The sequence below is a fragment of the Pecten maximus genome, chromosome 12 (genome assembly GCF_902652985.1).
Source record: "Pecten maximus chromosome 12, xPecMax1.1, whole genome shotgun sequence".
Classification (NCBI taxonomy): domain Eukaryota; kingdom Metazoa; phylum Mollusca; class Bivalvia; order Pectinida; family Pectinidae; genus Pecten; species Pecten maximus.
The window spans coordinates 9032188-9104276 of NC_047026.1; the positions used below are offsets into that span (position 1 = coordinate 9032188).

The window sequence follows — 72089 nt, forward strand, 5'->3', positions numbered from 1 at the left end:
CTCCCCACTCCAATGATGATTACGAGACACGGTCAGTAACAGTATCCCTCTCCTGATCTGTGTATGCGGTAACGTGCCTGTCTATCTTGGCATTAACAATTACATAACGATTACACGTGGGGTCGTGAGTTACGTCCATAGACTTGTGGGGTCTTGGGTTACGTCCATGGACTTGTGGGGTCTTGGGTTACGTCCATGGAATTGTGAGGTCTTGGGTTACGTCCATAGACTTTTTGGATCTTGTGTTGCGTCAATGGACTTGTGGGATCATGTGTTACGTCCGTGGACTTGTGGGGTCGTATGTTACGTCCGTGGACTTGTGGGGTCTAGGGTTACGTCCATGGAATTATGGGATTCTGTGTTGCGTCCATGGACTTATTGGGTCGTGTGTGTACGTCCGTGGACTTGTGAGGTCATGTGTTACGTCCGTGGACTTGTGGAGTAGTGTGTTACCCCCGTGGACTTGGGGGGGTCTTGGGTTACGTCCATGGACTTGTGGGGCTACTAGCTGCGTCCGTGGACTTGTTAGGTCTTGAGTTACGTACGTGGAATTGTGGGGTCGTGTATTACGTCCGTGGACTTGTGGGCCGCTAGCTGCGACCGTGGACTTGTTGAGTCGTGTGTTATGTCCGTGGACTTATTATGGCGTGTGCTACGTCAATAGCCTTGTGGAGTGGTGTGTTACGTCCGTGGACTTATGGGGTAGTGTGTTACTTCCGTGGACTTGTTTGGTCGTGTGTTAAGTCCGGGGACTTGTGGTGCTATGTGTTATGTCCGTGGCCTTGTTGGGTCGTGAGTTACGTCCACGAAAGTAATACATTGTATGTGTATATATAACCCAGATGTTTTATACGAATGCAGACATAATATGTAACACTAAATTTCTAAAGTAACAACATCACATGCCATTAGTGCAAACCATCGGGAAGACAACAGACTGATCTTTATAAGCAGTCATTGGTTGTAAACAGACCACAAGAATTCTTGTGTCCGGAAATGAGACAGTGTTGGACAATGAATACCTTAATAGATATGGTCAGTTGACAAGTAGTGAGGCCATTACTTATAGCCGAACATTTATACTGACCACTATGGCTTGACCATGTCCATATCCTAGGGTCATCGTCCTCATAAACAGTTACACTGCATATGCGTGACAGTACATAAGTCGGTACGTATATATAACAGTCTGATTTATCCGTCTACAGATATATAATCAGTCAACTGTAACATGATTGACACCCTCCCCCGAGCATCAACCGTTTTAATCATCCACACTGACCAAGAAATGACGAGTCATACACGATAGACAAGAAATATAGCCTTTTCTTGATAATTTCGAATGTGGTGCTCTCCTGTTGATTAAGACTATAGTTTTGTCTTGCTGATGTGGAATATATCCATTGTCTTGTTAATGTGGAATATAGCCATTGTCTTGTTAATGTGGAATATAGCCATTGTCTTGTTAATGTGGAATATAGCCATTGTCTTGTTAATGTGGAATATAGCCATTGTCTTGTTAATGTGGAATTAAGTCATTGTCTTGTTAATGTGGAATATAGCCATTGTCTTGTTAATGTGGAATATAGCCATTGTCTTGTTAATGTGTAATTAAGCCATTGTCTTGTTAATTAGGAATAAAGTCATTGTCTTGTTAATGTGGAATTAAGTCATTGTCTTGTTAATGTGTAATTAAGTCATTGTCTTGTTAATGTGGAATTAAGTCATTGTCTTGTTAATGTGTAATTAAGCCATTGTCTTGTTAATTAGGAATAAAGTCATTGTTTTCTAACTCAGTAGGTGGATAACGTGTTGGGATTGTAAGCGTGGTGTCTTTAAGTGGTATTTGTAAGTGGTATCTGTAAGTGGTATCCCTGTAGCTGGATAACGTCCATTTAATGTTCAAATAAAATCGAAATAAATCACCTACTCAAACCAGACACTTTTTAATGTGGCGCGTGTCAGTAACATCATTCGTGACAACTGACCAGTCTGTAAAACGACAGAGTCACAAATTCTGGCCAAATCTCTAAAATATTTCCTAAACCCGTACATCGGCAGACTATCAGTGGCTGTAATCAAACTCGTTTACGGTAACAGCTCGCGACTAGCTATGGGATTACTGTCCGGCCAGTATGTCCATCACTGACTGACCAATGTCTATATAGGACGCTACCTATCCGGGCGTCGTACGGTATCCGACAGGAAAGCCTCTTACCGTTGTCCGGGAGGGATCGCCGTGTCTGGACTGTGTAATGACCACAAGGGACAGCCCAGCTAAGTTATCTGTTTTTGGGGCGATGTAGAATTAATGCTTCCATGTCCAAACAGAATCTGAACTCAAGAAAACAGAAAATACTTTGAAATAACAAGTCACCTTTGAGGCGACTCACGCACGATACAGGGAAGATTTTGAATTATTTGTCATAAGAATGTTGCTAAAATAGTTTATAGACAATACACAATGCTTGAAATCGAAATTTATTCAAAGCTCTCTCAAGTTCCCAGGCTACATGACTTGAACATGAAGATGAGTTTCCAAATACTGACAAAAATTGTAATTCTAGCTTATCACGAGAGCAAACAAATATATTTATAAATATATAGATCTTCTCCGAGTCCAGGGGAAAGTCAATCGGAACCCTTCGAAACTGGACTGGTACAGGAACGCGAGGTGTTCCGATTGGGGAGGTACAATGACAAGGTAAGACCTAGAGATGTTCCGGAAAGGTAAGAAAGAATCTTCCGCTTGATCAGCGCCCTGTGAAAAACTTAGCTTTTAATTAGTTTTAATTAAGTGGGTTTTTTTAAAGATAGATATTGTGTACATCATTTACGAACCCTAATTTGTAGTATGTCCTAATGTAGCAACATTCATCTTACTCTTAGATCTCTAGATATGTCTTTCTTCCTTCCATTCTTCTTTGCTTTTCTTTCTTTATAATCATTATAAGTATACTGTATCGCTATCACAATCTTTGTAATATGTATTTGCGGAGAGGGCTTTTATAAGTTGTTAAAAACTTGTGCCAACTCAATTGCGTCTAAACAATAAAATCTATTCAAATAAAAAAGAAAACTAAGGCAAGAATGCAGAATGCTATTCCACCAAAATAAGTACCGAAATAATGAAAACTTTCAACTTTATTTATTCTCTTTTCAAAGGTATTTTGTATTGAGAAAACATATTCGACAACAGTCGACGTATATACAGTGTATCAATCAGGAGGACAAATTAAAAGACTTTTTTAAACAGAACGTTTGTAAACTTACATAGATTAAGAAAGATTATGGAATAAGTAAACGGGATCACAGGTCATGTCGACGAGCATCAAATATGCCGACTTCATACCACACATTTAGCACCAAAATAGAATGCGGTAATAATTGTCTTCAATATGCATTCCTCAAAACCCTGTGATGTTGTGTTGAAATTGAGATATAGGTTTAACCCGAAAATATCCAATCAATACCAACTATTTGAATACGGCTATATGGCACAGGGTTGGACAAGAAGGGTTGCTACTACCAATAAATAGAAAGTATACCCTAGCCGTTTGTATTTCACGTCATATCCTATACGTAAGATTTTGAAGTTTCATAATCCATCTGGTGTACCAAAAGCTGCAGTTTCTGAGTCTAAACATAATAAATATACACAACAAATTCAAGGGCAAACAGTAGTCAAGGAAACAGCATTAAGACTTTTGCGAAAATTCAAAAATCATATTTGAAATGTAAATAAGAATGTCATGTCGTTTGCAAACAAGTTCTATCAACTTATTTTAGTCACACTTGTTGGCCCTGGATGGAAGTGCGCAATTTATGGGTCTTACTGTGGGAGGAATGTTCGGAGAAAACCCACGTGGTCGGACAGGTACCCATACCTTTCACGTCCGATCGGTGATCAAACCCCGGCCGCCTAGGAGAAAGGCAAACGTGTTACAATTTTACCACCCGACCACCCAGATTTGAAATCGAGTTTCCTGCTCCACATGTGGCGATCAAAAAAACAATGACAATGGTAATACCATTTAAAGGTTTTATCTGCAAAGTATCATAAAATACGATGGATGTTAGTAATACTGTTTTAATTAGGATACACTGACGTCATCATTCGCTGTCTTGGTTGTGAAGTCTTTCAGAATCTCCGATGCCTTCTGGTCAGCTCTTTCTAGAAACTGAAAACTAATTCTCTTTCCCTTGCTGTTAGTAATTAAACGTTTTACATATCGATGTTATTTGTGGATAAAGAAGGTTTCATGTTTTTGAACACACACTAATTATATCAGCCGACAGTTTAACCCCCTTTCCCTGTAATCAAACGACAACTTTTACTACCCCTCTGGATTCGGATACCCCATCACAAGCCTCTCGCGGACCCAGACTGACAGTTGACGAATATCAGGGTCAATAAAATGTTTATAAAAAGTCTATGACCGGACATAAACTGGAAATTAAGAAATCTACATTATATTCCGGGTAAGTAACGGCAGTGGTCTGTATGTTTGTGTTAAATGTATGACTCTTTGCTCTATTAGATCTTCTACGTGATAAAAAATGTATTGCGTGAGGGCCTAGTCAGCGCACCATGTAACACACATCCTAATTAATATTAATCGCGATATCTTACGCTTTTTATTTGTCTTGTTTTTCGTTATTATGAATAGCTAACTTATTAAATACTGTTTTCATTTATAGGAGTTTTGCATTTCATTTGGAAAACATCAAGCATAAAAAACGTATTTCTTATTTTTTAGATTTCCGGTAATAAAACCATGCTGAAATGCCAAAAAATTAATTGATCAAACAAAATCTAAATTAGTTAATAAAGCTACATAACGCTACTTTATTTGTACTGGTACATGTACATATGATCTGCGATATCCAACAGAATATATGCTGTATCTCCAGTTTTCAGGGAAACAACTCTTAAGGTGAATAAATCAATTTAAACAATAGATTATATTGTTTTATTTTCATTGTTATTATCGTTATTAAGGTGATGTTGACGAGTGTTTAAAACAGACGATGTGTTTGTGAGGAAATGTTGTTTATCCTATACATTTAATGTAAAAATCTGATTGTACCAAATAAGCCAATTCTCGTCAAGATGACTAGATAGTTTTATTAAGACATATTATCTACTAAGAATATCAACATGAAAACGGATATGATGAAAGTGTAGTAATGGAGACTAACCTCGCCCGCTAATGATTTGGTAGATAGATCTAGAGTGACACGTGACTCGATGGTTTTTCTGCGGGACAGCTGTCCCATCAGGGCGATAATCATTGTCCTGGTTTTTCTCCCAACCTACCTCTGAGCTAACGACATCTACACTCGTTAATTATGGTAATGCACCTGTTATGTGCACCGCCATTTAAAATCACGCTGAGAACCAAACAGATATAGCGTGATTATCTCGTACAATCTCGCGTCTTAATCACGTGGACCACGGGAGTTTAATTTCCATCTACATCAACATTAAAGATAAAACTAAAAAATGGCATCGATTACATCTCAATGAAAATCACTTCCTTTTAAAGGGGCATTTCCTCGTTCGAGCAGCAGATATGAGTTGCACAGTAATTTGTAAGATTTATAAATAAAAGAAGCTTACACTCATATGTGTGACTAATTGTGATGGAATTAACATCATATTTGTACAGAAAATCCGCAAAACTTTCAGCCACTCGTCCTCTTCTTCATTTAGATATCACGTGACACCACAGAAAACCGTAAACAGATCACAGCATGGTGAGTGATTTACGTGTATCGTTTTTTCTTTTTGATGATAAACCCCCAATTATAGCACGTTTTAACAGTTATTTAAGCTATAGTTATATGCAAAGGCCAGTAAACGAGCTAAGAATATATATATAAAAAAAAATGTATATATAAAAAAAATCACGTGCACACAACCGCATAAAAATGAGCACTACCTATGGTGGCCGGTTAAGGCCACCTCGTAATCTCGCGACTTCGCAATCTCGACCTAAAGTCGAGGTAGTGAGATCGCGAGGCGATGAACCTCGCGACCTCGCGACAAAACGTGTAGTATTCATGTAAGTAAAGGACATGGCGAAGATATTTAGTACCAAGATAAAATAAATACACAATATATTTGTAATCATTTATTGTGGTTCTATGAGGTAATATATAATTTTAATGACTGTGATTTGTCAGCACGGTAGCAAATTTTACTTAGAGCAAAACTTCATTACGCTCCTGTCGGGGTGTGGACTCGAGTATCCCCCAGAAGCAATGCAGGTTCCTCGTTCGACTCGACCGGCTCGGTCTCCTTCGCTCTCTTCGATCTTTCTATCTGGTTACCGATACGGCTTACTATGACGTTCGCTATCTTGTCGTGTCCCCAATTTTTTTCTCGCCGATTCCGTTTTCAGTGACGCATCATGAGCTAATCACTACCACGGGGAGCCGCGTCCTTCATCTAATTTTTTGTTAGTGAACGCATTTGCGCATGCTAACAACTATAAATATGCGCATGCATATTTATAGTTGTTGGCGGCAATTACTTTTCAGACTTCGCATCGAAGTTATATTTTCAAAAACCAAAAAATGTTTAAGAACTTTGGACTAGTTGAGAAAAATACAAGATTCCCGTTTACTTTTATTTTATAGCATAAACTCATTTCATCTACGGAATGCCCTTTTAAAACGTTGAAATGTTGTCCAAAACCCTAATAGAGTTTCCTTTATTGTCTGGAAAACATTCAGTTGCACGTGTCATATGAGAACATTTCTCTTTCCAGGTAAATAGAAACAAAACTTGGACGGATTCTTAAAAACATAACAAAATTTGGACGGATTCTTAAAAACATAATGGACATGTTTTAATTTTTAACCCTCCTCACACTAACCCTACTGTTTGCAATTGTGACAGAGATTTTATTAATGCAGTTTTCAAATATTTTAGACTTATGAAACAACTATACTACTAATATAAATAAAACCCCCAAAAGTAGTCCGATTTCGTTTGGAAGAACCTTGGCCCAGGCAGAACCAATACCTGCCCTGAAAAGTCGGGAGTTCACCTCTTAACAATGCCAATAACACTAACAAGTTCCAAACTTCCTTTTGGTCACCGGTTGGACATTGGAGTCGCTCCGACACATCTAGTTTTATCAAAATTCCCGCCATTTTGAGCTTTCGATCTAAAGTCAGACTGACACATTCTCTGAAGTATTCCGACATAAGACTTACCTCTTATCTAACAACACTTAATAGTATATAGAAATCCTGATATAGAAAGTCAATATTCCGAATAATTGATAATGCTTACGTAATATATCAGAGATATTATGTGTACATAATAATTAGTTCTCCTTGTACAGCGTATTTGAACCAACGTTTTTCCAAATTAAGAACTGTAATATCCGGGGTCCTTTTCCTCCCAGCAGTGCTATCATAATTTCTCATATAAATGACATTGGTTGTACTTACATTGAAGGTTACAAAGGTCAAATATGTAATAAAACTTTTAATTGTTTCACGAGCGATGACGTATAGATAATACTTGTACATTACAGTGTTATGTATACACCAGTACAAGTTCCATATCCCACAGATTTTAATGTATCATGATAAGTTGATATACATACGATATACGTATTACGATAAGATGTTGTATAGGACTAATATTGGATTGGGTCTATCAACACAATCAACATTATATTGGGAGCCTGAAGTTGGTTCCGAGTTCCGAGTTCCGAGTTCCGTTTTACTTAAACGGAACTCGGAACTCGGAACCAACTTCAGGCTCCCCATTATATTTAAATTGACTTTCAGTATCTTGACATTTTAGTTTTATGACTAAATTTATAACAAGTTGTGCTATCACCTAAACATGTCGACGGTTGAATGGCAATTAGTTTAGTAAGTGGTCGAATCGAAATAAATCATGTCGACAATCCGATATCTATCACAACAAGTAGAGGTGCATTTACTTTAACTGATATTAATCACAAGTAGAAGTCCAATTACGTCTCCGTATTACAATAACAATCTGATACTGTCTCATTGTCTTATATCATATAACTAGTAACGCGATATAACGCGTAAGTTTCGCATACTCGCTCTAAACTCCGAGATTTAACGAGTAGTTTCGCGATGAAACGCTTCAGTTTCGCGGTGTAACGCGTAATTTTCGCGATTTAACGCGTTAGTTCCGCGAAATAACGTGGAAGTTTCACGTAATAACGAAAATTTCGGGACCTAACGCGTTAGTTTCGCGATATCACGCGTTAGTTTCACGTAATAACGCGTAATCTTTTTGTTATTTCCTACGGAAATAATCCCAACCGTCTTCCGTAAATAATTGTTCATTCTTAACGAAAACGAAAATCCAGCAGCCATCTCTGAAACCGGCCACACCATTGTCTACACCACACTTCTCACTAACATCATTTTTATTCCCCCCCGTATTTATTAAGTGTAGATAAAACAGCGCTTCGGGATGACGTCAGATTCGTTTGCACTTCTTTGTTCTCCAGTCATTTTATTGCGGTCACGTGACACCACTGAAAGCAATTACGGAGAGCGTTCGTGTTACCTTAATATCGAGCTCCAAACATGTTTAATTAGTCGAGAGTACAAACTTTATCGGTGGACATTGTTGGTAATTGGGAGTAAACTGTAATGCCGTATAACAATGTCTTGTTAACCTTTTCTCAAAATTCAAAATTCCGATATTAAAAACACCTAATTAAATTCAAAATAATTTTACTAACTTTGGATGACGGGGATGACGGCTGATTCCACGTAAGTCGCGGATTACACGTGTAGAAACTAAGGGCCATGATTTGATAAACAGTACACGTGGGACCGTCAGACCCAACAAAAAAAACCTTACATGTAGTATTATACTTTAAATTATGGAACATAAAACTGTTTAAAGGCTGTGAACAGAATGTAAAGTTTTTAATACTTGACAAAAGTTACCCCTGAAAGTGCGCGTGTGACAGAACAAACATGGCTGAGGACTGATGAGAGAGTTGTCGACGGATTTATTCCTTCAATCACGCATAGCTGTATTGTGTGTAGTGAGATATAGGGTATGATAAACTGTATCAATGTACCGTTACCATGACGACGGTGGTGGAGAAATCATTTCAATGGGAGTGTCGAATTGTTATGAATATCTTTTTATTAATCTGTAAATACAGTGATATCTATTATAGAATGACCTGTTTTCTTTTTATCTCAAAGTAAAACTAAAGGAATTAGATGAGAGACAGCTAGAGGAATTAGATGAGAGAAAACTAGAGGAATTAGATGAGAGACCACTAGAAGAATAAGATGAGAGAAAACTAGAGGAATTAGATGAGAGAAAACTAGATAGAGGAATTAGATGAGAGAAAACTAGATAGAGGATTTAGATGAGAGAAAACTAGAGGAATAAGATGAGAAAAAATTAGAGGAGTTAGATGAGAGAAAACTAGAGGAATTAGATGAGAGAAAACTAGATAGAGGAATTAGACGAGAGAAAACTAGATAGAGGAATTAGATGAGAGAAAACTTGATAGAGGAATTAGATGAGAGAAAACTAGATAGAGGAATTAGATGAGAGAAAACAAGATAGAGGAATTAGATGAGAGAAAACTAGAGGAATTAGATGAGAGAAAACTAGATAGAGGAATTAGATGAGAGAAAACTAGATAGAGGAATTAGATGAGAGAAAACTAGAGGAATTAGATGAGAGAAAACTAGAGGAATTAGAAGTTTAGGTGATTATTTTTTAGATATAAAGCTACATTTTTGTCATCTGGGAATAAACAATGTAGTTAATTCTGAAGGAACTTACCATGACCCTAACGCTTTTGTCGGTTAAGTACAACATATGAGTTAGTTGTAATGACGTCACATCTTTGTTTTATGCATATGTTGGAAAATTTTATCACGAATTCCGGTACATTATTCAAACACTAACTGCCCATCATGGGAGGCAAATGTCAGGACTCTTTTTTTAAACTTTTTAATTTTTACTAGAGTTCTGTTTACATTTGATAGAAAGTGTCGTACGATTAATGGTTTCATTTTTCTTTAAACATTAACGTTTTATAACTTTTCTCATTTGCGTTTTTGTTGATGTTTTTGTTGTTTATGTTTATATATGCTGAGGTTAGTACCGGATTTTTTTTGAATGTACAAATATCTTTTCTGGTGAGGGTCACATTTCAAAAATTCGAAACAAATTTTTAATAAACTTCTTTATCAAAATGAAAATGCTACATGGAAATTATGGATAGTAAGGACCATATTGATGCGCTGTGCGTGTCTATGTAAAAACCTTTCTTTCTTTCTCTTTCTTTCTTTCATTGACGACCCTTTATCTTTTCACGTCCGATCAGGGAATCGAACCTCAGGCTGCCTAGGAGAAAGGCATGTGTGTTAATACTACGCCACCCTACCACCCCATTACTGCTGAGATATACTTCGATATACCAAAACAAACGGTACTTCCGGTGGAGGAATACAAGTTGGGATACCTGGAACTATTTACAATGGCGTAATTTGAACGAGTAAAGTGCGTCAAGCTACTTCCGGTGACGGAATAGCTGATTATATTTATAGAACAATTGGTCCGGATTTGGAGTAGATTACTGCATCAAAGGCTTAGTTATTTCCCTTGGCTGTATACGTGTTGTCCTCGTCAATGTAAGAGTGCAGTCTCGACCCCACCATTCCTACAATATCAGGCAGCCGATGTTATCTTAACTATGCCGAGGCTGCTTAAAATACCCGTCCTATTTTAATCAACAAGATGGATAGTTGTTGGGTATGTATCATACGTCACAGATATACGATAGGTGGAAATCTAGGGGTGTATGACTCCAAGTCAAGAGATGCTGTTTGAATTTATTCCATTCTATAGAGTCGTGAATAGATACATAGATAATAAAATACTATGGAGAGGGGGGGGGGGGGGGGGGGGGGGGGGGGGGGGGGGGGGCTTCAGTCGTAAACACTAAACAACTGTCTGAGAATGTCGTCTCGCAGAACGCTGTTCGTTAACTCGAATCTCTTATGCATATAGATATGTTCTTATCTTAAATACAGGGTATACATCGACCTCGATACCATTCGAGAGTAATTTATCCATTTCGCTAAAAATATTTTTTAAATCTTTAAAACTTTGGGCGTTATTTTTCAATTTTATGTGTTCCGGGTTTGAGGATTGAAGGCACTGTACTTATGTAATATTAAGTGTATTCTCCTTGTCATAAATCTTGCCTGCCATGTACGAAAGTCTATCTCACTGACACTCTGAGCAGTTCGCTAGACGTTTTGCCATAAAATTGAGGATTTCCCCCCATAAATCCGTGGATACAGAGTGAGGCCGTGTTCGTTATCCCCATGACACGTTGTACACCATGACATGATTTGTTTTAAGTTTGCACTACATAAAGAAAATCTGTCGCTCCGTATCATTATCACACACCCATTCAGATCAGCGTTCCGCATACCTCATTACACAGCCAAGTAGATCAGCGCTCCGCATATATCACGACTCGGGACAACGTTAATGAAATGGAGGCAAAACATGAATATTCATGTCTATGTTTAGGTTTCATAATTCATCAAGGTTTATTCAAAGCGACATAATTCTATACACCATTTTATAGAAGTTTCACCTGTTTGACCCACGAGAGCAATGACATAAAAACCCTCGTTTTGACAGGAATGTTCATATTTCTATCGACCAATCAAAATGTTTCTTATTAATGAAACTTTTCTTCGTCTGGATGGCTGCGCCCACGTGTCGGCATGGTTTGATATCTGACATCCTGTCAAACAAACCAAAGAACGTTTAAAACGACGTTTCTGATTTGTCAGATTTTCCGTATCTATTTTCTACGGAACCAATCAGATAACTGGATTTTATTTAAGAAATAATTAACGATGATTCGTGTATTTTTGCAGGATATACAACGAGGACGAGGATATTTTGCAATTAAATTAATAACGAAGGCCGCAGGCAAAATATCCGAGTCCGTTTCGATAACTTTCAGGGATGTCGGCCAGCAATTCATGTAGAAATGCTCTCCAAAGGTTGCCTGTGGAAATTGACCTTACAACGTATTGTTAAGCAAAGTCTGCTCTGGGTGGATAGAAATTAATAATCTGCCAAATTTCCCCGTTGTAAAATACACGGTCTCCGACGTTCAAACGTTTTGGCCCCGCCATGTTTGTTTACAAATGCACAATTTCGGAGGGGAAAGATTGTAACAGCCGTGACTCACGAGCGTGTATTATTGATACGAGCATGTATTATTGGAAAATAATACATGGTTTTAAACCAATCAAAACTGTCGTTGCATAGCAAACATGGTAGAATCTTGAATAAATCACGAATACGAAAGTTTCGGGTCGACCGGAGCTATGCGAAGAGAGATCACGTGGGTACCGACTACGGATCTTCCCTAGTGTGTATTTATGATATTGAACTCAATGAAACTAGCAAAATTAATCTGTTTCATTTGTCCACGAATTCAGTTGCCCTTGAGACGAATTCTACATGAACTGCTCTGCAGTTCGTTAAATTTGTCTCAAGAGCAACTCAATTCATCACCACGTGAAAGCGACCAAAGCAACATTCAATCCTTGAATGATTTTTAATCTAGACCCCATAACGTCTGAACATAGATTGGAACAAATTATCATGTTCTCCTCCTCCTCCTCCTCCTCCTCCTCCTCCTCCTCCTCCCTCCTCCTCCTCCTCCTCCTTCTCCTCCGTCGTTTAGTCGTTTATGCCTGTACACAAAAAACGACACATAAATAAACAAACAAACCTATTTCTATATATCTAATTACATCACTTTCCTCACATTAACCCACACATACTACATAATTACGTTAACAGGAAAATATGGAGTTTACATGCTGAAGGGCATTGCAATTTATCCTGAAATGTCTCGCACGCGCCCAATATAAACACTGGCTTTTCATCACCATATGATGAGGAAACTTCACACCAGTTATATCAGGCCGACCTACAATAATAGGGGCAATTGTTCAATCTATTTGAATTACATCACAGAAACCGACTCAGTGTGACGGAAGTGACAGAGCCGACACAGATATCGCTATCATACAATTTTGAATACACGCTTGATTTTTTTTCAACAATAATGAAGAATAACAGAGGATGTTTCTTTATACTAAAATGGAGACATTGATGCAACATCATTTAACTGTATTTCAACCATTTCGATCCTGTTTTTATTTCGAGCGAGACGTTTATATTGCGTTTTTCCGAATTCTCCATGGGGACGATCTCGGACAAGTCTAGTAATTTGGGGAAAGGTAGGTAATGTTCGCTGTCGCACCGAAAGTATTGGGGAGAGGGAGGGAGGGGGGTGTTATCAGTTTGGCTTTATACATAGTGCAACGATACATAATCACAGCACAGCACGTGTTTTAACGTTCTCGCGTTGTCGCCCTGTTCTTGCCCCTGCACGTGTTTTAAGGTTCTCGCGTTGTCGCCATATTCTTGGTCCTGCACGTGTTTTAACGTTCTCGCGTTGTCGCCATATTCTTGGTCCTGCACGTGTTTTAAGGTTCTCGCGTTGTCTTTATATTCTTGCTCCTGCAAGTGTTTTAACGTTCTCGCGTTGTCTTTATATTCTTGCTCCTGCAAGTGTTTTAACGTTCTCGCGTTGTCTTTATATTCTTGCTCCTGCAAGTGTTTTAACGTTCTCGCGTTGTCTTTATATTCTTGCTCCTGCACGTGTTTTAATGTTCTCGCATTGTCGTTATATTCTTGCTCCTGCACGTGTTTTAATGTTCTCGCATTGTCTTTATATTCTTGCTCCTGCACGTGTTTTAATGTTCTCGCATTGTCGTTATATTCTTGCTCCTGCAAGTGTTTTAACGTTCTCGCATTGTCTTTATATTCTTGCTCCTGCACGTGTTTTAATGTTCTCGCATTGTCTTTATATTCTTGCTCCTGCAAGTGTTTTAACGTTCTCGCATTGTCTTTATATTCTTGCTCCTGCAAGTGTTTTAACGTTCTCGCATTGTCTTTATATTCTTGCTCCTGCAAGTGTTTTAACGTTCTCGCATTGTCTTTATATTCTTGCTCCTGCAAGTGTTTTAACGTTCTCGCATTGTCTTTATATTCTTGCTCCTGCAAGTGTTTTAACGTTCTCGCATTGTCTTTATATTCTTGCTCCTGCACGTGTTTTAATGTTCTCGCATTGTCTTTATATTCTTGCTCCTGCACGTGTTTTAATGTTCTCGCGTTGTCGTTATATTCTTGCTCCTGCAAGTGTTTTAACGTTCTCGCATTGTCTTTATATTCTTGCTCCTGCACGTGTTTTAATGTTCTCGCATTGTCGTTATATTCTTGCTCCTGCAAGTGTTTTAACGTTCTCGCATTGTCTTTATATTCTTGCTCCTGCAAGTGTTTTAACGTTCTCGCATTGTCGTTATATTCTTGCTCCTGCACGTGTTTTAATGTTCTCGCATTGTCGTTATATTCTTGCTCCTGCAAGTGTTTTAACGTTCTCGCATTGTCTTTATATTCTTGCTCCTGCACGTGTTTTAATGTTCTCGCATTGTCGCCATATTCTTGGTCCTGCACGTGTTTTAAGGTTCTCGCGTTGTCTTTATATTCTTGCTCCTGCACGTGTTTTAAGGTTCTCGCGTTGTCTTTATATTCTTGCTCCTGCAAGTGTTTTAACGTTCTCGCGTTGTCTTTATATTCTTGCTCCTGCAAGTGTTTTAACGTTCTCGCGTTGTCTTTATATTCTTGCTCCTGCACGTGTTTTAATGTTCTCGCATTGTCGTTATATTCTTGCTCCTGCACGTGTTTTAACGATCTCGCGTTCGATACGAGGAAGGACCTAGATTACGAGGAAGGCACGAGAATACGAGGAAGGCACGAGGCTATGAGGAAGGAACGTCACACGACCGTGAAAAAACTGAAGTTTGACTGATGATGCTCTCGAGCTAGCAGTAAATCTAACTTCCCAAAGGTCTGATATCGCTGTTAATCTATGAAATGTGATCTTTCCTGGCCTGTCTATGAGTACAAACGTTTGTTGAGATTGACATGTAATGCACACGAAATGTTGAACCGTTAGAAAACCCTTCCTAGTTTTAACAAAATTTAACGATTGAATAACAATGGTCATATTATGGACTGACACCCTTAGATTTCGCCTTCGTTGTTTAGTTTTTGATTTTGTTAGTTAACTTGATTTTAATTATTATTTCATTTCGAGTTAAAGGTATTCTGCTCAATCTTTTCGGCTACTGTACTTTCCTTTTCAATCTAAGTCAGACGTTCACTAACAAGATGAACAACAAGTTTCTGGTAGACTCAAGTAGCCAGCTTTATTGTTTCTCTATAATGACATTCGTACCGTGATATAGCTTTACAAAGTTAAGACACTCAAACGGTGAGCGGATTTTATTGCCTTGTTGTGTCGTCCTGTAAATAAATATAAATAAAATTTGTTTACTAATCAGTCGTAGTTCTTACTTAAATACGTTTTACATATCGTTCCTGTCATTACTCACAGACTTACTCAGTATGGCGACATTCCCCCCGGAGAAAATCCCTATAACTCCGGCGACATAGGTATAGAATAATCCATAAACCAAGTATCTTCTTTTGATGCTTAAAAAAGGCCACAAAATTACTTTTTGTCGGCTCTAGGAGATATAAGAGGTTTTCCCTTGGTAACAAATTAGAGCACACGTTTTAATCAAGAAAATTGAAATTCAAAGTTGAACCCGCATACTTCATAAAATACGTTTAAAAATACGAAACGAATTTAAAAAATACGGAACGAAAGTAATACAAAAGTCATCTGTCAACTCTGGGTAAGTCTACATATGTAAGGTGCAGCCTTTTGCGCCCTGATCAATTGCCGACACTTTTTCCATTCCGTAATTTCATTTCACCGCCGTAGTTGATCACCCCGGTTGATTCATATGCGTGCCTATTATCTAATTAAAGTGCGTAGATCGGTTGAGTAAGCCCCTGTCCTAACATGTATGTAACGCTCAAGTCTTTCTCCTCAAGCATGAAGAGCCTTTCTATTTCCAATAACATTTTTTTACAAGTGACTGTTTGAACGCGTCGTATATTCTTCGCTAATTGGTTTAAAAGTTTCCATTTCTACATCTGCTGGTTCTTCTTGCAGCCGCCCTAAATCTATTTTTCTAGCTTTCTGACGTCTATTGTTCATAGGCTCTGGGTGTATTTTATCAACCCAAATTAATTAACAGTGATTAATCGCCGTTTAAGAGGCGCAGTGCAGACGTGACTCTTCCGCGAGCCGGTAAGGCATACAGTAAGGCATAAAGAGAATGTAAACGGAGTGGAGACAAGAACAGACAGATACGGAGCGAAGACAGACGAAGTGAAGACATGAAAGGACAAATACAGAGTGAAGACAGACGAGTGAAGACATAAAATGATGAAAACAGGATGAGGAAAGTAACGGACAGAGACGGAGCGATGACAGGCAGAATGGAGACAAGAAAAAACAGATACAGAGTGAAGAAAGAGGAGTGCACTGAGACAGACGGAGTGAAGCAAGAGGAGTGGAGACAGACGGAGTGAAGAAAGAGGAGTGGAGACAGACGGAGTGGAGACAGACGGAGTGGAGATATGAATAGACAGATACAGAGTGGAGACAGACGGAGTGGAGACAGGAAAAGACAGATAAAGAGCGAGGACAGACGGAGTGGAGACAGGAATAGACAGATACGGGCGAAGACAGACGGAGTGGAGACAGACGAAGTGGAGACAGACGAGTGGAGACAGACGGAGTGGAGACATGAAAGGACAAATACAGAGTGAAGACAGACGAGTGAAGACATAAAATGATGAAAACAGGATGAGGAAAGTAACGGACAGAGACGGAGCGATGACAGGCAGAATGGAGACAAGAAAAAACAGATACAGAGTGAAGAAAGAGGAGTGCACTGAGACAGAGTGAGTGGAGACAGACGAGTGGAGACAGACGGAGTGGAGACAGAAATAGACAGATACGGGCGAAGACAGACGGAGTGGAGACAGACGAAGTAGATACAGACGAGTGGAGACAGGAAAAGACAGATACGGCGTGAAGACAGACGGAGGTGAGACAGGAAAAGACAGATACGGCGTGAAGACAGACGGAGGTGAGACAGGAATAGACAGATACGGTGTGAAGACAGACGGAGTGGAGACAGACGAAGTGGAGACAGACGGAGTGCAGGCAGACGAAGTGGAGACAGACAAGTGGAGACAGACGGAGTGGAGACAGACGAAGTGGAGACAGACGGAGTGGAGACAGACGGAGTGGAGACAGACGAAGTGGATACAGACGAGTGGAGACAGACGGAATGGAGACAGACGAAGTGGATACAGACGAGTGGAGACAGACGGAGTGGAGACAGACGAAGTGGATACAGACGAGTGGAGACAGGAAAAGACAGATACGGCGTGAAGACAGACGGAGTGGAGACAGGAATAGATAGATACGGCGTGGAGACAGACGGAGTGGAGACAGACGGAGTGGAGACAGACGGAGTGGAGACAGACTGAGTGGAGACAGACGGAGTGGGGACAGAAGGAGTGAAGACAGACAGACGGAGTGGAGACAGACAGAGTGGAGACAGACGGAGTGGAGACAGACGGAGTGGAGACAGACGGAATGGAGACAGACGGAGTGGAGACAGACGGAGTGGAGACAGACGGAATGGAGACAGACGGAATGGAGACAGACGGAGTGGAGACAGACGGAGTGGAGACAGACGGAATGGAGACAGACGGAGTGGGGACAGACGGAGTGGGGACAGACGGAATGGAGACAGACGGAGTGGAGACAGACGGAGTGGAGACAGACGGAATGGAGACAGACGGAGTGGAGACAGACGGAGTGGGGACAGACGGAATGGAGACAGACGGAGTGGAGACAGACGGAGTGGGGACAGACGGAATGGAGACAGACGGAGTGGAGACAGACTGAGTGGAGACAGACGGAGTGGGGACAGAAGGAGTGAAGACAGAAGGAGTGAAGACAGACGGAGTGGAGACAGACAGAGTGGAGACAGACGGAGTGGAGACAGACGGAGTGGAGACAGACGGAATGGAGACAGACGGAGTGGAGACAGACGGAGTGGGGACAGAAGGAGTGAAGACAGAAGGAGTGAAGACAGACGGAGTGGAGACAGACAGAGTGGAGACAGACGGAGTGGAGACAGACGGAGTGGAGACAGACGGAATGGAGACAGACGGAGTGGAGACAGACGGAGTGGAGACAGACGGAATGGAGACAGACGGAGTGGAGACAGACGGAGTGGAGACAGAAGGAGTGGAGACAGACGGAGTGGGGACAGACGGAGTGGGGACAGGAATAGACAGATACGGAGTGGGGACAGGGATAGACAGATACGGAGTGGAGACAGGGATAGACAGATACGGAGTGGAGACAGGAATAGACAGATACGGAGTGGAGACAGGAATAGACAGATACGGAGTGGAGACAGGAATAGACAGATACGGAGTGGAGACAAATGGGGTTGAGACCGTATCGGATATAGGCGTGAGGTTACTCCGGGTTCTCCGGTTTCCTTACACATTAAGATTTCGGAAAATCAAGAGGGTTATAATTTAAGTTATACGTCACATGTTTCATAATTGTTGTTAAATTAATGCATAATCATTTTCTTGCGACTATGTGATGTAAATGCTTATGCGAAAGGGATATCTCTGTCTTTTTATAAAAAAGGGGATTTGACAGGAAACCCACATAAAGATTTACACAACGGCTAAATATGAACATAAATCACAAGGTCCTTGTCTGGGGGAACTATGACGAATGGCCGATTGTCCGAAACTTGATACCAGTGTTTCTGTACTCCGACAGACCGATTCCTGAGTGTTAAGCTGTAGTTTTATTTACGACATCGTTCTGGTAGCAACAATAACATGATTGTTCGTCCTCTCAGATAGACCAACTATTTAACTCGGGATCGGCATCAAATCATGTGACTGCCAACACAGCACATGACTGCCAACAAAATACAGGACCGACAACAAAACACAGGACTGACAACAAAATACAGGACTGACAACAAAACACAGGACCGACAACAAAACACAGGACTGACAACAAAACACAGGACTGACAAAAAAATACAGGACTGACAACAAAACACAGGACTTAAAACAAAACACAGGACTGACAACAAAACACATGACCGACAACAAAACACAGGACTGACAACAAAATACAGGACTGAAAACAAAACACAGGACTGAAAAAAAAACACAGGACTGACAACAAAATACAGGACCGACAACAAAACACAGGACCGACAACAAAATACAGGACTGAAAACAAAACACAGGACTGACAACAAAATACAGGACCGACCACAAAACACAGGACCGACAACAAAATATAGGACTGACAACAAAATACAGGACTGACAAAAAAACACAGGACTGACAACAAAACACAAGACCAACAACAAAACACAGGACCGACAACAAAATACAGGACCGACAACAAAATACAGGACCGACAACACAATACAGGACTAACAACAAAACACATGACTGACAACAAAACACAGGACCGACAACAAAACACAAGACCAACAACAAAACACAGGACCGACAACAAAATACAGGACTGACAACAAAACACAAGACCAACAACAAAACACAGGACCGACAACAAAATACAGGACGGACAACAAAATACAGGACCGACAACAAAACACAGGACTGACAACAACAAAAATACAGGACTGATAACAAAACACAGGACTGATAACAAAACACAGGACCGACAACAAAACACAGGACCGACAACAAAATACAGGACTGACAAAAAAACACAGAACGGACAACAAAACACAGGACCGACAACAAAACACAGGGCTGACAACAAAACACGTATGTGTTAAACCGTTATAATGTATATTGGTTTTGGTGAAGTTAGGGAACAAACTACGATAATATTGACCATGATTGTTAGAAAATATGTCATAGTTGTCAAACCGGGTTTTGTTGTCTGTTATTGTCACCCGATCGTGCGATAGTGAATGAAGACGAATAACTATCGCAACGTAAGATATACTACCAGCGCCCCCTAGTGGCATTCTCGTCGGTTAGTAACATTCGATAACTCTTCGGTTTTATTGTCCTTGGGAACATCCTAATTCTTATCTATAATTTGTGTTTAGTCTCTTCCAGCTACAGAAAAAAAGAGATAACTTCAAGAAGTATAATGAACAACTGTAACGACACATGACAAAACCAATCATAGCTATATTATTGATACGATAGGTTTTCATCATTTATTTCGAATGATTGGCTATGACGTCATCGTTTTCTGATAACGATGTCATAACCTTTGAATTAGGCGGTAAGCCGTCACAACCATCTTTATATCGTAGATGAAATGATACGTCTCTTTCTTATCGTGACGGCCAGGTCTTTGACATATTGATTATATATATCGCATTGCTGTGTATAAATATCCACATCAACACTCATTGGCTGAAATATGAGTACGTCTGATACCTGTAAGAGATTTAGGGAGATTTACAGATCCCTTGTCTGGCGCACGCGACCTTGATCCAATCTTAGAGGTATGGGTCGGAGTTTGAGTGTTAGAAAAACAATGGAACTCTCGCGAGACTTGCTATCTCTATTATCATCCTGACAGTTTAAGTCGGATACTTGTAGCAACAAGGAGGAACAAGAATCAATTTGTTGTCTGTCCCGTCCGCGGGAGGGTTAGAGTGCCCGGGGGGCAGGGACTTGTCTACATCCATCTGTCTAGTGCTAACGTGTCCCGACGTAGGTCACAGTCTCGGGCGCCATATCACCGCCATAATGATGTCACGATGACGTAACCAGAACGTGCAATAATTCTAGAAACATTGAGAGGAGCAGTTCTTGATGTTTTTTCTAAAACTTCGGACCGTATTTTTGCTGTCACTTATTTAATGTAGTAGGAAGTCTCACGCGATGGTTTCCGCGAGTTTCGTGACTATCTACATAATCCTAAGGACCTTGGAGAAAGATTCGACAGTTCCTATAAATTGGGGTTACTAAGGACTCGCTAATCCTCTGACCCTTCAACACCTTTGTTGGCAACAATCGAAAAATAGTCGGGACAAGACACAGAACAGCAAACAAATGATATCAGTCAGTAAATATACATCACTGCGCTGGGTTCAGGGGAGGTAACTCATGGGAGGAAGCTAAGTATTTTGTCGTTTTTATCGCTTAGCCAATATAATAAACTGTATTCCCGACAGTTGAGCCTGTCTGAGTGTATAAGGCTCTATTTCTGTGGAAATCTATAAAATACATTCTTGATCATTTGACGGGTGACAATAAAACACTGGTTATTACGCGATCCTAGTAATCTGTGAGCTACAAACTATCTCGTTAATGAATAAAGGAGGGGACAAACAGACAGACGGAAGTGATGAAGAATTCCAATGCATCTGTCTGATTGATGGTCGTGTCGATCCGGATTAGGCTATTTGTATTTATTAGCTAAATAATTTCACATAATAAAGGTACATATACATTCTATTACGCATGGCCGAATATATTTCATGGCTGGCCAGAAATAATATACATCTCAAGATTCATTCCCACTTTATATGATCCACTGCCGGATTATACAGGACTGACTGGCCTTAAATTTAGATAGCGCCAAGTGCCGGGTTAGCTTTTACAACGCCGTTTACAGTCATCCATCAGAGTAAAGTATAGAATGATATATTTAACATAATATCCGTTTTATCATAGATAAAGAAAGTGAAAAGCATGATTATACAATGTTATGACAGAGGTCCAGTCAGTGAGAGCATAATGCCGAGCGATACTACCATCAATATCTATCTCATTTCTAGACGGCCTAACCCCGGTGGACGGCTGCGGCGCTGAGGATAGACCTTGTTATATAGGAAGATGACGAGGTATTGGGATCAATCGTGTTAAATAAACAAGACGAACGAGATTGGGGTAATATCTTAGAACTGTGTGGTTGTTAATGGGGAGTTAGGTATTAGGGAACACGATAATGTTGGTCAGCACAGGGACATGAAAACTGAATTACTACAGGATGAAGATTATGATTGGTCAGCACAGGGACATGAAAACTGAATTACTACAAGATGAAGATTATCATTGGTCAGCACAGGGACATGAAAACTGAATTACTACAAGATGAAGATTATCATTGGTCAGCACAGGGACATGAAAACTGAATTACTACAAGATGAAGATTATCATTGGTCAGCACAGGGACATGAAAACTGAATTACTACAGGATGAAGATTATCCTTGGTCAGCACAGGGACATGAAAACTGAATTACTTCAGGATGAAAATTATCATTGGTCAACACAGGGACATGAAAACTGAATTATTACAGGATGAAGATTATCATTGGTTAGCACAGGGACATGGAAACCATATCAGAACAGGATAACATGACCTTTTGTTTAATACTGATTATAAAATTGATTAACACAGGGACATGAACAATCAATTTACTCAATGCATCTCGTGAATATTGAATTCCTATTACTCGGAATGAAAGCGTTAGAAAGCTCAGTGATACGGAAGCTGAACAGAACAAAGATGTGAGAACTTATTATCAGTACGAAGGAGGACAGCTCTGGAGATCACAAACATGAAAACTAAACGATCACGTGATCATCACGTGATCATCACGTGATCACGTGTCCAGTTGTATACTGTACTTATATCTGTAGCAGTCTTAGTTTTAATCAAATGGGATGGATGATCTAGGCCTACTTAATTCCATAATATCTATGTAGTAATGTATTACTTTCGAACCACACGTGTATGTCAATGTAAATATTGGCGGTGTCTGGTGTTGGTTGTAAGCACTGTGTTAGGCAGCCATGTCTAATTAGGGAGGCTACATGTCGGAAATGACGTAGCTACGTTATCTTTAGGAGCTCCGCAGTAAATGTTTCCCCAGGACACGAACACCGGTGATATATATCTATGATACTCCATGGACCATGCCAACCACACGAAGGAATGACAGCAATTAGTTCATTTTTATTGTCCTAAAAACCATCCATAGTCTAGTATTTTAGTAAATGTAATAAAAGATAAGATTTAATTCCCCTTTTCATTGAAGTATGGTGAGCGAGATGGATGTCGGTGAGAGTGAGATGGGAATATCAATTGGTTGTAATTCCGCTACATTTAAAAGAGATGGGTCCCTCCTTGGTTGCTCAGTAAAACCGCTGTGATTGTCGACTGTGCTGGCGATGATCCGTGTAACTGTCATGTCAGCTAGTCATTACTGTCGCCCGCCATTTGCCGTACTTCCCACCTCTCTATGGACAATTACACTCCGTGTAGCGATTCCCACGCATACAGCGCCGGTCTGCTCTTCTCACTTCCGCCAACACCAGGACTTCGATAACGATACACCGGAAGTGTTTCTATCGACAGGCCGGAAGTAGAAACTGCGTTTTCTGAAAGCAGTTTTACGTACCGGATATGAAATTTTAGGCATTCCGAAAGTATCACCGAGTAGATATCACATTGACCCGCAAATATCAGCGTTATAGAAAAAATGGTGATCGGTATATTTCCTAAGTAAGAGCGATGTGTTCATATTTTTTAACATTACAACATTTAAAAACGAACACGCCGCAACAGTGTTATTTGTTTTTTTGTTTTTTGTTTTTTTTTCTGTTTGTTTGTTTGTTTGTTTGTTTTTGTTTTTTGTTTTTGTTTTTTTTTAATACTCGCTTTATGACAACGAAGTGTTAAGTGGACTTTTTCGGCAGTTTATGATAGAAGAAGAATTAATGGGGATCGTTCCAACGGTTACACGCTATTTATATTGGTTCATACTGACCGAGGATGTTGATATGTGTGTAATATACTATAAATATGTTGATAATTCCCGTGAAGGATATACATTGTACCATTAGAATATTTTGCGCCCGGCTTGAAGATGCTAAAATCCAACACACCAATTTGTACCGCCCTCGGTGAGTAGTCGGATTTCCGGACATACCTTTTCCGACTCGATAGTTAGGTATGATGTATTATTTCCGTAAATAGTCGAATAATCGTCAGCGTATTAACATTCTTCAATTAAATAATTTGACAAAGTTTGTGGCTGATTCTGATCTATTATCTAACGCTTTGTACGTATTAGGACCATTTCCTGGGTACTTGTTTGACCTTCCACAATACGGAAAGTGTCAGATAAAACCACTTACTTTGAACTGCATGATTACGTAGATATTTTCATGGACCCTTTCGCTTCAAGCCCAAACTAAAAGTGGGATTACTAGAATTAATGAGACATGTTTCGTAAGATAACATTGATGTGAAATCAATAAAGTTTAATTTTTTAACTTTAATCTCGGATATTTGTACTCCAGATCCTCAGATTGGCCCTTACTTGTTTACATACGGGCTGTGTTATTAGCGTACGTGCCTCCCATCCTTCCTCCATCGGGAGTTTTGATAGGAAGCCAGAACGAGGCCAGAGGGAGATATGGGAAAGTATATAGTATCCGGGGAAGGTTATCAGAGCCCATCAGTCGCTCTCAGAGCTACTCGGTCCTCATTATAAGGTGATTAATTTTACTTAAAAGTAGTAGCAATGTTGAACATTTTATCCGACATCATTCTGAGTTACCTTGGTAAAGTTTCAAATGCAATTACCACGTGCCCGGGTTGTCTTGGTTACGGTTTAAATGACGCGGAACTGGAAACAGTCTCGTCTGATTGTGAAGAGTGCACGTTATTTTTATATTGACATGTTTTTGCATAAGAAGTAAATCCCGGATCATTTAATCATGCGGTGTTCGCTATAGATATGAAGCCTGTTTAAAAGAAATTATAAACGTCTGTAAATAGTTTTGCCCACCTGGCAAAATTTTAAAAGTTTTAACCAAGATAGCGCTCCAGGACGAGCACCAATTGACCCAGCGCCTTACGTAACACTTGGGAGAACGTCGTCGTTCTCTCGATAACAGTTTACATCAAATAGATAGAGACAGGAAAACTAACCTATATATCTCACCGGTAGAATTTCTTAACTGTCCTACATTTACCAAAACACGAACGAGACAAACCAGACTCTTGGTTTTGCGTTTGCTTGTTTGTTTGGTTTTATTATTATTTTTATTATTCATTTGTTGAATTATTTATTATTTATTTATTTATTAATCTATTTATTTATTGAGGCATAAATGCATCTGATCATTTATTTACGCAACCCGTGTCATGGTCTGATCACGCATTGCTACTGCTATAAAGACGTTAGCTTTGCGTTTATAGGACCGTAACACTGTGTGCTAGAGTAATGACTAGACTAGTAGAGAAATCCTTTTACAATGCCTAACGCCATTTTGTAATGTTCTAAGAAAAGTAGCCTTAACATTGTCTAAATGATATCAGTGACGTCACAATAGTCGTAAAGCGACCAACTGGTGTAACATTGCGCCCCTATATGTTATTCGGTGGTAGGATTCAGAGCGTATTTAAATATGATGTACTTGTATATATGCCAGTTAGGGGAGGATGCATGCTTTTAAGGGCTGCATGTCTTTTAGAGAGAAGAGTCTGACACCTTATGGCCGGTAAAAGTACGCGTTCCTCATTAACAGTAAATGTTCCTTCTGTCCGCCAAAATGTAGGTATTTATATATACAGCAGATACATGTTGACAGAATATTATCACATAGCAGGTGTCTTGTTTTCAAACTACAGTTTGAAGAGGTTATGTTTGATAACTCGTCCTTCTCTCACCACCAGCCTTGTGAGGGCCAACACATCTACTCTTGGTGATGCTCATTGTTTGGCGTTGTTAAGCTCTAAATCTGATGTCAATTTCCACGCAAATTCTTCCTCGTTACGTCACGATAAGTCAATTTTCGATTTTTTAGGGGTCGGTTGTCAGAGGTGAATTGGGTTCCACAAGGGAACGCTGACCTAATATAGCTTCTGTGTGGAAGAGAAGGGGGCCGAACGTGACCCGGTGTTGGCGAGGTTAGATGGAGATGGGTGTGTTGACAGAGAAACTTCACATATGTTTAAAACAAAGTTTATATAGACAAATGTAGATATTGGTGCGGTGGCCTACATCTCTATACAGGCGCCATCTGGCGGTACGATAACAAGTGAGCGAACCTTACCAATAATCAGTAAAACTTACGTTCTGTAGACATCGCTGATGAAGTCTGTCCTGTATCAGGATGTCTTAATCTGTCTCCTAATGCAGATCGGTTCCTTCTGTATGAGAATTTAAACTACGCTAGAAAATTCAAATCTTTAACATTCTGATCAACAACACGTGGTTCACATATGACAGTAACACAAATGACGAAGGAAGACAATGTTGTGACTCGTGTGTGACTCGTGTGTGACTCGTGCTCTGACCGGGCCTCGAACCCACGATCTAAAGCACCTAATCGCCTAGCCAAAACTACCCGCAGCTTATACCACTGCGCCACATCCGCGCATTCTATCAACACTATATAATATATATATAGAGAGAGAGAGTGTGTATATCTATTTGCCTTTTTCTTGTAACACGTGCAGAACGGTAAATCGTTGACCTTCTTCAAACATCCGAAAATGTAAGCAACGCCGATGAAGACGCGGCTTTGAACTGTAGCTGAACGCTACATTTAAGATGCCGTGGTACATTTCTCGCCATGACCATGTAAGTAATGATATTCATCACACTGGGCTAAGATCTGATAAAGAACAAGCTTTTGATCACTTTAGTTAAAGTTCTGTAGGCTTTGAATCGTACATACAGGCCATTACAAGGGCAGCGAAACTCCTATTGTACTCTATACCTGTACTGCGGGAGGGGGGCAATGGTACGACGGCTTGAAACGGACATCATCAAAAAAAGGTACTGCGTTCGAACGCAATATTATTATTAGTATGGATGCTATATAGTCTATGGCTACGCCACTGGTTAAATCTGAATACTTAGGACATACATGTAAAAAGTGAAATTTATCCTCAACCTCGTTTTGTGTGCAATTGTCACAAAGTCTATTATTCCCACCAATGCTTCTACCTGCGTAGACAAACGTAGCTTAGTTATTGCAATTCTATGTTGGTCAATGATTAGATTAAGTAATATTGTAAAGTGATATTGTCTATTAGATACTTATACCATTTACTAGAAACATTTAAAGAGTTGTATAGGGTTTGTTGGTCCTGATCAAGGGTAATAAAGTGATGTCGGAAGGAGCATGTCTCATCCCTATCAAACATAATCCAAGTTCAAAAAGTTTCTCTTTTACAAACACTGGCCGATTAGATTTCAGATAATCTTTTTCAGTTTCCATTGACCAAAAAAAATTCTTTAAAATACAATTATCATGATTTAATAGCTTAAGTCAATATTTTGTTATTCCAAAAATGTGCTCATTAGCCAAAGGCAATCGACCTAATTCAACATAAACCGTAGCATTACAGGTAGATTTCTCCAGAGTATTTTCACAGAATTCCAATTGGATCCTTTCTACTACTGTGTAATTAGACCTTCGCCATATTTCATAAGAATAATTGAAAACAATTCCAACAAATGTATCAAAAAGGTCTAACAATGACTTAATAGTTAATTGAATGCCGTTACATTTGAACCGTAAAGCGAAAAGTGCTTTACGACCCAGATGAGCTACATGTTTGACCATATAGTTAAAGTTATTATCATTAAACCTAAACAGAGTAGCGAAGAAAACAAAAATTGTCACGATGTCAATATGATTGTCATTATATTTCCTGTCTTTTATACAGCCGTCATATCTATATTCACTTCTAGTTTCCATTTATTGGAGTAAACAAAACTAAATCATCAATTCTCAAAAGGTAATTGGTGGCACCATTTTCAATTAAACTATTTTTAATATCATTAAGAAGTGAATAAAAAAGTAAAAGGGACAATATTTCGCCTTGCGTTAATCCGACATTGTTTGTGGAATAATTTGAGCATTTGCCGTTAATTAATACGGAGGAATAAGGACTTAACTGTCTTCAGAAATTTACTTCTGATGCCCAACTTTGATAGCTTATACCACAGACTTATCCTAACAAATGTCGTCAGAAATCATCAAAACAGCAATATAATCTCTTTTTTTTCTGACAAAGTTTTTGAAATAATTGAAAGCAAAACTAGCGTCAACAGTACTAACTCCGGGACGCAATCCAAATTGGGCTTTCGTTAAACTATTGTTTTGTACATACGTTTAATAAGTGTGGTGATAACAAGGTTTACATAGATAACTTATTTAACTTATGCCTTTAAGTTATCCGGGTCACTACGGAAACATTTTTTATGTACATGTACAATAATGGCAGAGGACCAGTCACTTGGTGTGTATCCTGAATATATTACGTTATCAAATAGTCATTGTATGACCTAGGCGGCCCGGGTTCGATTCCCCGATCGGACGGGACAAGTATGGGGTCACCTGCCCGGCCACGTGGGTTTTCCCCGGGTACTCCAGTTTCCTCCTACAGGAAGACCCGTGACGCACTTCCATCCGGGCCAACAAGTGTGATTAATTTATGTTGATATAATTTGTTTCGCAATTGTTGTAAATTACATAAACATTATATTGACATTGTGCAAACAAGTAACTATCTAAATTTTGCCAGACCTGGGCCCTTACCATAGCTTCGTATTTCAAATATAGAATCAAGTTTGGAACAGATACCAAACTTTAATTTACTTTTAAAGCACAAACAATACGCGTATAGGTCACAATTGTTGACCCAGATGTATATTCTGGCATCATGCAGACTTAACGAGCTCGTGCGCGAGTGTAGTCACGCGCAATCCAGGTACGTGTTCAAGGTGTTACCAGGGTCGGAAGGGCATGTTGAAAAAATATCTTGGAGGAATGCCAAAAGGTGATGTACGATGAAATAAGGGGTTCCTACAGTAATGTCAAAGGTTTTTGACGTGCTGAAAATACCGGTGTCAGGGAGGTACGTCAAAGGTTAGGGACGTGCTCAAAATAGGGGAGTCAGGGAGGTACGTCAAAGGTTAGAGACGTGCTGAAAATAGGGGAGTCAGGGAGGTCCGTCAAAGGTTAGGGACGTGCTGAAAATAGGAGTGTCAGGGAGGTATGTCAAAGGTTAGGGACGTGCTGAAAAAAAGGGTTGTCAGGGGAATGTCAAAGGTTAGGGACGTGCTGAAAATAGGGGTATCAAGGGGAATATCAAAGGTTAGGGACGTGCTGAAAATAGGAGTGTCAGGGAGGTATGTCAAAGGTTAGGGACGTGCTGAAAAAAAAGGGTTGTCAGGGGAATGTCAAAGGTTAGGGACGTGCTGAAAATAGGGGTATCAGGGAGGTACGTCAAAGGTTAGGGACGTGCTGAAAATAGGGTATCAAGGGGAATGTCAAAGGTTAGGGACGTGTGAAAATAGGGGTATCAAGGGGAATGTCAAAGGTTAGGGACGTGCTGAAAATAGGGGTATCAGAGAGGTATGTCAAAGGTTAGGGACGTGCTGAAAATAGGAGTGTCAGGGAGGTACGTCAAAGGTTAGGGACGTGATGAAAATAGGGGTATCAAGGGGAATGTCAAAGGTTAGGGACGTGATGAAAATAGGGGTATCAAGGGGAATGTCAAAGGTTAGGGACGTGCTGAAAATAGGAGTGTCAGGGAGGTACGTCAAAGGTTAGGGACGTGCTGAAAATAGGGGTATCAAGGGGAATGTCAAAGGTCAGGGACGTGCTGAAAATACGGGAGTCAGGGAGGTATGTCAAAGGTTAGGGACGTGCTGAAAATAGGGGTCAGGGGGGTTGTCAAAGGTCAACACAGTGTTACAAAGGTAAATACGAAGGTAAAGGAGGAATATCAAAGATCAACAGAGTGTTTCAAAGATAAAGGGGAAGGTTAGGGGGTGTCAAAGGTCATCAGTGTTACAAAGATAAACAGGAAAGTCAGAAAGTCAGAGAGGAATGTCAAAGGTCAACACAGTGTGACAAAGGTAAAACGGAAGGTCGGGGGGGGGGGGGGGGGGGGAGGGGGGGTCAAAGGTCGACAGAGTGTTACAAAGGTAAATACAAAGGTCAAGGAGGAATATCAAAGGTCAACACAGTGTTTCAAAGATAAAGGGAAAGGTCAGGGGCTGTCAAAGGTCAACACAGTGTTACAAAGATAAAGGGGAAGGTCAGGGGCTGTCAAAGGTCAACACAGTGTTACAAAGGTAAATACAAAGGTCAAGGAGGAATGTCAAAGGTCAACAACGTGTTCTAAAGGTAAAAAGGAAGTTCAGGGAGGTATGTCAAAGGTCAACAGGGTGTTACAATGGTATAAAGGATGGTCAGGGGGATGTCAAAGACTAACAGAATGTAACAATGGCAAAAAAGAATATCAGAGAGGAATGTCAAAGGGAGATGAAGGCGGAATATTTAGTACAGGAGACACTGGGGTGGGGAGATGTAGGCGGAATATTTAGTACAGGAGACACTAGGGTGGGGAGATGTAGGCGGAATATTTAGTACAGGAGACACTAGGGTGGGGAGATGTAGGCGGAACATTTATTACAGGCGACACTAGGGTGGGGAGATGTAGGCGGAATATTTAGTACAGGCGACACTAGGGTAGGGAGATGTAGGCGGAACATTTAGTACACGAGAGACTAGGTTGGGGAGATGTAGGCGGAATATTTAGTACAGGCGACACTAGGGTAGGGAGATGTAGGCGGAATATTTAGTACAGGAGACACTAGGGTAGGGAGATGTAGGCGGAATATTTAGTACAGGCGACACTAGGGTGGGGAGATGTAGGCGGAATATTTAGTACAGGAGACACTAGGGTAGGGTGATGTAGGCGGAATAGTTAGTACAGGCGGCACTAGGGTAGGGAGATGTAGGCGGAATATTTAGTACAGGAAACACTAGGTTGGGGAGATGTAGGCGGAATATTTAGTACAGGCGACACTAGGGTAGGGAGATGTAGGCGGAATATTTAGTACAGGGAACACTAGGGTAGGGAGATGTAGGCGGAATATTTAGTACAGGGAACACTAGGGTGGGGAGATGTAGGCGGAATATTTAGTATAGGCGACACTAGGGTAGGGATATGTAGGCGGAATATTTAGTACAGGGAACACTAGGGTATAGAGATGTAGGCGGAACATTTAGTACAGGGAACACCAGGGTAGGGAAATGTAGGCGGAATATTTAGTACAGGCGACACTAGGGTAGGGAGATGTAGGCGAAATATTCAGTACAGGCGACACTAGGGTTAGGATATGTAGACGGAATATTTAGTACAGGAGACACTAGGGTAGGGAGATGTAGGCGGAATATTTAGTTCAGATGTCACTAGGGTAGGGAGATGTAGGCGGAATATTTAGTACAGGGAACACTAGGGTAGGGAAATGTAGGCGGAATATTTAGTACAGGAGACACTAGGGTGGGGAGATGTAGGCGGAATATTTAGTTCAGATGTCACTAGGGTAGGGAGATGTAGGCGGAATATTTAGTACAGGCGACACTAGGGTTGGGAGATGTAGGCGGAATATTTAGTACAGGCGACACTAGGGTAGGGAAATGTAGGCGGAATATTCAGTACAGGAGACACTAGGGTAGGGAGATGTAGGTTGAATATTTAGTACAGGCGACACTAGGATAGGGAGATGTAGGCGGGGTATTTAGTACAGGCGACACTAGGGTTGGGAGATGTAGGCGGGATATTTAATACAGGCGACACTAGGGTAGGGAAATGTAGGCGGACTATTTAGTACAGGCGACACTAGGGTAGGGAGATGTAGGTTGAATATTTAGTACAGGCGACACTAGGATAGGGAGATGTAGGCGGGGTATTTAGTACAGGCGACACTAGGATAGGGAGATGTTGGCGGAATATTTAGTACAGGGAACACTAGGGTGGGGAGATGTAGGCGGGGTATTAAGTACAGGGAACACTAGGGTGGGGAAATGTAGGCGGAATATTTAGTACCGGTGACACTAGGGTAGGGTGATGTAGGCGGAATATTTAGTACAGGCGACACTAGGGTAGGGAGATGTAGGCGGGGTATTTAGTACAGGAGACACTAGGGTAGGGAGATGTAGGCGGAATATTTAGTACACGAGACACTAGGTTGGGGAGATGTAGGCGGAATATTTAGTAGAAGAGACACTAGGGTAGGGAGATGTAGGCGGAATATTTAGTACAGGAGACACTAGGGTAGGGAAATGTAGGCGGAATATTTAGTACAGGCGACACTAGGGTAGGGAAATGTAGGCGGAATATTTAGTACAGGCGACACTAGGGTAGGGAGATGTAGGCGGAATATTTAGTACAGGCGACACTAGGGTAGGGAAATGTAGGCGGGGTATTTAGTACAGACGACACTAGGGTAGGGAGATGTAGGCGGAATATTTAGTACAGGGAACACTAGGGTAGGGAAATGTAGGCGGAATATTTAGTACAGGCGACACTAGGGTAGGGAGATGTAGGCGGAATATTTAGTACAGGAGACACTAGGGTAGGGAGATGTAGGCGGAATAGTGAGTACAGATGCCACTAGGGTAGGGAGATGTAGGTGGAATATTTATTGCAGGCGACACTAGGGTAGGAAGATGTAGGCGGGGTATTTAGTACAGGCGACACTAGGGTAGGGAGATGTAGGCGGAATATTTAGTACAGGCGACACTAGGGTAGGGAGATGTAGGCGGGGTATTTAGTACAGGGAACACTAGGGTAGGGAGATGTAGGCGGAATATTTAGTACAGGCGACACTAGGGTGGGGAGATGTAGGCGGGGTATTTAGTACAGGAGACACTAGGGTAGGGAGATGTAGGCGGAATATTTAGTACAGGCGACACTAGGGTGGGGAGATGTAGGCGGGGTATTTAGTACAGGAGACACTAGGGTAGGGAAATATAGTATTATCATAGCTGCCACCATTCGACTGTTTTTTCTAGATGTACCTAGCAATGTATTGACATATGCACCTGATCCTGCCATTTCACCCGATATCTCACCTCACAGAGGTTAATGACACATGGGTTTAAAGGGTCTGTGTATTGACAAATAGCTTACACAAAGGCAAAATTGCGATAGAAAATAATTACACCATGTTATCACTTAAAACAGTAATTCTAAAACTGTCAAACGATCTCTCGAGAGAGTAGACAATACATTAAATCTTATTTATATCGTTCCGGCTTCCCTGATTATAAGTGAAGGTCGCACCCTTTTTTACCTTTTAGTTTTTATTTACCGATAGGAAGGTGATATATTACAGCTTCCGTCACTTTAGAACTGCTCTCGACCAGGGACATATGCTGATTTCCCAGGAGGCCGAATTATACAATATCAGACTGCGTCTGAAAATCAAAGTTAAATTTTAGTTTTGAGGTGAGTGTAAAAGTATCTGTTTTCCGATCTTTCCTCCTCACTGGGTCTGTCCTTCAAAATCGATACTCGTCAACCAACGCCGAGCTATCGCACGTGAGCGCCAGAGCCCTGATAATTACCTCATTCCGGATATCTTTAATATCACCTAGTCTCTCATTCAACTAAAGATAAACTACATTGTATCAGGTTATCGACAAACCTACAATTATAAAAATTACCTTTTTTGTAGCCGTATTCAGTGAACATTAATAGAAATACAGAAGTATAATGAAATTGATTGATTGTAAACCCTTCCTGTCGCAAAAGGTCGTGTACAGGCGGAACTTCCTGTGTGCGTGGCACTATATTTACAAGTCTATTGCGCAATACAAAAGTGTCGCAGTGATCGACCTCATTACAAAATCGACCGGATGTGATCAATGCGCGTGCGGTATTGGTGTAAAATGTGTGTTACTAAGTTAACAGACCAACACACAAAGACAATGTCGGCCAAATGTCGTAAAACATGTCAAAGTTTTAAAAATAGTCGGCGGCTCGGAAATGGAGAAAAACGGTTTAGACGTGCTGACCCTGTACACGGTTAATCAGTTTATAAAACAAGAGGATCACGACCGGGGTTGTGTCCGTATTAAAGGTGGTCACCGCCGAAGCAAATAATAAATTTCTGATTAATTGAATAAAGTGCAAATGAAGCATTGCCTTTTTAAATTTCACGAAATGCTGGGTTCCGAAAAATGTATAAATACATATATATATAGATGGAGATCCCCGACAGATATCAATCGTCGAGACGACGACTTAACATGCAAATTAGGTTCCCATATAAGGTTCCCCAATTCGTTAATGCAATGCGATTTCAAGGTTTGATGTAAACAAGAATGACCAAACAAATACTTGAAAGAATACATAAACACAGTCCGCCACAAAAAAGAAAAAGAATTTGACACAGACAGAATATTTAAATATCTTTGGGAGGAAATATAAATTATCGGAATGTCACCAAACAAGTAAGTCTTTACCCTCTTTCATACCATACGTAGTATACTTGGTACAGATAGGCTAAAGTCGACTCTTTTATACGTTATGCCCTAATCCCGTATCGCTTTCTTATTCCTTCATTATGAACTTGATATACAATTGTATTTTACATTTCAACAAGGGCTTAATGAATGCAAATCAAATATTCTATAAAAAAAGAAGCTAAATTAACATTTGATCTTTGATAAGGCCGTTGTTGAAATGAAAATACAGTTCACAGTCCGGAAACTGGAATATTGGCGGGACCGGCGTAATTTCCCAAACCAATGTCACGTGTACATAGTAGCCTCGATTTCAATTTTACGCGTCACTGGCCAAATATAGCATTTAAACGAGCTATTTATAGGAAAGTATTTTCCTGACCAAGTTGGACACTAGACTGTCACAAATGACAGTGAAAGGCGAAATAGACATCTTGAAGCAACATCTGATTTGTTGCCAATTTTTTGTTTTTATTTATTACCGATATTTTGTTTTGATTTGTAACCGATATTTTGTTCTATGTAACCGATATTTTGTTTTGATTTGTAACCGATATTTTGTTCTATGTAACCGATATTTTGTTTTGATTTGTAACCGATATTTTGTTCTATGTAACCGATATTTTGTTTTGATTTGTAACCGATATTTTGTTTTGATTTGTAACCGATATTTTGTTTTGATTTGTAACCGATATTTTGTTCTATGTAACCGATATTTTGTTTTGATTTGTAACCGATATTTTGTTTTGATTTGTAACCGATATTTTGTTCTATGTAACCGATATTTTGTTTTGATTTGTAACCGATATTTTATTTTGATTTGTAACCGATATTTTGTTCTATGTAACCGATATTTTGTTTTGATTCGTAACCGATATTTTGTTTTGATTTGTAACCGATATTTTGTTTTGATTTGTTACTGATATTTTGTTCTTTGGGCGATGACCACCTTTAATAGTATGTGATTTAGCAACACATTATAACTAGGTATTATATAAGTCTGAAAGATACCCTCTTGCTTTGGTTAAAAATCCTCTTCTTCTGATGTGCAGCACGGGGGGCACAATATACTTCACCAGTAAATCGCTAAAAAGCCTTAAAATTAAAACATGGTAGTCAGAAAAATTATTAGAATACGGTTCATTTTGTGAGAAAAAAACTTCAATAATTCAATTCATCAAAAGCAGCGTGCAAATTCCATAGATATTACCCAATAGGATAAGATAAAGTAATCACTTAAATCTCCATGAAAAGTGTTGGGGGTCTCCTGTCTTCATGCAGAAACTCATGTAATACAATTTTAATACTCATCTCTTTTTATCACATAATAAGTTAGCAGATGTGTTTCTGATACGGCCACTAATAGTATACCCCCTAGTTCAAGTTGTAATATTTATATATTTTATAGAAGGGGAGGGGGGAGGGGGAGGGGGCGTGATGATTGATGGTGATTCACGCTGCCAGCATCTCTCTATGATAAATGCTAATGCCATCTCGACCCGGTACAATAGTATATCCATACCATTTCCTCGCAATACAAACTTATCTCAAAACCATCTCGTCCAGATATACAAAGAATGTACTTTATATATCAATATGATCATATTCTACCGTTTAATATCGACCCGAAACATAAACCGGTACCATCTCGTCTCGATATAGATATCTCAATACCATCTCGCTCTGTTACTAATGTAGCTCAATACCATCTCGCCCCATTACTAAAGTATGTCAATACCATTTCGCCCCGTATTAAATGTTTGTCAGTACCATCTCGTCACGATAAAATGTTGTTGATACCATCTCGTCATGTTATAAGTGTGTATCTCCGTACCATCTCGTCACGATAAAATGTTGTTGATACCATCTCGTCACGATAAAATGTTGTTGATACCATCTCGTCACGTTATAAGTGTGTATCTCAGTACCATCTCGTCACGATAAAATGTTGTTGATACCATCTCGTCACGATAAAATGTTGTTGATACCATCTCGTCACGTTATAAGTATGTATCTCAGTACCATCTCGTCACGATAAAATGTTGTTGATACCATCTTGTCGCGTTGTAAGTGTGTACAAAAGTAATGTATCTCAGTACCATCTCGTTCCCGTCACTAATGTTTGCCAATACCATCTCGCCACGATAAAACGTATGCCGATATCTTGTCAACCTTAAACGCTAGTGTAGCGGAAGTTTTGCTGATTCAGTAAATGTAAAACTCTTTCTATATTGCAAGATTTAATGCCAAATCCAAAACTGAACTTTTTTACAATATTTGACGTCGAACAGTCGTTCTACTATAAGTTCGGAACCTGATCAGTAGGTTTATAAATGATTTCGTACACGGAATTGACAAGTTGACTATGGACCGTAAAATTCATTTTCATTACGACATAGCATTAAAAATAAAAAGTATCAATTCGATGTAAAAGTCAAGAAGCACTTAATAATCTATGATATTGGCGAGTATATGTGCAAAAAATAGTTGGGCATCTAGGGCATATAAACTTATACTCTGTAAAATACAAGGAAACTTCTCGGGATTATAGCTCTATCGATACATCTGCCAATACAAGGGGCCGTCTCGGGACAAAACAAACCCGGTACGACAAGGGGACGTCTCGGGACTAAACATACCTGATAAAACAAGGGATGTCTCGGGACTAAAAAAAAACCGGCACGACAAGGGAACGTCTCGGGACTAAACAAACCCAGCAAGACAAGGGGACGTCTCGGTCTAACACAAGGGGACGTCTCGGGACTAAACATACCAATGCAGCAATGAAACTACCCGGCAATACAAGGGACGTCTCGGTACTAAACATACCCAGCAATGGAACTACCCAGCAAAACAGGGGACGTCTCGGGACTAAACAAACCCAGCAAGACAAGGGGACGTCTCGGGACTAAACATACCTGATAACACAAGGGGACGTCTCGGGACTAAACATACCCAGCAATGAAACTACCCGGCAAGACAAGGGGTCGTCTCGGTTCTAAACATACCCAGCAATGAAACTACCCAGCAAAACAGGGGACGTCTCATGACAAAAATTATCCAGCAAGACCAGGGGGCGTCTCGGTACTAAACATACCCAGCAATACAGGGGGCATCTCGTGGCAAAAATACCCGACAATACAAGGGGCATCTCGGGACTAAACATACCCAGAAACACAAGAGGACGTCTCGTGAAGAAATATGAAATAGCTCAGCATATCTCCATCCGCAATCCTGCATAATGTATCAGAGTAACAGCTCCTCATGACAGCCTCAATCTCAGACACACGATCACAGACATTGTGTGATATTAAGGAGTCAGGATTAATTGGGTTTTGTTTTCACCATATCTGTGTTTTTTTGTGTATGTTTGCCTGTGTTATTAATCGATAGGTAAATATTGACTAGTCGTTTTATCTCAATGCGCCATCTTACTTCCAAGCGCTAGGAGAGAATAAAAACAAAACCGATACAGGAACCTGGCATCCGGAACCGTTCTCTCAAGTACTTTGTTATTTGTTACCATTAAATGCAATGTTACTTGGTGCAGAATGCCACACACACGTCACAAGAGCTAGTCACAAATTTGATGACGTCGACACAAGTATCCAGTACTAGATTAGACGGATAATGAATAGATAAATGGCTACTTCCCAGGAGCAATGATAGCCATATATTGTTTACATTGTGGCGATGCATGTTTGTTATATTTTTGCCACTAATATGTATCGATCTTCCTTTTCTAGAGTCGTTACATAACTTCGGTAAACCTGAAACTGTTCGCAAGATTTAAACCTGCAGTCTGTTAAGTTTTTAAATAATTGATTGTTCCTGTCTGAAATTGTTGTTACTTCTTATTCTCATTGCCAGCTGTCGAAATTATGGTTTGGAAGCCAAGTATGGAGGACAGTAAGCATTATCACACGGCTTTGTGGATACCACACCACCATAATACTGACGTCACACAGTCATACCACCATTGTACTGACGTCATACCGACATACCACCATTGTACTGACGTCATACCGACATATCACCATTGTACTGACGTCATACCGACATACCACCTTAATACTGACGTCACACAGTCATATCATCATATACTGACGTCATACCGACATACCACCATTATACTGACGTCATACCGCCATACCACCATTTTACCTTAAACACCTTTATTGAAATGAAATCTCATTTCCATACAAGAACACTGTTACCAGATGCCGGTATACAGTGATATCAATGCGATTCGGGTGACAGATAAATAGGATGTCGCCAGTTTTATCTGTCACATAAACTGTATTCATATCGACTGTTTTCTAGCATAGTGTAATATTTCAATTTCTACTCAAGTTTGACTCAATGAAACTACCAAACTTAATCTGTTTCATTTGCTCATGAATTTGACCAGATTAACACTGATCAGTGCGTATGAATACATGGTTAAAATCCTTCCGCGGAACGATTTCACTTTTTCTACATTGCTGTTATAAGCATCGAATAATTATTAAAATTATCAAATTTATAATGTATTCTTGTATTTTATGAAAGTCCAGATATGCTAAATACTTTTATTTTGACAAAGTAATACTGTTTTTCAATCCTAAAATAGCGGACTATTTTACTCGACCGACTAGACATGCAAAATCCGGAACTCCTCGGGCTTTTCCGCATTTAGACTTGCACAAGCTACAAGATATTAATATCTAGGCCGACTTTTTCATTCTAGAAAAAAAAAACAATTGAAATATAAGGATTGAATCTAGATTTGGTCGATTTCATGGGATCATGAATTGAGTTGCTCTTGATACAAATTCAACATGAACTGCTTCGCAGTTCATTAAATTTGTCTCAAGAGCAACTCAATTCATGACCCCATGAAATCGACCAAATCAAGATTCAATCCTTAAATAGTTCAATGATATTAACCGCTTTCCCAAAAACTGACGCCAGTAATTTCAATTCCCAGAACAGCCGGTATGTCCGGTAAAATAATATACAATGTAGGTCCTATTGCCATCATCAGCACAAACAAAATGGTTTGAACATAAATTCAACTTGTCAAAAGTTGAATTTTTAATCATATAGTAGTTTGCTAGTTTGATGGTTTGTCAAAAAAGCCGTTATCGCCCATTGATATATGATTTAGAAGTGATGAAGTTTGGCTCAAACAGATTGCATCGAGACTTTCGAGTGTTTCCTCGGAAATGGTCGAGGTGTCCATCGACTGGCTATACGGTACTTACGGAAGATTATCCATTTGGAATTTATAAAGGAAAGTTTTCCTGTTGGGAGGTGATAACGATTCCAAGGACATTTCGTTTGAAACAGATTCCATGTTTAATCGGTCAGATCACCGGCGCTAGCAGACGACGTTGGTATGGTGTTTGACATCAATTTATATTCGTAAACATGCTTTATTTTTTCTTGGCCGCTTATACAACTATAGGCTAATAAATTCGGAAAGCTCCTTATATAAAAACCGAAAGTGACCGGCGGCCATGTTTATCCAGGAATCTCTATCTGTATTCCTACACTGACCGAATCACTACAAACTGCAGTAAAAAGTCTCATATACTACTGTAAAATGCGGTTTACGAACAACATATAGGCGAACGCCACGGAGAATGAAGATATATTGATATAAATGAAAATCCTTACAATTTGTCGTAAAGTACCATGTTCAACATGGGGAGCCTTACTAAACTGTCCGTTATCATCGTTTGTGGCAAAGCTATATAATTTCTCCTTAGTGGCACGAATTACTAAGCCCGGGTTTGTGGTTTGCACGCATGCACGAGCTTTGGTATAGACCAGAGTACAAAACATGGTATATTTAAACATTGAACTCGGTTCATCAGTAACACTATATATATATATATTTCTTTCTGCAATTGAGCAACAGCACGGGATGATTCCAGATTACTGGAGACTATTGTCTGACTATTGAGGGCTTCCGTATTTATCCGTCCAAGTGAACACTGTAGGGTATCGCGGATTTACTATTCTGGTCGTTCACCGTTAATGTGTCCGCTCTTCCCCTTCCGGGCACACTCGGGCTGACAAAGTTCACGCCAACATTGGGAGGTCAAACAGCGTGCTCCAGACTTACTTATGGCCCAACAAACGCCGAGAATCCCTGCCTAATGGCATTGACTAAAATGTGACAAATTTACTAAATTTTAAACGTTCGACATTGACCTTTAGAAATGGCTATTACGCTCTGCCGGAAATGACCGGAAGCTAGGCTCCCGGCGAGATCGAGGCTCGTATAGAAGACGAAGGCAAGCTTTATGGTCGTTTAGAAGTTAAGAGCGTTAAGTAACGACATTCGGAATAATTAACTTTGTTACCTAAAGAAAGCAGTAAAAACACATTTCCTTTGCTGAATAAAAGAATGTTTTACAAAAATCTAGTTTCGTAAGTAACGACGTGCAGAAAGATTTTAAAGCTTTCGCCATTAAACGCTGGACATTTTCTGTATTTGAGAAAAAAAAGCACAGAGAAGTTTCTATTGGCAAAGACAAATTCAATTACGCATGAGTCATCTTTGGATTCTGTTTTGTGTCTTGTTTTCAAAGGAATGTTGTTTTTTATACATATTTTGTGGTCGAATATACTGTGACTGGTGATGCTTTTTTTACCGGTTATTTGATTTTAGATCTACGTTTTTTATTCATTTTCACACTCATATATCTCGAAAAATGTTAATGGAAAATGTCTCGAACAATTAGGGAAACCGTCATTATATCAGCATTGCACCGTTATCGAAAGAGATAAAGAATCAAAAGAATTATATCCTAGATCGATTGGAACGAGTAAAATGACATTATATCATTGGAATCATTTAAAACCTTCTCTCAGAGATCACCTGTCATTACTGGTACCTGTCTATATGTTCCGGGTACAGGAGAAATGAACTATTTAATAATATATTTCTGTTTTAAACGTAGCTTATTCAATAAAGAACAGGTTTGCGATAGAAGAGGAAGTCCTTTACCGCTTGAACTTTAAATATTTACTAAATATTGTCTATATTATAGTTTAACTGTGTAACAGTAGTTTACAGGTGTAAAACAGCAAAGCTTATACGATAATATACCAATCATCTACACACACACACGTGTAAAATAACGTTTATATACCAATCACCTACACACGTGTAAAATAATGTTTATACAAATTATATACCAATCATCTACACACACACACACGTGTAAAATAATGTTTATACAAATTATAAACCAATCACCTACACACGTGTAAAATAATGTTTATACAAATTATATACCAATCATCTACACACACACACACGTGTAAAATAATGTTTATACAAATTATATACCAATCACCTACACACGTGTAAAATAATGTTTATACAAATTATAAACCAATCACCTACACACGTGTAAAATAATGTTTATACAAATTATATACCAATCACCTACACACGTGTGAAATAACGTTGATACAAATTATAACCAATCACCTACACACACGTGTAAAATAATGTTTATATACCAATCACCTACACATGTGTAAAATAATGTTTATACAAATTATATACCAATCACCTACACACGTGTAAAATAATGTTTATACAAATTATATACCGATCACCTACACACACGTGTAAAATAATGTTTATACAAATTATATATCAATCACCTACACACACGTGTAAAATAACGTTTATACAAATTATATACCGATCACCTACACACACGTGTAAAATAATGTTTATATACCAATCACCTACAAACGTGTAAAATAATGTTTATACAAATTATATACCAATCACCTACACACGTGTAAAATAACGTTTATACAAATTATATACCGATCACCTACACACACGTGTAAAATAATGTTTATATACCAATCACCTACACACGTGTAAAATAATGTTTATACAAATTATATACCAATCACCTACACACGTGTAAAATAATGTTTATACAAATTAAATACCAATCACCTACACACGTGTAAAATAATGTTTATATATTAAATTACTTTCACACGTGTAAAATAACATTTATATATTAATCACCTACACACGTGTAAAATAATGTTTATACAAATTATATACCAATCACCTACACACGTGTAAAATAATGTTTATATACCAATCACCTACAAACGTGTAAAATAATGTTTATACAAATTATATACCAATCACCTACACACGTGTAAAATAACGTTTATACAAATTATATACCGATCACCTACACACACGTGTAAAATAATGTTTATATACCAATCACCTACACACGTGTAAAATAATGTTTATACAAATTATATACCAATCACCTACACACGTGTAAAATAATGCTGATACAAATTATAAACCAATCACCTACACACGTGTAAAATAATGTTTATATACCAATCACCTACACACGTGTAAAATAATGTTTATATACCAATCACCTACACACGTGTAAAATAATGTTGATACAAATTATAAACCAATCACCTACACACGTGTAAAATAATGTTTATATACCAATCACCTACACACGTGTAAAATAATGTTTATATACCAATCACCTACACACGTGTAAAATAATGTTGATACAAATTATAAACCAATCACCTACACACGTGTAAAATAATGTTTATATACCAATCACCTACACACGTGTAAAATAATGTTTATACAAATTAAATACCAATCACCTACACACGTGTAAAATAATGTTTATACAAATTATATACCAATCACCTACACACGTGTAAAATAATGTTGATACAAATTATAAACCAATCACCTACACACGTGTAAAATAATGTTTATATACCAATCACCTACACACGTGTAAAATAATGTTTATATACCAATCACCTACACACGTGTAAAATAATGTTTATATACCAATCACCTACACACGTGTAAAATAACGTTTATACCGTGATATACCAATCACATACACACACACACACACGTGTAAAACGTGCAATGCACATACAGTATAACACATAAATCATGACTGCCGAGTTAAATGACAGGGTTAGCAATAAAACCTCACTTACTCCGCGAACCAATTACTCCACTCCACCACTTCCCGCATGCTTTAGACACAGTTATGCGTTCCGTTTTGTTCTCTTGGAATTTAGAACATATGGAACTTGGTCTTAGGTAAAACGCCATTTACAAAGCTATGTAAGCAATTGAAACAAGCTCGCAGAGTAGAATACCTGCTTTTGTTTACGAAAAAAAAACCCAATCCATAAAATGTGTGTTTTTACATCAATATATCGTTAGTTTTGGTAGTTATTACTTTTATGACAACAATATTAACTTAAGGCCATCTCTTATGATGTACACTCACTCGATTCCGTTATAACGAGCTTTCTTGGTGTCAAATTGGTCATCAATTAATGGCCGATAATACAGCGATCATTTGACGAGAGAAAGTCGTTATCTGAAATTATATATCTGATACCGCCAATTTAGCAATAAATACACAAAGATTGACGCCATGCACGTGAGTAAAGCACGCGTTTATAGATCAGCAGATTAGTATCCTAGGGGAGGTGAGAAGCCTACTCCTATCAACGTTTCATTACCCAAAGTCAAGAACTCGCGTGAAATACTACAGTGACTCTCTGACGAACAACAATCATTGGGATTGCTGTTGACGCCCCTTGCTTTGCAGCATATGTATGGATGGTGTTATCAATCAAATAGCGTTTAAAACCGGTCGAATGTTCGGATCGTATAAGTCTCCGTCGGGAGGGGATGTCGTCCTTAAGTGTTGAAAATGTCAGAATTAACTGCAAAAGAGGCAATTCGAGCTATCTTCTTCAGATTGCATTTACAACTCGTATTTATAAGAGAAGCCAGTTTGAAGTTAAATGTCGGATCGTACGCACCTGACGACGGACACACGTTCAGTCGGTCAATACGTTTCCGTGATCCGTACATTTCTGCATGCACTCAAATTTGAACAGCGCTCATTGCAATGTCTGACGTTAAATAGTTTGTGTCGGTTTCAATCAGATTTAGAAGCCCATGACTCGCTAAATGCAGTCAGATATTTCTCGCTGGGGGTTTTATTACCACGTGTTCCGTTTCGATATTTATAACTGAGTAAATTGCCTGGTTCTGTGTATCGTCATAGTAATATTACGAAGGGCAGCATCTCTCTACGTAACGACAAGCTTTGTAACCGACACAACTCTATGATTGTAGATTCTCTGACAGCCTGGCAGGATAAAGCACATAAAAACATCATTTTCTGCTCATTGAGTGAAAAAATACCATAATTTACTCCGACTAAATATCACTACAAGCCGGGTGTGAATCCATACGACCATAAAAACAATGACAGCAAAACAATAGGCCTCATTTGCTCATTGTGAGCTGAAGGGAAGCCTCCATTGGTAGAGTGTCCCCTCGTTAGCTCGTATTTATCTCCTTCTTCGTAGTATTCCTGCTCATCTCAACACCCATAAGTCACGAGACCAGGGTGCTATCCACCGCGCGATTCGGAACTGTGCAAACAAACGTCAATATGTAACTACGATTTATCGCTCCTTGGCGCTTCCGTCTCCCCTTAATGCGCCAACGATTAGCGGCCTATTTCCTCCGCTGATCAAAAGTGTTCGTCAATAATATTTTTAATCGTCTGTGTAATTACGTTGATATTTTGTTAACTATAATTGTAAGAACCATGCAGTGTTAGCTGTATGTTTTTGAGCGGAGTCTTTTCGCTGTGTTGGATCTCTATAGAATAGCTTTCGACTGCAGATGTTCCCTGCCATTGTGTAACACATTTTTATTTCCACAACTGTCAGAGGGAAAGATATCCATCTTGATTTAGATCAAGGCAATTGAACGGTAGTGATGATTTGAAAATCTTAAGACCAACACATTTTTCAGAAAACTATTGGAGGGCGAAGTACCATATTGTGTTATCAACAAGATGGCGATTCCAATTTATTGCGCTGATTAGGAAATCGAAACCTTTTTAATTTATAAGACATTTGAATTATCATTATTGCTAATTATGTACCAACGAAGAGCGTACATAGAAGGTCTACTGTTGACCATTCGACAAGTCATCAATTGTTTACCAATTACTGGTAAAACCAGTTCCCATTATTTTAAGACATTTTTTTTCATTGGTCAATGCGCTTTTCATGTTTATAAAGCATTTGGTAGATTATACCGAACACTTTAATGTTTTAGATATATTGACATTGTTACAATGATGTAGTTTGTGTGAATCACCACGGAACTACAAATGTGGGATCATTTATTTTTTTTTTAGAAGTTTTCACCTTTCTAGATCTAGGTTTGAGCGCGAAAAATGAAATAAAAAATATATTACTAAATAGTAGATATACATATTCAACTTCTGACAATGACATTATACAAACGAAATACCTATCGTATACATACTCAACTTATGAAATATCTGACAATGACAATTAAGAATAAAAGAATCACTTAGTGTGTAATGGCATAATATTACGTGTGATGAGGAGCTCATTTTCTACGTGTAAATTGTACCACATCGCCTTCTGACCGGTAACTACTTTTTATCGAAATAAATTATTAATATTCTGTCTTATTGTAGGCTAACATTAAACTGCTGACCGTTACCCGGTACCAGTCAGAGACAAGTCCAGCTGTACACAGAAGGGGGGAATGTGACCGTTACCCGGTACCAGTCAGGGACAAGTCCAGCTGTGCACAGTAGGAGGGGATGTGACCGTTATCCGGTACCAGTCAGAGACAAGTCCAGCTGTACACAGTAGGGGGGATGTGACCGTTACCCGGTACCAGTCAGAGACAAGTCCAGCTGTACACAGTAGGGGGGGATGTGACCGTTACCCGGTACCAGTCAGAGACAAGTCCAGCTGTACACAGTAGGAGGGGATGTGACCGTTTACCCGGTACCAGTCAGAGACAAGTCCAGCTGTACACAGTAGGGGGGGTGTGACCGTTACCCGGTACCAGTCAGACAAGTCCAGTTGTACACAGTAGGGGGTGTGCGACCGTTACCCGGTACCAGTCAGAGATAAGTCCAGCTGTACACAGTAGGGGGGATGTGACCGTTACCCGGTACCAGTCAGGGACAAGTCCAGCTGTACACAGTAGGGGGGGATGTGACCGTTACCCGGTACCAGTCAGGGACAAGTCCAGCTGTACACAGTAGGAGGGGATGTGACCGTTACCCAGTACGAGTCAGAGACAAGTCCAGCTGTACACAGTAGGGGGGATGCGACCTGTACCCGGTACCAGTCAGAGACAAGTCCAGCTGTACACAGTAGGAGGGATGTGACCGTTACCCGGTACCAGTCAGAGACAAGTCCAGCTGTACACAGTAGGGGGATGTGACCGTTACCCGGTACCAGTCAGAGACAAGTCCAGCTGTACACAGTAGGGGGGATGTGACCGTTACCCGGTACCAGTCAGAGACAAATACAGCTGTACACAGTAGGGGGGATGTGACCGTTACCCGGTACCAGTCAGAGACAAGTCCAGCTGTACACAGTAGGGGGGATGTGACCGTTACCCGGTACCAGTCAGAGACAAGTCCAGCTGTACACAGTAGGAGGGGATGTGACCGTTACCCGGTACCAGTCAGAGACAAGTCCAGCTGTACACAGTAGGAGGGGATGTGACCGTTACCCGGTACCAGTCAGAGACAAGTCCAGCTGTACACAGTAGGGGGGATGTGACCGTTACCCGGTACCAGTCAGAGACAAGTCCAGCTGTACACAGTAGGGGGATGTGACCGTTACCCGGTACCAGTCAGAGACAAGTCCAGCTGTACACAGTAGGAGGGGATGTGACCGTTACCCGGTACCAGTCAGAGACAAGTCCAGCTGTACACAGTAGGGGGGGATGTGACCGTTACCCGGTACCAGTCAGAGACAAGTCCAGCTGTACACAGTAGGGGGGATGTGACCGTTACCCGGTACCAGTCAGAGACAAGTCCAGCTGTACACAGTAGGGGGATGTGACCATTACCCGGTACCAGTCAGAGACAAGTCCAGCTGTACACAGTAGGGGATGTGACCGTTACCCGGTACCAGTCAGGGACAAGTCCCAGCTGTACACAGTAGGGGGGATGTGACCGTTACCCGGTACCAGTCAGAGACAAGTCCCGCTGCACACAGTAGGGGGGTGATGTGACCGTTACCCGGTAACAGTCAGAGACAGTTCCAGCTGTACACAGTAGGGGGGAAGTGACCGTTACCCGGTACCGTCAGAGACAAGTCCAGCTGTCACACAGTAGGGGGGATGTGACCGTTACCCGGTACCAGTCAGAGACAAGTCCAGCGTACACAGTAGGGGGGATGTGACCGTTTACCCGGTACCAGTCAGAGACAAGTCCAGCTGTACACAGTATGAGGGGATGTGACCGTTACCCGGTACCAGTCAGAGACAAGTCCAGCTGTACACAGTAGGGGGGATGTGACCGTTACCCGGTACCAGTCAGAGACAAGTCCAGCTGTACACAGTAGGGGGGATGTGACCGTTACCCGGTACCAGTCAAAGACAAGTCCAGCTGTACACAGTAGGGGGATGTGACCGTTACCCGGTACCAGTCAAAGACAAGTCCAGCTGTACACAGTAGGGGGGATGTGACCGTTGACCGTTACCCGGTACCAGTCAGAGACAAGTCCAGCTGTACACAGTAGGGGGGATGTGACCGTTGACCGTTACCCGGTACCAGTCAGAGACAAGTCCAGCTGTACACAGTAGGAGGGGATGTGACCGGTACCCGGTACCAGTCAGAGATAAGTCCAGCTGTACACAGTAGGGGGATGTGACCGTTACCCGGTACCAGTCAGAGCCAAGTCCAGCTGTACACAGTAGGAGGAGATGTCACCGGTACCTGGTACTAGCTTAGGAAAAGACCAGCTGTACACAGTGCTTTGATGACGATACAGATTGCGGGACGATCGCCGCTGATTGCTTTCTTTTTATTAATCAAGTAAATCGTGTCAAACTGTCATCATGGTCCCGATCAGCGCCATCTTTCGGTGTTGGTCACGTGACCAGCATTAACACAAAGTTGTCAGTAAAAATGTGTAAATATTCCCCTCTTTATCGCCTTGTTTCTCGCTGCCCATCCAAATCCTTCAAATGTGATGGTTCATTTTTTTAACTCTTCTGTTATTTGTTCTCAGTCAATCAGCCTGTGCTTCCACTTCCTGGTTCTCACCTCACCCTCACTCCTTCTCCCTCCTTCTTACTTGCCTCACTCCTCTCCCTTCCTATTTCCCACATACTGCCCGCCCTCTCGTTTTCCTCCTGTCTCTTTCTATTTCTGTACATACTGTCCGCCAAATCGTCTCTCCTCTCTGCCTTCATATTTCCCCATATGCTGCCCGCCCACTCGTCTCCCCTCTCAGTCTTCATATTTCCCGAAATGCTGCCCGCCCACTCGTCTCCCCTCTCTCCCTTTATCTTTCCCATAATGCTGCCCGCCCACTCGTCCCTCTTCCCTTCCTATTTCCCACATCATGTCGGCCCACTCGTCTCCCTCCTCTCCTTTACTATTTTACTTATATAAGACAAAAGACAACCCCCCACCCCCCCATCCCCCCCCCCACCCCCACCCCCCTTCTGTCTCCACTTCCCGGTCATTTTATTGCCTAAACATTACTTTCTCTCCTTTTCTCTATCCGATGCCCCTTCTCCGTCCCTACACTTCCTTGTTTCTCTCTCTCTTTTATTCCTCCACTCTCCATTCTGTTCCCTTCTTATCCTCCTCCTAAATACCATTGTCCTAACCGATATTTCTTCTTTTTCCTTCAAATTTTCTCATTTTTTTTTTGTCGCTATTTGAGTAATTCATATTTTTTCCATCATTCTTACTACTTCATCATTTATCTTCTTTTTATAATCAATCGGTATTGATCACGTCTCCATCTTTCTGTTCTCTTTCCCTCTTTAAACTGACACATAATCAGCTTTCTTTCTTTCTTTCTTTCTCTCTCTCTCTGATATTGACATTAATACATTTATTACTAAAACAATGATCTGAAATGTCTGTATTAGCTTGTCATTTATACTGGGGCCTCACAATTAATTGCCATTATACCAGTATAGATATACTAAACACCGTATCTTCCGGGCGTTACAACAGGCAAATGGCCAAGTGAGAATTCGAAATGTTAGTATGTTTTGCTGGAAAGAAACTGACTTTATTGGTGTAGGTAGCGATCCCCTGTCCTCTGACATCAGGGCGCTAACCATTAGGTGGCAGAATCGGTTAGTACTGATCGCTGTCGTCACACTTGTTGTTGGTACAGTTGTTATTCTCTCGGGAGTAACTGCATGTACCACAGATACATAAAATAAAGCGACATGGTCGCACACCGAGAACCACTATTTACACGTTTGTGTTTGTAACCCAGATTGTGGTATTAATCAAGTTGTACAAACATTGGAGAGTTTCGGTGTTGGTGTAAATCACTGACACTCAAGGCGCTATCAGATCAGGCGAACGGTAAAAATTAATATGACACAGATCACTTCAGAACACTGACATTTTTAACAACGAGAATATTGAAGGCCGAAGACATTTGCCCATTAGCGCTCCGTGGTTACATTTTCCTTATCAAGCACCATACAAGAGCGGCTAGCCAGCACGCTAGTGCAAACTATTGATTGGTTATTGACGTATCGAACGCACCCAACCGAAATCAATTCATTGTGGAGGCCGTAATACTCCAACGAGCATGCGCGCGTGTTTCGTATGTCTATGGCGCACCATTAAAACTTAACGTTAAACTCATCGCAAAAGACGTGAGACGAATTTACCATAATTCTCTGTCCGTCTGTAAATTCCTATTCGTCGTGTTAATGGAGAGATAAAACTACTTCCGGTTGAGGTTGTCAGGGGATGCCAGGCGTGGTAGTGATTTCCTAGAGATTGGTCCATCGTAAGTGTTGACTTAGACTATACAAACATTGCTACTTCCGTCCCAGCCGAGGCGTTGATTTCATCACGTTAAGATTTCTGGTATTTTGGTGTGTTTCCTTAACATTCCCATATACGCACGAGTCGGTTCTCTGTCTGATGCCTCCATAATCGTATTCTTCCCGCTTTTTCAGTCTTGTTCTTCCAATTTCGGTTGTAAGGTTATACGTTTCTGGTTGGCTGGATAAAAATGCGGACATTGATTTATCTAGTGGCGTAGACGATCGTAAATGCTGACTTCACATGCGCAACATAATCGCGCATGCATCAAAATTAATACGATTTTATCACGTGGGATTGTGTTAGGAAGAGACGCTTGTGTCCTATATCACGGTCGTTGTGTAATCTTGCCTTACACAGACCTGTTCTAGTATATAGGACCACTTCATGGGCTTTTCTCAAAGACTCCCTGAAGTGTCGTTCTCTACTACAAATTATCATTTCTGATAAACAGTATATTGTACTCCCGCCCGACATTGGAACTAATAACTCCTTTCAAGCTACATCTAACCTCTGGTTATGGCTTTATTTTGATGTTTATCAATCAAATTACCCCGGGGTTTCCCCGAGGTCTGATACGGAAGCTGTGCTTGGCCCCCTTCCCACAATGCCCCTGCTGATTTAGAATTGGACTGAAAAAACGTGTTGCAATACGGACTTCAAAGCCTGTTCTAATTGTTGCCATTTGTCCTTCCTTGTATTTACTGTCTATGTGGTAGAAATTATGGAGAGATAAAAGTAATATAGTTAATTCAAGTCCGTTAAAATACGAACATGATATGAATTGAAGCAAATAAATTTGGCTGTATAACTTATATTTACGTGGGTTCCCTAAAGGCCATATTTCATTAGCTCAGAATTGACTTACGAGATTCTATCGACACTTTGAAGATTTCTGTATTTCGGAAACTCTATAAGTGGTATTAAACGTCCCAGGTTGTGCTGTAGAATGTATGTGTCCTAGTGGCACGTATGTGTGCGTATGTCTACATGCTTCAGACAGCTGTCCGTTACCTCCCCTGTTAATGGTACCCCTCCCAGACCACCCAACATCGCTACAAACAACTAGGTATTGTATAAACTTACGAAATTAATTAAAAAGGTAAGAATTTACAAGAAAACAACACATTTTATTTGATTTTATTTTTAACCATGTGACCGACACGATACTTACTGTAACCAGAACACGTGAGTTTCGACAGACATGCGGATACAGCTCCCCCTTTCTGCAGCCTGCAATAGGCATGGATTTACATCGTCTGTAGCGGTATTTATAAAAATACATTTTACAAAAAATAAAGATATTAGTCCATTCTGTTTAGTTTTTACGTCATTACGCCTCATTTACGGCGAGCCAGAAATAGATCGTTTGTAATGGCGCCTCGTACCGAGTAACCAGGTCTGGTGTTTGCTGCCGCCAGCTGACCCGTACGGAAACTAACACCGTATGGATCATTTTAATTCATGCAAGTACATCTTCCAAACTTTAAACAGACGTGACATATCAAGTAAGATTTAAAAAATTGAAATTAAACTTAAAGTACATTTAAACTCCAAACAAAAACAAAACAAACATCATAAAATCCGCGTCTGGACTCGAGGTCAAATCAAATCTCGTCCGACGGCCCATTTCTCATACGCTTTCTATTTCACTGGTTACAGACATTATCTCGGATGCAGTTTTATCATATTCTGTTTTTCGCGTGGTCAACTCGACATAATATGTGTGATTATCTTTTGAATATTTGTTGAAAATGCTGTCAGCATTCTCGACTCATGAAAGAAAAGGACATTTGGCCAGTATATCAGTGAGTATAATGGTTTATGGAATTGCCTGCTTCGAAATGAAAACACACACAAAGTTTAATTAACTAAAGTCACCCACCAATGGGATTCCTGGCGTACTGTACCGGCCGTAAATACACTCTCGTCTTTGATACCAGTATTCCTTGGTTTGCACTCAAGTACCAGACTCACCGGAGCACTTAGTGTCGTAATTTGGCCAGGAGAACACCCTAAGTACCTTTATATCAGAAAAATGCTACAAGGCCATGCGCCACACAGACACACGGAAATGGCACCAATTTACGTCTAGTGAAACCCATTGATAAAAAAAGAGGAAACGAAACAAAAAATGCTTAATTGAATCATGTTCAGGTGTGACCATCTGTGATCTCATTTTTTCCACTTTTCAATTAACGACGTGAGGTAATACTTATCACATGACCGAGTTGTTATGGATCACGTGACTACATGGTACGTATACGTACAAACGGGTTTCATTACGACACTCAGAAACGGGACAAAGTGTACATCAGGGTTTTTATCTCATCTTCCGACGGAAAAAAAACAAAAACGTTTTTTGATATTTTGATTTTTTATTCAGATATATTCATATTTCATCTAAACCTTATTCCAGTATCGGCGTTAAATCTTCCATTATTGAGCGCGTGCGGAACAATCACCAAGATCACAACTTAGGGTGACAACAGAACCATCAATAGGACTATGGTAAGAGAGAGCGTGCGCGCATGGCGTGAAGTTCAAACGGCAAATCCCGGTCATTACCACGTTCGGGTGTCGATCTTCTCTCCGTAGCCTCGCTATGATGGTATTTTCAATAATCCACCCAATCATATTTTCCGTGACAGCTTGTTAGGATAGGAACAATTTACTTGCTAGTATCACAATAATTGGATTTATCAAACAGAATTGAAATGGCTGAATGAAAGCTTTTAATGGGGATGCTACATGACTGTGTGTTATACCTCCAGTCAGTCATTGGATATTGAGTTAGTTCCTTGTGATTTGTATAGTACCGATATGTGATTGGAAAAACACTTTACCGCCGAGGAGAAGTTTAGTGACTTTTATCTCTTATCATCTAATTAGCCGGCCGGCATAACTCTTAATTATTGTCCGAGAGCTTCCAATACGGCAACGTAACAAGTTCACGCTGTTCGTACCAATTGTTCTGTGGAGTTTTCCGATGGATTACGTCCGATACAGTCAGGTTAATAACTTGTCACTCCAAACTTCTGTTATGACCGTTGATTCTCGTTATTTCTCGTTAATTTTCATCCGATCACACATTCGTTGTCTGTCAACTGATCCCTGGGGACAGTAAGATGAAAATCTGCCATAAAACATGGCTACTTATCCCGGATTTACTAGCGGCAGTTAGAGGCTGTCTGTAGTTATCATGGCTGTCTGGTCTTGCTTATAACAACTTACAAACGCTATAATATTGCTGTTTGGTGCCGTAAACACCTATGATATGGTCACTTGTTGCCGCCAAATCGTAAAGATTGTCACGTGATTTCGTCATGTAAAACACTGCCATATCGTGTCATATAGACGCGACACGGTGCCGTCAAAAGGTATGACACTGTCACGCAATACCATCGAGAAATATGACACTGACGTAAAGATTTTTTTCTGCATTGTCACGCGATATGTACGACGTCGGCACGTGGTGCCCTTAGGACGTACGACGTTGCACGTGTTGACGTAAAACCTGTAACATTGCCAGGTGATGGCGACAAGAACTCTGACCTTGTTACACGGTGCCTTTTCAATAGGTTTTCCATTGTTTAATTTCCTATCAACAGCTATTGTCATTTCAGTATGGCGTTCCCTGTGTGCGAGAAGTATCTGTACGGTGAGTGTGTATGTTCTGTATGGCGAGTGTGTATGTTCTGTATGGTGAGTGTGTATGTTCTGTATGGTGAGTGTGTATGTGTGTTTGAAGTGGCTACGATATATTAGTGCTTGTCACTTTGTAACGGAAAACTGATGCTTACTATAGAATGCTTCCACACTGAAGCATACTGCCGAAGACAGCCAGCAGTACACCACACCCAGTAACATTATATTGGTCCTTGCGAATCCTTAAATCTTGACCATTTGCAATTGTCCTCTGGTCTTGTAATGATCATCACGTTATATAGTGCATATACAATGTTTCTTTAGTCTAAAATGTAAAATAATAGTATCAAGTTAAATCTTATAGATTAAATAATATTCAAATATAGTCATTTATATCTGTTTAAGTTTAGAAACTTATAACGTTTTGTCAAAGAAGAATGACGATTGTCGTCACACGAAAATTACGTCCATGGCTTGGCTCACACTGTAGTTCGTGAATACAGAGAGTTTGTAGACTGGTGCCCTGCTCAGGTGTCTATGTTCGCTGAGTTTTGCTATTTCGTACTGTCGCCTCATAAAATTTTGTCGCCCTGCCGTATTAGTGGGGTGTTTTTGTCACATGCCGCATAGTCGCTCTTTGCTAAACGCACTGCCGCTCATTGTATGACGCGTTGTCGCTCTTCGTGTGCACCAGGCGAAGACGATAATACGCCAAGCGAAGAACGAACGAGCACCCCATAAGAAGAGCTTAGCGAGAAGGGGGGGGGGGGGGGGGGGGCACAAATAGGACAATGGCCGAAATAGGCCACCAAAGGCACCTCCCTTCCGCTGAAATCTTTCGATTCGTGTTTATTGGTAATTTTTCTTAAATCAAAAGCACGTACGTCACAGGATATAGACATTAACTAATGAAAACATCAACATGGCTACACGGTCCTTTGTGAGCAGAGCGCAGCCCTGGCGGAGATCTAGAGTAGATAAGGGAGGGAACCAGTCTAAAGAGTTTGGCGCCCTGTAGTTCGTGGCTATACCGAGCGCCACCTATAAAGTGTGCACTATTAGTGGGGCGTAAATCAAATACTTTCATTAGCGTCTTAATTACATGTTGTGTAAGCTACTAAAACAGACGTGTTCATATGTTGTTACAACGCTCATCACTCTGAGCATGGGAGGGGCTTGTAGCCTCTCGTAAAACTCTCGTTTACGAGAACGTGTAGAAGTCGTGCAAGGAGATGAAATGCATGTGCATGTCCCTTACGAATCGTGCGCAGACTTAACTTCTTACATTCATACACACACCCTCATTACGCCTATTACACTTTGTTCGCAATTTGTCTACACGTGAAGTAAGCTTTACGAGAATATCCCTTAAAGGGAGCCAAAGGTTAATATCTAAAAACTCGGCGTGGAATGAGGAAAAAACTTGTGTGTAATGTATGTGTGGGGTCTACACTGACAAAAAACCTTCCCCAACCTGAAAGGCGTCCTAGCCTCGGCGGGATGTTTAGGACTATTTATTGGGTGAAACAAGATCTTTTATTGTCATACAGTCAGGAATTCAGAACAAAGTTTAACAGTTGTAACCGTTTATATTTCCTGTATTTACATCAAACATTAGGCGGTACACACAGATGTTATATGGTAAATTACATAAACATTATATTCACTGTGTGTACACGTAAGTGGTGTAATTTTATAAAATACTCGCTTTGTGTTGAGTAGGAGTGTAATTTTATACAATACTCGCTGTTTGTTGAGTAGGGGTGTAATTTTATAAAATACTCGCTGTGTTTTGAGTAGGAGTGTAATTTTATACAATACTCGCTGTGTGTTGAGTAGGGGTGTAATTTTATAAAATACTCGCTGTGTGTTGAGTAGGAGTGTAATTTTATACAATACTCGCTGTTTGTTGAGTTGGAGAGTAATTTTATAAAATACTCGCTGTTTGTTGAGTTGGAGAGTAATTTTATAAGATACTCGCTGTGTGTTGAGTAGGAGTGTAATTTTATAAAATACTCGCTGTGTGTTGAGTAGGAGTGTAAGTTTATAAAATACTCGCTGTGTGTTGAGTAGGAGTGTAATTTTATAAAATACTCGCTGTGTGTTGAGTAGGGGTGTAATTTTATAAAATACTCGCTGTGTGTTGAGTAGGAGTGTAATTTTATACAATACTCGCTGTGTGTTGAGTAGGAGTGTAATTTTATAAAATACTCGCTGTGTGTTGAGTGGGTGTAATTTTATAAAATACTCGCTATGTGTTGAGTAGGAGTGTAATTTTATAAAATACTCGCTATGTGTTGAGTAGGAGTGTAATTTTATAAAATACTCGCTGTTTGTTGAGTTGTGATCAACATTTTTTATCACAATTTGTTTTCAATATGAATTACAAAATGTAGTTACGATATTTACATTCTGTTTTGCATTTTCCTATATGTCGTAAGTAAACTAGATTGTAGACTGTATACTACAATTTACAGTAATTCGGGCTGTGTAGGAATACAGCTCCAGGTGTTGTAGATTAAAAAAGTTAATTGACTGCCAGTTACGTTCGCCCTAAATAATTTTCGAATGTGAGCATTTATTCACATGAGCCATGACAAAATAATAAAGCAACTTATCAATTTATGACACTAAAGTTTTATCATAAAAAATGTAGTTATTACAAAATTATTATCAGCGCCCTTTTTATACGAATTACCAAATTGTCAACGTCCTCATACTCACACGGTCTCGTTACCGAATTTTGAGAAATGCAAGACACGACAACTATATATGGCTTCCGAATGCCAGTGTTTGTATACTGGAGTTTAGTGTTACTGGTTACATGTGTCATGCCGCCATTACTGGCGACATTTTATTAATCTGTCACCCAAATTGTATTCATATCGACTGTATACTACCATTTGGTATTAGTTCAATGCTTTAATATGTTACTCTTGGTGTCAGGGTTATTTCACTTTATTTCAACATTTGTAAACATTAGAGAAGATATGTTAGAGGAAAAATAAAATTGCTAAAATCACTATGACATAATGAAAGAAACTACAGCGCTTTTCATGTTTCGCGAAAATCATATCGTAAAAATGAAAAAAAGGTGTATACTTCAAAACATGCACAAATAACATGTTTTGTAGAAGATCTGTATATTCAAACTTAAATATTTACACTATGTGTTGCTTTGTTTAAGCGTCGTTGGTAATCCAAATTCTAGTTATGAGACTGTATACTACAATTTACAGGAAAGACAACGGTGAAAATAAAACATGGCATGAGATACATGATGTATGATGAATATTGAACAGAAGTATGGAATAGCGCAATGTCAACAAATGTCAGCTGAGTCGAGTAACACTGTCTAAAAACAATATTTTAAAACTTTCTTGCCTTTTGTTTTTTTAATTATTATTCTTCAAAAATTGTAAAATAAATTGTAAATGAAAGAGACTTCTTCATTCTCTCCTTCCATTTCCCTCTAATTATCACCCTATCTCTATTCCATTTAAACTCACATTTTCAAAAATAAAATCACTTTATGTAAATTTTAATGTCATCTTGTGTACATATTTGTGTTGTATACTGTTTTTTGGGAAAGGGCTTTATATAAGTTGGAAAACGTGTGCCCGATCCCTTTGTATATTTATGATGCAATAAAATATGTTTAAACTAAACAGCGCTTCCGTCACTGCAGGAAAACAGCTCCAGGTGTTCAAGTTAAAACAAATGAAAAATGGCTGCCAGTAACTTCCGGTATTAATAGGCCTTGAGAACGTTCTCAATTTGTTAGCATTTAGTCACATAAGCCACCACAAAAGATAAAGGAACGTCACAAGTCATGAGACTACACATTTATTATAAAAAATGAAGTTGTCACAAAATTATTATAAACGCCATTCTAGATACGAAATGAACAAATTAGTCAACGTCGTCACAGGGTTCGGATTTCACCCTCGGCTAGTTTTGCATGACACGTCAACTCTAAAAATCCAGCATTTATAATTTTTTTTTTACAAAATTCGATGGTATCAATTTTCAGATATATATGTATAAATAGTTACTAGCGTCAAACTCTAAATCCGAGACCGAGCCCCTGTGAACGTCGTCTGCTACCTAGCGACACTGATTTGACCGACTGGACATGAAATCTGTTTCAACTAAAATATTTTTTAATCCTGTCACCTGCTGTCAGGACGACTTTCATTAAGTTTTTAGGGTTGCCATTCTTCTGAAAACAACATTTGCCATTCTTCTGAAAACAACGTAAATCCAGTCAACAGAAACAAGCATTTCCGAGCAATCAAACGAGTCTATTCGGTGCAATACCCGTTCAACATCGCATCACTCCTAAATAATTACGGTACAAAAAATGTATATTAATGCGCAAAAAAACTTAAAACTTTCAAACAATCAGAAATTATGCAACAATTTCACGATATCTACACAGGTATGTGGAATATTTAATGAAGCTAAATTTGTGTTAAAACCATTTTATGAGTGTGACGTTTACGATGACACGAGGAACTATGTAGTTTCTTCTGGAAAATTGGCCGTTCTTGAGTTTGAAATTACTGACGATAAGCTTCATTCATCAAAAAAAAAATCTATATGTATGTTAATACAAACATTGAACTATTACTGTTACAGTTGAAAGTCTAATGGTTCCATACACACAATCCACCATTTTACTGTATCTATGTATCTATATTGTTGTTGGCCATACCAGTAAGTATATCTACGGACTCAGATAATTGTACAGTAAATATAAAACAGTAAATATAATATAGGTTTTCTATATGAGCCTCATGAATATTTAAGAATACTGTAAATTCTACATTTTGCGATTGTACAAAGTCCATACCGCCACATTTTTTAAGGAAATTGGACGTATTATTCAAGAATAGTATTACGGACTGTTATTTTCAAATAATACAGAAACTAGAAGCGCTGATTATAACACCAACTAAAGTTTGTAATTAAATACTTATTTCAAAGATCATAAACAACACAAGGAACCAAAACATGTCATGCAATTTGTAAAGAGTTTGAAAGACAACAGAAAACTCAAAATCGATATAACGAATCCACAATACAGTCTGTAACAATGAAATGGTAAATCCTAGGTCCATTAAAGTAATACCGTGGTATGAATAGATTAATATATACATATATAAATCAAACATACAAGATATGAAAAAATGCTTGATGGAAACTCTGTTTTGCGGTATATTTAATCTGTCTCCCTGAGAAACTGACGGCCAGTTATGGTTTACATACATCACACACGTCATCCGTCAACGGATGACACAACTCCAGATGTCGTAAAACAAAAGTGCCATCTTAAACTTACATACCTATGTTTTGATTATACAAATTAATAGAGGTAATGAGCAGTACTAGACACAGGTCTATGAAAAAGTAAACAAAGAAATAAAAACAACTATTAACATTTATATTGTCACTAGATGAAGCTGACCCAGTGTGTGTAATGATATGTCTACGCGTGGGGATTGGCCATGGGCTTGCGCAGGAATACCAGGCACAAATGTAAACAGAACTACTTGTCTAAAAATTACATAAGACAGACCGTCAAAAAAGTTAAAGTGTGTCTATATTTAAGAGAAAAAAAAGTAGTAATCAATTATGGAAGTTACGAAAATAAGAATAACAAAAAATAAAAACGATCTTATTCCAGGAAGGCGCGAAATAGAATGTTAGTAGTTTACAAGCCATTGACATCAGGATCCCAGCTGTGGCCATGCACATGATAGATGCGGCCGATTCCTTCGGAATTTTCAACGTCAGCCGGCCTTAACGGAACTCAATACTGGCCGGCTTCCACTGAATTTAACTCCGGAGAATGACAGGATATTGAAAGGTCACCATTAATAAATATTATTATCTGACGAATTGCACTCGTCACCCCCCGAGACTCCAACGTCCGGTCTCGTCGCCATTACTAAAGAGTGTTTCTGAGAAGTTATGATAAACTTCGATGCGTGGACTGTTTTTTTTTGAAATCCTGTAGTTACCATGTGTAAATATTGTCTGTACCTGCATCAAAGTGTATTTAGATTGAGGTAAAGTCGGTCTAGTTATTCTGGTAAATCGGTCTAATAATCTTGATAATCAGTTCGATAATCCTGATAAATCGGTTAAAGCTGACAGTGCCAGTTAAAAAGCATCCAATTGAGATTAAAAAAAAAAAATACATGTATAGATTTCCAAAAATCGTTTCCGAGACATCCCCCAGTTATGGTAGTGTCGTATCTAAGGACGGGCAGATATTTTTCATTTTTGTTATGCGTGGATACAACCAAGCCGCTGCTGCTATAAAAAGAACGTGCTTCGTCACACTCGTATTCACTCTAACCTCAGGTGTTCACGGTGACACACCTGTATCACCTACACTATATCTGTACACCACGTGACCTACAACTGTATTCGCGAACGACACCAAACAGAAGAATCACTTACCTGTAACCTGAGCAGAAAGATGATCAGTGTCTCTAAATTATCTTTCAAATCTTGTTCAAAATAAAGTCTCCACATAAATGCTGAAAAATGCATAACGAATAAATCCCAAATACTCTATCCATTTTCTCACGTGTTTTTCGTGGGTGCAGCCATTTTAATAACAAGTAAACAGTCCGAGGAGTTCCGATTTTTACTCGCGTCTACACTAGCACGCTTTGATTGCGTTATGACACGTGCACAAATGCTACGAAGACACGGAAAATATTTCGATGGAAACTATGGATATAATACTCTAACAGTTGTAAAGTTATTATTGCTGCATATCCCACTGGAAAGACGCAGGTAGGAATTTACTCATATTTACTCTGTTTATAATTTTATTAGGTGCATGTTTTGTTGTGATCCAAATTTTGTGTATTGTCAATATTTTCTTTTCTTTCTTTTATTGTAAAATAGAATATGTATATATGAATTACCACTTCAAATTCCATATCCAAGTACTGCAATTGCGTACAATGTAAACAAAAACCCGTTGGCGTGTGTATTGAGAACGTATACCTGGTAGTTTTCAAGAAATATCCTTTTCCTCGTTTGTAAAATCGGAAAATTCCGTTCGGAATTCTCAATACAAGTTGCACTCGGACCACTCGGGACTTATCGAGCTCCCCGATTGTCTTACCAGCATGAGATGTGAAATGTAATCATGTGTGAAACAAAAAACGTTTACCTGTGCTCGGATTTTCTTTTAGTCCCTGCTAATTCAGGTACATGTAGTATCGGGTATGCATGGCTGATTTTAAGCAAACACTATCAATTGTAAGTTCACCTTACCGTGACTAATGACTGACCAGTGCATGTACATTCATGGAAGCCACAATTTAAGCGACGGTGAAAATTAGTCTTTTCCATGGCAGGAATTGGATGCCACTCTTTATTTCATGTTTATCATGACCGGACTACATACTTTAAAAAAATGACTGATTTAAAAAAAACAACACTTTTTTTAAACTTTTTAAAAGCTTTTTAATTGAAAATGCTAAGCCTAGTACGTGATTATACAATTGAAAAGTAAGAGGGTATGTTTGTGATCTGACTACACTTGGCCCATGTACTATGGTTTATAAATCCTTCAATTCAGTTTGAAATTTTCGCCTTCATCTTAAATTCGCCCTATCTTCAAAGGGCGAAAATGGCGAAAATTAAACGGGGGTGAAAATTACCAGGTATACAGTTTATATAATGGAGAGATGTGTCGCTTTGCGTATGTATCGATAGGCTGATACGTGTCTCAATGAACGCACGTGCTTTTATAGCGGTTTGTATCCACGAAAAACAAAAAAGAAAAAATGTCTGCCCGTCCTTAGATACGACACTACCATAACTGGGGAATGTCTCGGAAACATTTTTTGGAAATCTGTACATGTATTATTTTTTTTAATCTCAATTGGATGCTTTTTAACTTGCACTGTCAGCTTTAAGTATTTCTAGTAAATCGGACTAAAACTGGTAAATCGGACTAAAACTCCTGGTAAATCGGTCTAGTATTCCTAGTAAATCGTATACAGATATTCGCAATACAATTTTAATCCTGATAAACAATCCTGACATTATTCGCCGTAGATGATGACAGCTGCATTAAAATGAAATCATCGAAACTGATTATTTATTTATAGATTAATGATGTATTTTGTAAGACCAAACAGACACAAGTTAGAACTCATAGAGAGACTACTTATAATGTCCGAGTCTTTGCCCCAGTACTGGATATGGATCTTAGACTAATCACTAGATATGGATCTTAGACTAATCACTAGATATGGATATTAGACTAATCACTGGATATGGATCTTAGACTCACCACTGGATATGGATCTTAGACTAATCACTGGATATGGATCTTAGACTCACCACTGGATATGGTTCTTAGACTCACCACTGAATATGGATCTTAGACTCACCACTAGATATGGATCTTAGACTAATCACTGGATATGGATCTTAGACTCACCACTGGATATGGATATTAGACTCACCACTGGATATGAATCTAAGACTCACCACTAGATATGGATCTTAGACTCACCACTAGATATGAATCTTAGACTCACCACTGGATATGGATATTAGACTCACCACTGGATATGGATATTAGACTCACCACTGGATATGAATCTTAGACTCACCACTAGATATGGATCTTAGACTCACCACTAGATATGAATCTTAGACTCACCACTGGATATGGATATTAGACTCACCACTGGATATGAATCTTAGACTCACCACTAGATATGGATCTTAGACTCCCCACTAGATATGGATCTGAGACTCACCACTGGATATGGATCTTAGACTCACCACTGGATATGGATCTTAGACTAATCACTGGATATGGATCTTAGACTCACCACTGGATATGGGTCTTAAACTCACCACTAGATATGGATCTTAGACTAATCACTGGATATGGATCTTAGACTCACCACTGGATATGGATCTTAGACTCACCACTAGATATGGATCTTAGACTCACCACTAGATATGGATCTTAGACTCACCACTAGATATGGATTCTAGACTTACCACTGGATATGGATCTTAGACTCACCACTGGATATGGATCTTAGACTCACCACTGGATATGGATCTTAGACTCACCACTAGATATGGATCTTAGACTCACCACTAGATATGGATCTTAGACTTACCACTAGATATGGATCTTAGACTCACCACTGGATATGGATCTTAGACTCACCACTAGATATTGATCTTAGACTCACCACTGGATATGGATATTAGACGCACCACTGGATATGGATATTAGACTAATCACTGGATATGGATCTTAGCCTCACCACTGGATATGGGTTCTAGACTTACCACTAGATATGGATATTAAACCCACCACTGGATATGGATCTTAGACTCACCACTAGATATGGATCTTAGACTCACCACTCGATATGGATCTTAGACTCACCACTAGATATGGATCTTAGACTCACCACTGGATATGGATCTTAGACTCACCACTGGATATGGATCTTAGACTCACCACTAGATATGGATCTTAAACTCACCACTATATATGTATGTTAGACTCACCACTGGATATGGATCTTAGACTAATCACTGGATATGGATCTTAGACTCACCCCTGGATATTGTTCTTAGACTAATCACTGGATATGGATCTTAGACCCACCACTAGATATGTATATTAGACTCACCACTGGATATGGATCTTTAGGCACACCACTGGATATGGATCTTAGATTCACCACTAGATATGGATCTTGGACTCACCACTGGATATGGATCTTACACTCACCACTGGATATGGATCTTAGACTCACCACTAGATATGGATCTTAGACTAATCACTGGATATGGATCTTAGACCCACCACTGGATATGGATTTTAGACTCTCCACTAGATATGGATCTTAGACTCACCACTCGATATGGATCTTAGACTCACCACTAAATATGGATCTTAGACTCACCACTGGATATGGATCTTAGACTCGCCACTGGATATGGATCTTAGACCCACCACTGGATATGGATCTTAGACTCACCACTAGATATGGGTCTTAGACTCGCCACTAGATATGGATCTTAGACTAATTACTGGATATGGATATTAGACTCACCACTGGATATGGATCTTAGACTCACGACTGGATATGTATCTTAGACTCACCACTAGATATTGATCTTAGACTCACCACTAGATATTGATCTTAGACTCACCACTAGATATGGATTCTAGACTTACCACTGGATATGGATCTTAGACTCACCACTGGATATGGATCTTAGACTCACCACTGGATATGGATCTTAGACTCACCACTAGATATGGATCTTAGACTCACCACTAGATATGGATCTTAGACTCATCACTAGATATGGATCTTAGACTCACCACTAGATATGGATCTTAGACTCACCACTAGATATGAATCTTAGACTCACCACTGGATATGGATATTAGACGCACCACTGGATATGGATATTAGACTAATCACTGGATATGGATCTTAGCCTCACCACTGGATATGGGTTATAGACTTACCACTAGATATGGATATTAGACCCACCACTGGATATGGATCTTAGACTCACCACTAGATATGGATCTTAGACTCACCACTCGATATGGATCTTAGACTTACCACTAAATATGGATCTTAGACTCGCCACTGGATATGGATCTTAGACCCACCACTGGATATGGATCTTAGACTCACCACTAGATATGGGTCTTAGACTCGCCACTAGATATGGATCTTAGACTAATCACTGGATATGGATATTAGACTCACCACTGAATATGGATCTTAGACTCACCACTAGATATGGATCTTATACTAATCACTGGATATGGATCTTAGACTCACGACTGGATATGGATCTTAGACTCACCACTAGATATTGATCTTAGACTCACCACTAGATATTGATCTTAGACTCACCACTAGATATGGATTCTAGACTTACCACTGGATATGGATCTTAGACTCACCACTGGATATGGATCTTAGACTCACCACTGGATATGGATCTTAGACTCACCACTAGATATGGATCTTAGACTCACCACTAGATATGGATCTTAGACTCACCACTAGATATGAATCTTAGACTCACCACTGGATATGGATCTTAGACGCACCACTGGATATGGATATTAGACTAATCACTGGATATGGATCTTAGCCTCACCACTGGATATGGGTTATAGACTTACCACTAGATATGGATATTAGACCCACCACTGGATATGGATCTTAGACTCACCACTAGATATGGATCTTAGACTCACCACTCGATATGGATCTTAGACTCACCACTAAATATGGATCTTAGACTCACCACTGGATATGGATCTTAGACTCGCCACTGGATATGGATCTTAGACCCACCACTGGATATGGATCTTAGACTCACCACTAGATATGGGTCTGAGACTCATCACTGGATATGGATCTTAAACTCACAGCTAGATATGGATCTTAGACTCACCACTAGATATGGATCTTAGACTCTCGGTTGGTACAGCACAACTACCTGAAATAGATAGTTTATTACAAGTGGCGAGAAGGAAGCGTTTTTCCTAGTTAGAATATCCGGTAATAAATGTGATCATCATAAGTTATTATATACATAACTTTCACGATAAATACAATATCGGTGGTGAAGTCTAGTCTGGTTCATTTGAGGAAAACCCTTTATGTGACCACTTAGCTGTACATTCAACATTTAATTACGATCAAACAGATAGCAGAACCGACTTTCCGTGCCTTACTTCATCAAGGACAGTTCTCTCGGGTACTCCAGTCTACTTTAGTTGAAATTGATAATCTTGGTGAAGCTCTGAGATATATGCATCTCTTCAGACACCGTTGATTAATACGACATACATGCTGCAATGGATATTGTACCGGAAGTGAAGACGAGGTTGCAGGAATTCGCCATTGTCAGTAGATTTACAGAGAACAGTGTCGGTTCCCAATCCACCTGGCTTTCACAATTATTAGAGGAACTGGTATTCGAATAAAATCACAAAAGAAACCGTTATTTAGACTTATCAGTGAAATAATATCACCACATTGTTTGATGTTAACTCAGTCACGGACAGTTGACTGTTGAGATGGGCAGTACATACGCTTGATATTTTTTGTTGTCATGGTTACAGTGGTTGACTGTTGCTGACATGGTTACAGTGGTCGACATTTTGCTGTCATGATTACCGTAATTGAATTTTGTTGTCATGGTTATAGTGGTTGGCTTTTGTTGACATGGTTACAGTGGTTGACTTTTGTTAACATGGTTACAGTGGTTGCCTTTTGTTGACATGGTTACAGTAGTTGACTGTTGTTGACATGGTTACAGTAGTTGACTTTTGTTAACATGGTTACAGTGGTTGACTGTTGTTGACATGGTTACAGTAGTTGACATTTTGTTGTCATGGTTACAGTGGTGGACTTTTCCTTCAGAAACACCTGGTCTTGATTTCCATAAATTCATACATTGTTCTTTGATTTCGTTTAATCGACTTTGAATTATAATTACGTTCGTTTGCATGTCGGTATTGTCGGCCTTTTCCACTTCGTTTTGTTGTTGTTTTCTGTTGTTGAATTCGGTTGACTTTTACTTCTGATTTTCACTTGTGTAAAAATGTATTGCTTTTTATTTATATTTGTCATTGTTTCTGAATCGATATCGTAAGTGTGAGCAAATATGTTTACTTCTGAATGATCCGAGTGTAGAATGCGATCATGTTCGCCGCATGTAGGTATTGGCGGACTTCTTTCAGCATGCATGCCCAATTGTATTTCAAAGTAAATTATTTATTTAATATAAAGAAAGACAACTGTACAATTGCCGTAACAAAACATAAATATCGATTCAATTTGAATAAAACAGTTTTAATGCGCGAACCGTTTTCTTCTGTTGTGACGGAGAAAGTAGGCAGGTTTTGCAGATGGCTGTGTTAATTCGCGTTGTGTATAGACAAACTTGACATCATGATAATTTTGAACGCTGATCAAACAAGGTAAAGGTACGATTTTTCATCTGACTTTTTGAACGCTGTTATCAGTAAAATACAATATTACAAATATAGGTATTAACCTTTGATTCTGTTGCGTTAATGAGATCTTAAATCCAAAGCAATAGAAGGTAAATGGTTCGTAAACGCGTTTATGCAGTTTACTTCGTGCTCAATTGAATTTATGATCTAATTAACTAAACATAATCAATTATCTGTACCAATAAGGATCCCAGGGAAGACTAGAGTTATATAAAATGTTTTAACGCGGCGATAATATTGTCATTGTACATGAAATATATCTGTGTCACCCGATAAGCTTGCTTGCGTTATTATTGTGATTTAAATACAAACTATGTTTAACTTTAAAATCACCATTTAATAACATAAAGAATTATCTTTTAAAACTCTGTCCTATTATATATGTAACCGAGAAAGACTTATTAAATGTCTGGTTTCGCCAGAAGAGCTCTCTTTTTTGTTCATTATATTGAAGCTCCCTTCAGTTCATTTTGTCTCCGCATGGCGACTTTTAATACCAAAACAAAGATTTTATTTTGTATCAGATGAAAACTTTATGTATCTGCATAGTATTACAAAGGTCATATAGATAGGCGCGTGATTATAAACGGAACATTCTTTGATTTTATATCAAAGTAACTAGCTTATCCCTAAAGAATATCCGAAACTATCTTGTATTGTTACTAGAATCCTGAAAAAAACTGTATGTCGTACACAGCAGGTTGATTTACGTCATATCCGTTATAGCAAACATTAGGAAATCAATCGAAATGATTTATCAATAGACACGAGCAAAAATAAGGCCCAGAATTTATGTTCTAATTATTTGAGTGGCCGATTATAATAAATACAGCTCATATTCGACAGTTTTATCATCAATGTGTGGCATAAGGATTTGGTACACCTGGATATCTGCAATAATCATCGGAATTTTTTTAACTTTTACTGAAAAATATTTTCCTGACAATGATAAATAGATCGAAAACTATTGCAACTTGGGTGGTTTAGTTCCTAACGGGAAGATAGGGGTCACGAACACAAAATGACATCGTTACTATCAGACTCTCTCCAGAAACAAGCTACATGACACACATAATGTATATATTCTTGTCGACAGAATTTAAATTGGCATGTATCATTTATACACGAGCCAGGTGTCGATTTCATGCGAGGCGGTGGTGTTGGTGGTGGTGGTGGTGGTGGTGGGGTTCGCACAGATTAGATGGATGGGGCGACTGGCGCGCAGCTCTGATAAAATATTGTATGTTGTTATGCTTACAAATTGCATTTCATATTCGAAGCACTATTTTTTTTATCTTATCAGAACCAACGCCACGAGAATACCATGTTTTATGTCCGAAACCTTCTCTCTCTCTACCGACTATTTCGCGGAGGTTATAGATCAGCACGTGAGGACAAAGACCGCCGGTCGATCGTAGACAATATTCCACCTCGTTACCCCTGATCGTGCTACAGTAATCAAACAACCTAAAGCAAGGTTGTCTACAGAAAACCCGTGATATGTGCTGTTGCCAAATGTTACTGTGTAATTTTAGACCTCAATAAAGTGCGCCAAACGTCTTTTGTGAAATATTTGTCATTTCTGTAGAAATCTTTGATAACTACTTCCGGTATCCGAGTTTACAAATTTTGATTTTACGATTTTATTACAAACATTCATCTCATCAGATCGTGGACAGAATTGCAGACTCACGTGACATTGTTACCTTGACTTACCAATCCTGTCCGTGCATAGTCAATTACGCATGCGCAGAGCTTAATCTTTAATACGTCCTTTGGACGTCGTAAGAGACAAATTTGAGTGTCATTAGTATGTTATTAAGTATCGCTAAACTCCTGATTACCACATAAAATACTTGTACGGCATGGCGACTTGATCATCATTCAAATGGTCTATATTGAAAAGTCTTCTGGTTAATTAATTTAGTCATTATTGCACATAGAGACTTAATAGAAAACAAACCCTAATCTAATTCCTGGTAATTAACCGCCATGTTGGTCCAGGGTAACACTCGACGAACATAGTCGAGTTATGTGCCCAATTTCACGGCGGAATCATGCCGCTGCGCCTTTATCTAGACTGATCGCGATTTTAGTCAGTTGGATGTCTCTCGTCGGTGTTAAATCGCGGTGGATGTGTGAGAGAAGTCATAACTCCTAGTGTGCAATTGTCCCGGCTTCAGTTCGATTTAACTTTAATTTGAGGAGGGAGCGACGTTGAGAAAAAGAGCTACCGATTTGGCCGTAATTTCGCCAGCAATAATAGCTATTTCTCAACGCTGTTTGGCTAATGGACACCTCGTTGGTTTTATAGCAGAGTACTGTGGTTGTATACGGACTAATAATCTCGTAACTCTGTTAGCCAAATGACTGATTAGTGTCTTCATCATTCACAGTTGTTTCGTAGAATCCATATCCCGAGGTCCAATACGTGTTTGTCTGTACCAATTCAACTCATTCTAGGTCCGGTACAAGCTTTCTGTACCAATTCAACTCAGTCCAGGTCCGATGAAAGCTTGTCTGTACCAATTCAACTCAGTCCGGGTCCGATGCAAATTTGTCTGTTCCTATTCAACTCATTCTAGGTCCGGTACAAGCTTTCTGTACGAATCCAGCTCAGTCGAGGTCCGATACAAGCTTGTCTGTTCCAGAATTATGGTAAAGAATTTTTTCAAAATGGCCGCTCCATTGATGAAATGTTGTCGTCGTTTGATTTTCGTTTTACGTCGAAATAACTACAGAAGGAATGCTACTTTGAGATAGGTCAAATGTGTTTGAAGTACTCCCAATCGGTCACATGAAAACCTTGATACATACATATGTATACCCATGTTCTGCTGGTATACTTAGGGCTAGGGCCATTGACAGCGCCAGTCGTCCTATATAGCTAGTTACAATTGTATTTCGACGTTGGTGTCGTTAATTAATGAAGGACCAGATCGCAGAGATAAATATCTTTAAAACTTAAGCTGTCTATATTGGTCAGTACAGTCATGGTGATAGAATGTTTACTTATCGTTTAAGTAGTGTTGACATCGTCTTGTTCACATGTTACTGAAAGTAGAACACCGTCCCTAGTGCTGACATCTAAAAAAAACTACGTTTGACCAGCCTTTTGAATTCGTTGTAAGCAAGCGTCTGGTTGAACAAGATTAGCCTGTACCAATTCAACTGACTCAAGATCCAATGAACGTACCAATTGAACTCAAGTTCATCCTAGACTCCAGATCTGAAAGCTAACAAATCGAGTAAGGGCACGAGCAATGGGAAATTGAATACAGAATAGAAACAACACAAGTCTAAACGTCAGATCAAATCACCACCAATAGCTTGTTTCATTTCGACAGAGATGTAAAATGTAGTCATAGATTTTGACAGACTCGAGAACTAAACTTACTCAACACATGAAAGGGAACCGATAACAGAATTGCACACTTAAACAAATGAAATATTCTCAATTCATCGTAGGGCTGTGGAACACTGCGATTGAAAAGTCCTATGACTGTTTATTATCAACGGCATTCATGTATTGCATGAAGCCATCCTTTTAATGCGGCTAACATAATTAATTAGTAATCAGGAGAAAAAAGGGAAAAAATAAGAAAAATATCTCAGTTGTTCATGAACGTAGATTGTTCTAAGAGCCACAGTGGTTCTAGCGAGGGTAATATATTAATATATAACTTAGCAACACAAATGACGAAGGAAGACAACTTTTTGACTCGTGCCCTGACCGGGCCTCGAACTCACGATCTACGGCACCCAATCGCCTAGCCGTATATAATATATATATAGAGAGAGAGATATAAAGAATGACATCTTAAACTCGACATTGGTATGTTTAAAAGCTAATCAGTATACCATGTTTATAAGCTGTAAAATCTTTGGAAATAATCCTACTAGTGATTTCTTTTATTTGGACAATATTTTTAGTGAAAACAAAATTGTTTATATGTGCACACGAAATGTAAATATATTCACTCAGTGAAGTGAAACTAGAAGTATTTCCTATCTTTCAAAATGCTTAAAAAAATCATCATTTTATTGTTTATATTGTTCAAAGCAATAATTTACATGCTGTTATTTAATTAAATTCAGCGTCTGTTGTAGCTAGATGGGTTCGATAACACTACACACAAACAAACGTATTACTGTTATCGATTTAGTGGGGGAGTAGGGCTGTGTGTGTGCTAGGGGGGGGGGTGGGGCGGGGGGGGGGGGGGGGGGGGGGGGTGGTGAAGAGGGTGTATTCTACAAGTAAGCTGTATGTGGATTTTTATATAACTCCGCCGTCGCCGGTCCAAAGCCCGTGTTGAGAAAGGAAGAACAGTCACCCCGGACTAATGTTCTAACCTAGAGTCGCGAGTAGAGGTTGTAACCTAAATCGAGACTTTAAACCTGCAACATCAAAATCAATTTTTATATTTTATGATAAATAGTAAGATTTATAATAGTTAATTAGTTAAAGTTTTACCGCCTACATGACTCCGCCTATTGCAGTATCATTTTATAATTTAGTAGGAAACCAGTAAACATATGATACAGCATTTCATTTTTCTCTCACATAGTATACATCAAAATGAACAAAAACAGAAAACTAAAAAATTAAAAACATTAATATAATCATGTGAACTGCATCGGAATATATTACCGAACAAGACACTGGATCTTACAGGACATGTCTCTGTTGACAACACACGAGGACATCGAACGTAGGCATGTATATAATAGTAAGTGGTTCAAAGAAAGCAAAACGAGAATAAAAGAAATTAAAATCAATCGAAAGTGAACGCAACAAACCAACATTGACAAAAAAACGTGGACATTCACAGAAAATGTATCCGAATCTATGTATATGGAGGCGGAGTCGTAAAAATTTAACGGGAAAATTCTTTAAAACATTCCTGAAATAGCATACAATTTGTAAAATATATCATAAAATATTAATTGATTATACAACCGTCACGAAAATAGGATGGCCGTGGG

General features: G+C 39.4%; 2 protein-coding genes across 2 annotated transcripts; one reads left to right on the forward strand and one right to left on the reverse strand.

Moving 5' to 3' along the window:
* Positions 1–13399: 13399 nt before the first annotated feature.
* LOC117339768 (sex-determining region Y protein-like) lies at positions 13400–16223 on the reverse strand. The gene is made up of 2 exons (XM_033901482.1): positions 16158–16223; positions 13400–14737 (listed from the first exon to the last, which is right to left on the reverse strand). Exons 1-2 carry the CDS (start codon positions 16221–16223, stop codon positions 13400–13402), a joined length of 1404 nt encoding a protein of 467 aa, XP_033757373.1.
* A 1890-nt stretch (positions 16224–18113) lies between these two features.
* LOC117339769 lies at positions 18114–46138 on the forward strand. The gene is made up of 2 exons (XM_033901483.1): positions 18114–18569; positions 46016–46138. Exons 1-2 carry the CDS (start codon positions 18114–18116, stop codon positions 46136–46138), a joined length of 579 nt encoding a protein of 192 aa, XP_033757374.1.
* The last annotated feature ends 25951 nt before the right edge of the window (positions 46139–72089 follow it).

What these genes read in the sequence shown, in the direction of transcription:
- LOC117339768 (XM_033901482.1), bottom strand. Translation starts at nt 16,223, where the DNA reads ATGAACAATAGACGTCAGAAAGCTAGAAAAATAGATTTAGGGCGGCTG. An exon ending in TGCAAGAAGAACCAGCAGAT is followed by an intron (nt 14,738 to 16,157) that starts GTAGAAATGGAA and finishes AAACACTTGCAG; the next exon opens with GAGCAAGAATATAAAGACAA.
- LOC117339769 (XM_033901483.1), top strand. Translation starts at nt 18,114, where the DNA reads ATGGAGACAGACGGAGTGGAGACAGACGGAGTGGGGACAGAAGGAGTG. An exon ending in AGACCGTATCGGATATAGGC is followed by an intron (nt 18,570 to 46,015) that starts GTGAGGTTACTC and finishes GTCTTATTGTAG; the next exon opens with GCTAACATTAAACTGCTGAC.